Source organism: Arachis ipaensis, chromosome B10 (assembly GCF_059453495.1).
Source record: "Arachis ipaensis isolate K30076 ecotype BB chromosome B10, ASM5945349v1, whole genome shotgun sequence".
NCBI classification, from domain to species: domain Eukaryota; kingdom Viridiplantae; phylum Streptophyta; class Magnoliopsida; order Fabales; family Fabaceae; genus Arachis; species Arachis ipaensis.
The window spans coordinates 76,136,301-76,208,389 of NC_142435.1; the positions used below are offsets into that span (position 1 = coordinate 76,136,301).

The following is a 72,089-nucleotide window of genomic DNA, read 5'->3' on the forward strand; positions in this document are numbered from 1 at the left end:
CTCACGGACACTTGTGTGGAAGGAGCACAATGAAAGAGAGACTCAAAAGGCAAGTCAGTTCAATTGAGAAGGCCTGACCTCAAACCCATGGCTAGAGGATGGTTAGAGTTCATCCAACGCTCTATCATTCCTACTAGCAATCGGTCTGAAGTTACAGTAGACCGGGCTATCATGATCCATAGTATCATGAATGGAGAGGAAGTAGAAGTTCATGAGATCAAACCTCTAGAACTATACAAGGTGGCAGACAAGCCCTCCAGTTTGGCAAGGTTAGCCTTCCCTCATCTCATCTGTAACCTATGCAATTCAGCTGGAATTATCATAGAAGAAGACATCCTCATTGAAGAGGACAAGCCTATCACTAAAAAGAGGATGGACCAAACAAGAGAGCCCACTCATAGACCTCAACAAGAGCATGAGGAAGTCCCTCATCAAGAAATTCCTGAGATGCCTCAAGGGATGTATTTCCCTCCACAAAACTATTGGGAGCAACTCAACACCTCTTTGGGAGATTTGAGTTCCAACATGGAGCAACTAAGGATGGAGCACCAAGAGCACTCCATTGTCCTCCATGAAATCAGAGAGGACCAAAAGGCCATGAGGGAGGAGCAACAAAGGCAAGGAAGAGATATTAAGGAGCTAAAGCACTCCATAGGATCTTCAAGAGGAAGAACTAGCCGCCGTCACTAAGGTGGACTCGTTCTTTAATTTCCTTGTTCTTATTTTTCTATTTTCGGTTTTTATGTTTTATGTTTTAACCATGTTTGTGTCTTCATTACATGATCATCCATGTCTAATGTTTATGTCTTAAAGCTATGAATGATTCCATGAATCCTTCACCTTTCTTAAAATGAAAAATATTTTCTGAAAAAGAAAAAGAAGTACATGAGTTTCGAATTCTATCTTGAAATTAGTTTAATTATTCTGATGTGGTGGCAATACTTTTTGTTTTCTGAATGAATGCTTGAACAGTACATATTTTTGATAGTGAAATTTATGAATGTTAAAATTGTTGGCTCTTGAAAGAATAATGGAAAAAGAGAAATATTATTGATAATCTGAAAAATCATAAAATTGATTCTTGAAGCAAGAAAAAGCAGTGAAAAACACAAAGCTTGCGAAAAAATGGCGAAAAAAAAGAAAGAAAGAAAAAAAAGCAAGCAGAAAAAGCCAATAACCCTTTAAACTAAAAGGCAAGGGTAAAAAGTATCCAAGGCTTTGAGCATTAATGGATAGGATGGCCCAAAGGAATAAAATTCTGGCCTAAGCGGCTAAATCAAGTTGTTCCTAACCATGTGCTTGTGGCGTAAAGGTGTCAAGTGAAAAGCTTGAGACTGAGCAGTTAAAGTCGTGGTCCAAAGCAAAAAGAGTGTGCTTAAGAGCTCTGGGTACCTCTAACTGGGGACTCTAGCAAAGCTAAGTCACAATCTGAAAAGGTTCACCCAGTTATGTGTCTGTGGCATTTATGTATCTGGTGGTAATACTGGAAAACAACACGCTTAAGGTCACGACTGATGATTGGATTTTTGACGGTTTAGAAATTCACTAATGAAATCTCGTTGTAAAGTATAGTTTCTAAACCAATCAATAATCCTTTCATACAAAAAGTTGTTTGTCACTAGTACAAACCCCTAAAATTTATAAACCGAAGTATTGGACCTCGGGTCGTTCTCCCTAGGAATTGTAATGAAGTGTCTTGTTATTGGTTGTGAGTTATATTTGGGGGTTTTTAGGATTTTTAGACAAGAATTATAAATGGCAAGAAAAGTAAACTAACAACTATAAAAGGCTCTTGGTAAGGTGTGAGAACTAGAAGTCCTATCCTAGTTATCCTTCTCAATTGTGAGGAGAATTGTTCATTGCTACCACTTAGTTAACCCTTACTAAATAAAGGAAAGTCAAGTGGATGAATTGACTTGAGCCACAAGTTCTAGCCAACTCCCAAGGAAAGACTAGCTTTAGTGCACTCCAAACCAATTAGCAATCTCTCCAATTATCAATCAACAAAGGAATTAGATAACTCAAGTGTCACTATTTACTCTACCTAGGCCAAGAGGAACAAAATCTACACTATATCTAGAAGAGGCATTTCAACAAACACATAAAGTGCAATAGAAGTAAACATTATTAAATGCAAGAATTAAAGGAATCTACAACTACAAAAACAAGAGATCAACAATAGAAAAGCAAAGAAGACACATTTATTATGAATTACCTCTTATTGAATTGGAAGAATGTAGAAGGAACAATACTAGATCTACAACAAAATATAAGAACAACATAAAGGAAATTACAACAAAAGAATAGAAGAAGATTGAATGTAGCAACAAAGAATTGAGAGATAGAAGTGGAAGAAAGCAAAGATTAAAACTTAGATCTAAGAACTAAACCTAATCCTAATCCTAATTCTAGAGAGAAGTGAGAGCTTCTCTCTCTAGAAACTAACTCTCACTACTAAACTAAGCTAAAACTAAACTAATGGTAACTAACTTCTAAAGTATGAAAAGTATCTTCATTCCCCCTTCAATCCTTGGCTTAAATAGCATCAGAAATGAGTTGGATTGGGCCCACAAGGCTTTAGAATTCGCTGGCCACGTTTTGCTTTAAGTGAACCAGGTGGCAGCAACGGCGCGTGCGCGTACTATGCGCGTACGCATCACTATGCGCGGTTCAACCATAGCAAATCTTATATCATTTCGAAGCCCCAGATGTTAGCTTTCCAACCCAACTGGAACCGCATCATTTGGATCTCTGTAGCTCAAGTTATGGCCGATTAAGTGCGAAGAGGTCGTGTTGACAGCTTTTGCGTTTCCTTTATTTCTCCATGAGTTCTCCATTTCTACATGCTTTTCCTACATTCCCTTGGTCCAATCCTCGCCTCCTAAATCTAAATCACTTAGCAAAAATATCAAGGCATCTAATGGAATCAAGGAGAATTAGATTTAGCTATTTTAAGTCCTAAAAAGCATGTTTTCACTCTTAAGCACAATTAAAGGAGAAGTTATAAAACCATGCTATTTCAATGGATAAATGTGGGTAAAAGGGTATAAAATCCCCTAAATCAAGCACAAGATAAACCCTACAAATGGGGTTTATCAACCTCCCCACACTTAAACCAAGCATGTCCTCATGCTTAAACCAAGAATGAAGTAAGGGTATAGCATTTATTCAATGGAAACTAACTAAATGCAATCTACCTATATGCAACTATTTAAATGAATGCAAGTGCTTGGTCAAAATAAATCAATTCTCAAGAAACATATATGCACAAGGGCTAAGGACTAGCAAGTCTAATCCACAATTGAATTGAGTTATTAAATATTTTTACAAACTTGCATGAAAATTATGATCATAGGTGAAAACATGTAATTGAGCATCAAACCCTCACCGGTAGTGTTTGCACTCTATTCACTCAAGTGTTTAGGGTTGATTCTCTCAATTCTCTCCTACTCATGCTTTATAAGATTTGTTTTTCTTCTAACAATCAACAAATATTTCATGCATGCATACATATATCATGAGGTCTTTTCATAGGTTGTAATGGGGTTAGGGTCAAGGTAGGATGCATATTTGGTTAAGTGAGCTTGGAATTTGAATCTTTGATAAGCTTAAACTTTCCACTTAACCCATATAATAACCTATACAATTAAATTCTACCCTAACTACCCATTCTACTCACTTTTTCAAATACTCATGCATCCCTTTTCATTTCACAACACTTATGCATTGATCTTATTGAGCTTCGCTTTGGGGCATTTTGTCCCCTTTTTATTATTTTTCTTCTTTTTTTTTCCTTTTCTTTCTTTTTCTATTTTTTTTCTCATTTTTTTTCTTTCTATATACAAGAGCATCAATGCATAAGGTTTTACATTTGATCAATACATGAGTATGTACCTAATTCCCAATATTTTCAATAACAATACAAAATACCCTTTTATTCACCCAATGTCCCAAGGTTCCCACACTTGAATAATATTCACACACACTAGCCTAAGCTAATCAAAGATCCAAATTAAGGGACAATTATTGTTTTTCGCTTTAAGGCTTGTAATGTGCTAAAATAAGAATAAGTGGGTTAAGCGTAGGCTCAAAGTTGGCTAACAATGGAAGATAAAAGGTAAGGCCATTTGTGTAAGTGAGCTAATGGAATGATGGCCTCAATCATATAAATGCATGAATACACAAAATAATGGACATAAAGAATTAAACAAATCAAAGATTACAATCTTAGAAAGAGAATAATGCACACAAGAAGGAAAAATAAATGGTTATAAGATGTAACCACGCTATTAGGCTCAAGTCTCACAAGCTTGTGTTCTTAGCTCAAAACATGATCCATAATATATATAATTCGAGCAAGTTCTATGAAAAATTTTCACTCAAATCAATTGAGGTGCCCTATAGATAGAAATCCTTGAAAAATTTCATTATTTTGACTAAGCTTATTGTGTATACATATGCAAAAATAAGAAAATGAAAGTAAAAAAAAAAATCCTAAAAACCTAAAATGAAATGCAAAAGTGTTGGGATTAGAAATTTGTCACCCAAAATCGCCGATCGGTTGGACGACCTCCCCACACTTAAAAGTTTGCACCGTCCTCGGTGCAGTCAAAGATGAGCAAGGGGGTACGGCAAATCTCCAGATTGCTGCGTGTTCTTAGTCTTGCTTTCATGTTTGCTTGTGGTGCATTTATCATGAAAAACAAAAATACAACACCATAAGATGAGAAGATATAAAAGCAAGGAAGCATACATTGTTGGAATGAGGTGAATCACTAGAATGAGGTGAGTGAATTAGTGTGACATTAAGAACTATTAGGTGTGTGAATTCTAAATTGCGCAATTTAGAACACACATTAGCATAAAAGCTATGTCACAAAAGAAGCATGCACTTCACTTATCCTAGTGTGCTTGAGATGCTTTAAGTAAGCTCGTAAGGTAAGACAAGCATTAGAGAAGCATGAAAGCATTCAAGCCAAACATATGGATGGATATAATCATGAAATACAATGCATTAAGGTAAATGCACAACAACATCCATCAAGAGGTTGCCTAATCGAGGGAAAAGGATCCAAATCACATGATGGCTAGCTACAACATGCAATTCAAAAGAGTTATAAGCTCGAAGACAATTCTCATCACTTGGTATTTTTCAAAAGGTAAGCATGAAGAACTCAAAAACAAGTAACAAAATATAACCTCAATCATAGAATCCAACAAAGATTATCTAAAAACATTCATGCTAAAATAGCATTTAGGCAATAAGGGATATAGCAATGTATAGTAAACAAAGTCAATAATCCAACACTTATGATGAAAAGAGAGAAAATAAAATGAAAGCTAAACTAAAACTAACTAATTAACTAACCAACTAACTAATTAACTAACTAAAATAAATGGTTATCCATGGTGTTTGGAAGTGTTGGATGAAGGGTAGGAGAAGGGAAGAAGAAAGGAGAAGGAAAGAATTGGAAAGAGGAGAAGAAAAGAAAAGTGGATGGGAGAAAGAAATCCGCGCGTACGTACACATGGCGCGCGCGCGTCGTTGGCTTATTTCGACAGTGGCGCGTACGCGTCGTGTGCGCGTGTACGCAAGTGGGGTTTGTGCCAGAGGCACAACGTTGGCACGGCGCAGGCACAACTCTCTGGAAAATGTATGGAGGTTGGAACTTCTCAATCCGCGCGTACGCACGCATGGTGCGCGCGCGTGGATGGTCGAAAATGCTGGAAGTGCGCGTACGCGCCATGTACGCGTACGCATGGATGGTGCTCTATTTTTCAAAAAAAATTTTCTATGTTTTTGCACCAATCCAAGCATTCCAAACCTCCAAGCATCTACCAAAACACCCTAAAACCTTATTTAACATACTAAACTACCAATTAAACTCAACTATCTAAACAAAATATGAAATTAAACTAATTCTACCAATATGTACAAAAGAGAAAATGAAAGGATTTTACCATGGTGGGTTGTCTCCCACCTAGCACTTTTGTTTATTGTCCTCATTAAGGTGGCTTGTGCTTGTATTCATCTTGGAACTCCCACCAATGCTTGGTTCTCCATTGTGCCCCAAGATTCTTCATGGATTGAGCCAAGTCTTGATGGAGTTCTTCACAAGCTTGGGGCTCCCAAAGTTGATCCTCTTCTTATAATCCGGGATCCCACACTTTATTTTCACACCCGTCTTGAAGTTGATCATCATTATTAATCCAACCGGGTGGTGAGTAAGGTGAATTCTCTATATAGTGGCCAACAATCCTCCTAGACCCATCTATTTGAGCACTATTCCCACCTTTGTATTCAACTCTTGAAGTATCAACCAAAATGAGCCTTGATTTGCAACGCCAACCACGAAATATCTTTCGCTTACGCTTCATCCCACAAAGCATCCTAAGTTGACCATCCGTTTCAAGCAAGCCATACTCAAGTGGGCCAATAAAACTAATAGAAATGAATTTTACCCACTCAAGTGAAGGAGTAGATGACAACCTAGGCAAAGATGCTTCCAAAGATCTTGACAAAGCATAACCAACCCTCGTTCTTCTATTTCTAGGGACTTCCACCTCTTCACAAGATCTCTTAATCTCAATCCTTTGTTCAACAATTTTATCTAAACCTTTTTCTTTAATCAAATCATAATAGGGAGGGTGAGAAAGATTTACCTCCTCAACGCTTTCAAATCCAACCGGAGAAGGTTCTTCATGCTTAAAGGATTCTTCACCACTAAGACTTGATGCTTGATCTTCATCACCAAGGGAACTCAATTCTTTCTCTATCCCATCCAAGTCTTCATATGGGATATGCCTTGGAAGGTGTGCACTTTCCTTCCTAGCATCAATTTCAATCATCTTGGAGGGGTTTTGTTCCCATGGAGGCTCCGCATCTCCTAAGTCTTCTACCACTTCTTCCTTGTCTTCAACAATTAAAGCTTCCTCCAATTGTTCCAATACAAAGCAACTTCCATCATTTCCCACCGGAGTTTCCGATCTCTCCTTCATGCTATGTCCTTCATTCGATTCTCCACATGTAGCCATGGGAGTTCCTTGAGTGTTCAAGTATTGGGAGGCTAATTGATTTGTTACCGCATCCAAGGCGGCCATGAAATTTTGCACGTCCCTTTTCGTCTCTTCTTGCCCTTGAACAAGAACACCAAGAGTCTCATCCATTAGAGATTGGGGTGGGTGGAAGGGTTCATCAAATTGGGGGGAGGGTTCATAGTAGGAAGGTGGTTCTTCTTGGTAGAATTGTGGTGGTTCTATGTTTTCCACTCTTTCCACTTGTTGCACAACACACTCCATGGTTGCTTGAAATTGATCCAATGCTTCCTTGAGACGATCCCTCGACTCTTGTTCCTCTTGGATAATATGATTAGGATCATGTGGCTCTTAGTTCAATGGATATGAGTATTCTTCCATGGGAGGTTGTGGTGGAAAGTAGTATTCATCTTGTGGTTGAAAATTTTCGTATATTGGAGGTGGTTCATCTTGGTAATAATGTGGAGGAGGTGGCTCTTAAAAATGTTGATGTTGGCGTGGTGGCTCTATATGTGGTTCATATGGCTCATATGGTTGTTGGTAGGATGGATATAGATTAAGGTCATATGAAGGTGGTTGGTAAGAAGGGGCTTGTGAGTATGGTTGGGAGTTATGTTGAGGGTATGGATCATAGGCATATGGTGGTGGTGGTTCTTGAAAATCACAAGGTGAGTCACCATAACCATTAGATTGATATGCATCATAGAATGGCTCTTCTTCATAGTGCATTGGTGGGGGTTGTTGCCATGAGGATTGATCATAAGCATATGGCTCCTCCCACCTTTGGTCATCCCATTCTTGATACACATCTTCATTATAGTCCTCATTTCCTACAACATGTTGATAACCAAACTCATAGCCAAGGTGAGAATTCATGATAGCAAGAAGAAAATGAAAACAAAATCAAATAAGAAGCAAGAAAATTAAATCCTAAAACTAGCAAGAGCTAACAAAAGCAAACATATTCACACTATTCACATATATACAATAACCAATAACATAACACCATTGCAATTCCCCAGCAACGGCGCCATTTTGATGATTGGATTTTTGACGGTTTAGAAATTCACTAATGAAATATCGTTGTAAAGTATAGTTTCTAAACCAAGCAATAATTCTTTCATACAAAAAGTTGTTTGTCACTAGTACAAACCCTAAAATTTATAAACTGAAGTATTGGACCTCGGGTCGTTCTCCCTAGGAATTGTAATGAAGTGTCTTGTTATCGGTTGTGAGTTATATTTGGGGGTTTTTAGGATTTTTAGACAAGAATTATAAATGGCAAAAAAAGTAAACTAACAACTATAAAAGGCTCTTGGTAAGGTGTGAGAACTAGAAGTCCTATCCTAGTTATCCTTCTCAATTGTGAGGAGAATTGTTCATTGCTACCACTTAGTTAACCCTTACTAAATAAAGGAAAGTCAAGTGGATGAATTGACTTGAGCCACAAGTTCTAGCCAACTCCCAAGGAAAGACTAGCTTTAGTGCACTCCAAACCAATTAGCAATCTCTCCAATTATCAATCAACAAAGGAATTAGATAACTCAAGTGTCACTAATTACTCTACCTAGGCCAAGAGGAACAAAATCTACACTATATCTAGAAGAGGCATTTCAACAAACACATAAAGTGCAATAGAAGTAAACATTATTAAATGCAAGAATTAAAGGAATCTACAACTACAAAAACAAGAGATCAACAATAGAAAAGCAAAGAAGACACATTTATTATGAATTACCTCTTATTGAATTGGAAGAATGTAGAAGGAACAATACTAGATCTACAACAAAATATAAGAACAACATAAAGGAAATTACAACAAAAGAATAGAAGAAGATTGAATGTAGCAACAAAGAATTGAGAGATAGAAGTGGAAGAAAGCAAAGATTAAAACTTAGATCTAAGAACTAAACCTAATCCTAATCCTAATTCTAGAGAGAAGTGAGAGCTTCTCTCTCTAGAAACAAACTCTCACTACTAAACTAAGCTAAAACTAAACTAATGGTAACTAACTTCTAAAGTATGAAAAGTATCTTCATTCCCCCTTCAATCCTTGGCTTAAATAGCATCATAAATGAGTTGGATTGGGCCCACAAGGCTTTAGAATTCGCTGGCCACGTTTTGCTTTAAGTGAACCAGGTGGCAGCAACGGCACGTGCCCGTACTATGCGCGTACGCGTCACTATGCGTGGTTCAACCATAGCAAATCTTATATTGTTTCGAAGCCCCAGATGTTAGCTTTCCAACCCAACTTGAACCGCATCATTTGGATCTCTGTAGCTCAAGTTATGGCCGATTAAGTGCAAAGAGGTCGGGTTGACAGCTTTTGCGTTTCCTTTATTTCTCCATGAGTTCTCCATTTCTACATGCTTTTCCTACATTCCCTTGGTCCAATCCTCACCTCCTAAATCTAAATCACTTAGCAAACATATCAAGGCATCTAATGGAATCAAGGAGAATTAGATTTAGTTATTTTAAGTCCTAAAAAGCATGTTTTCACTCTTAAGCAGAATTAAAGGAGAAGTTATAAAACCATGCTATTTCAATGGATAAATGTGGGTAAAAGGGTATAAAATCCCCTAAATCAAGCACAAGATAAACCCTACAAATGGGGTTTATCAACGACCAAGACTCATAAAGTAGCTGTGTTCAAGAATCAACATATTGAACTAAGAAAATCAATAACACTATCTGAATTCTGAGTTCCTATGGATGCTAATCATTCTGAACTTCAAAGGATAAAGTGAGATGCCAAAACTGTTCAGAGGCAAAAAGTTACTAGCCCCGCTCATCTAATTAAAACTAATCTTCATTGATAATTTGGGAATTTATTGTATTTTCTCTTCTTTTTATCCTATTTTGTTTTTAATTGCTTGGGGACAAGCAACAATTTAAGTTTGGTATTCTGATGATCAGATAATTTATACCCTTTTTGGCATTGTATTTACATAGTTTTTAGTATGTTTTAGTTACTTTTTATTATATTTTTATTAGTTTTTATGCAAAAATCACATTTCTGGACTTTACTATGAGTTTGTGTGTTTTTCTGTAATTTCAGGTATTTTCTAGCTGAAATTGAGGCACCTGAGCAAAAATCTGATTCAGAGGTTGAGAAAGGACTGCAGATGCTGTTGGATTCCGACCCTCCTGCACGCGAAGTGAATTTTCTGGAGCTACAGAAGCCCAATTGGAGCGCCCTCAATTGCGTTGGAAAGTAGACATCTTGGGCTTTCCAGAAATATATAATAGTCTATGCTTTACCCGAGATTTGATGGCCCAAACTGGCATCTAAACGCCCACCACAGACCCTTTTCCGACGTAAAACGCCAGAACTGGCACCAGAACTGGAGTTAAACACCCAAACTGGCATCCAAGCTGGCGTTTAACTCTAGAAATGGCCTATGCACATGTAAAGCTCAATGTTCAGCCCAAGCACACACCAAGTGGGCCCCGGAAGTGGATTTCTGCACTATCTACACTTAGTTACTTATTTTCTATAATCCCTAGTAACTAGTTTAGTATAAATAGCACTTTTTACTATTGTATTCATATGTTTTTGAAACCCTCTTTTCATTTTTATGTTAGATTTGGGAGCCTGGCCATTTGGCCATGCCTAGACCTTATTTTCTTATGTATTTTCTACGGTAGAGTTTCTACACCTCATAGATTAAGGTGCGGAGCTCTGCTGTTCTTCATGAATTAATGCAAGTACTATTGTTTCTCTTTCAATTTACGCTTACTTCTTCTCCAAGATATACTCTCGTACTTAATTCAGTTAAGTCAGAATGAGGGGTGACCCGTGACAATCACCCACTATCTTCGTTACTCGCTTAGCCAAGATCCGCGTGCCTGACAACCACAAGCGGTCTACATGATGTTCAACGTAGTCATTGGACGACATCCGGAGTATATTCTCTTGGGTCTCTAATCCATGGACCGAGTCCGGAGGTTAGAACCTTCGTGGTATAGGCTAGAACCAATTGGCAGCATTCCTGAGATCCGGAAAGTCTAAACCTTGTCTGTGGTATTCCGAGTAGGATCTGGGAAGGGATGACTGTGATGAGCTTCAAACTTGCGAATGTTGGATGCAATGATAGTGTGAAAAAGGATAGAGAGATCCTATTCCGACTCTAGCGAGAATCGACAGATGATTAGCCGTGCGGTAGCTGTACCTGGTATTTTTCATCCGAGACGAGAAATCCGACAGTTGATTAGCCGTGCAGAAACCGTACCTGGTATTTTTCATCCAAGAGGATCCTACAGCTTGCCATGGAAGGGAGCACGCATAATTGGATGAAGACAATAGGAAAGCAGAGGTTCAGAAGAAATAAAGCATCTCCAAACGCTTATCTGAAATTCCCACCAATTAATCACATAAGTATCTTTATTTTATTTTATGTTTTATTTATCTTTTAATTATCAAAACCTCATAACCATTTGAATCCGCTTGACTGATATTTACAAGATGACCATAGCTTGCATCAAGCCGACAATCTCTGTGGGATCGACCCTTACTCACGTAAGGTATTACTTGGACGACCCAATGCATTTGCTGGTTAGTTGTATCGGAGTTGTGAAAAGTGTGATCACAATTTCGTGCACCAGCTACCATCACCCGACTCACTGCGGTGGGTTGTGACCTGCATCTGAAAAACAACAACAACGTATGAAATGAGAATCAGAGGTTCTCAGTATGGTAACAGTGCCCAATAATGTAAGATGTAAGGCTCCGGGACGCCAAAAGCAATCCTAGAACTTCACATCAAACCGATATTTAAGTTTAGAACAAAATATATAAATATATAACGAACTTAAACCATGAACCGGGTTATCTAAACTTTGGGTAATTCTAACTAAAACTAAACACATCGCTGTATCCCATAGCCTTCGCCAACCTAACCTCCATGCGATCCCATCGCCACTGCTTACCTAACCTCCTCAGCACCAAACAAACACAGATAATACAGACAAAGAAACCACAGGTAGTATTCATATATATATACAAGTAATTCAAGAAGAAAGTAGGCATGTTATACAATTAGGCAAACTCAAGTAAACAAGGGAAGCAAGCATATAGAAGATGCACATGATGAATATCTGCCCTGTTGGCTGTGATATCACATGTCGGTTATTGCCAAACCCAACAGAAAATCCGGTCGACAACTCCCGGATTAGTCTCTCTATTGCGCATAAGGAGGAAAATTCCGAGGGAGAGTGCCCTACCACCTTCTCCTTTCAGAGGGAAAACATTCCAAGGGACCGTGTACCACCTTCCTCTGGTTGTCGTATGATTCCGTGGGTTAGTGCCCTACCACCTTGCAATCGGAGAGAAAGCCATGCTCAAGAGGAAAATTCTGAGGGAGAGTGCCCTACCACCTTCTCCTTTCAGAGGGAAAACATTCCGAGGGAGAGTGACCTACCACCTTCCTCTTGAGCAACACATATGAGTGAGAAGCCCAGCTTCACGCTTCACATCTGAACGTAGGCGAAAAACTGCTACAACACCTACGATGGATAACAATGCATATCGTAATCACTTATTCAATCTCAGAGGCCAGTGCTCGCAGCACCCTTTCATTCATACTCATTCCATTAACCATAATCATTCCTTTCCCAGTTCTCAACTTATCACAACCATCTCCAATATCATAAATATTCCATTCCGCATTCATTGATTCATCAGTTTCTCATCTCATTGTCGGTAATCACCAAGTTCACTACTCTTCCTTTTCCCTCAACCAAACTCATCCTCAATACACCAGAAACCTAAGCCTCCATCTTCTAACTTTACAAAATAATCCTCACTAGACCCTTAGCATATTTCCTTTATTCCCATACTCAAATCTAAGTCCAAAGGCCTTAAAATGGTGTTATAGAAGCTTACAACCTTGTTGGGAAAGTGAAATAGTTGAAAACAAAGTTTAAATTTATGAAACAGGGTGTGTGCGTACGCACAAAGGTGTGCACGCGCACGCCCAGGAAGATTTTGAAAGCGTACGTATGCACAAGTACTAAAACTTTCAAGCCTGTTCCCTCGCACAAGCTGTGTGAGCGCCCCCAACAGGCAACCCTTCCCGACTTGTGCGTGCGCACAGGGCTGTGCGTCCGCACAGGTCGTAATTCTTCATTGATGTGCACGCGCACAAGTTGTGCTAACGCTGCAGACAGAACGCACTCCCCTACCTATGCATGCGCACAGGTGTCTGTGTCCACACAGGTCAAGATTTTCACAGGGTGTGCATCCGCACAAGGGTGTGCGCTCGCATATATAAGAAATCATGAAATTATGCAACCTTGCAGAATTTTCAGATTTTTAACACCAACTTTGAATGATCATAACTTCCTCTACAAAATTCCAATTTTCACAAACTTTATATCGATTTAAAGGGTTTTAAAAGATCTTTAATTCTAAATAATTTTCAATCAAATTTGAAAACCGTGGCAAAAGTTATGATCAGACAAAGTTCACTAAAAATTCATTTTTACCAAAAATCACAAATCCCCAACTTCACCAAAATTCACAATTCAAAGCCAAACCAATCACACCCCAAACAATACCAAAACAACATCAAGGTCCATACCAAATATTTCTCAACCACTTCAACCCTTCAAGCATATAAACTATTTAATACTCACCTCATCCAACTCTGAATTCAATCTATCATCACATCCAATTTTCTTAATACCACCATTCCAATCCTAAACAACCATAACAATCTCATCATTCAATATCTCAATTTATCAACTCTTAAACAATCATCTCCACTTACCAACAACATGAATATGCATTCACAATCATCAACCATATCACAAACCTCCATCGACAACAATCTCACATTCATCATCAACCTTCTTAATAATTAAAATACCAATAGTCATCATCAAATCATATAATCATTAATATTCTTTATTCCAAACCACCACAATATTTTACATTAACTCTTTACCTTAAATTTCCATAATCCTCATTATCCACCAATATAACTAATCACCATAAATATTCATCAATACCCATAATTCCCAACAATCACCATCAACCACACTAATCCAATATAACCAACAATTACATCAATTCACATATAATTATTTATGCACCAACATCATTCAATCCTATTTTAGGGTCAACTAGCCTAAGTGTCTAGAAACATTACATATTATATAAAGGAAACCGAAACCATACCTTGGCCGATTCCCAAACGCTCCAAATACCAAAACGAAACCACCAAACTTGATCCAAAGCCTTAACCAACTCTAACAAACACCAAGGCTCAAACTAACAACACATATATCACCAAAATCAAAATCTAAGATACATAAAATAACTAAACACAAGTGTTTAGTGAAATCTTACCTTATCCAACGTGAGTAGGGGTAAAATCCATCAATTACCCGCTACTAGAGATCACCTAAACAAGCAAAACCACAAAATCTACTAAAAAACTAAACCCAAAAACGAACAGAACCTAGGGCACGAAACTGGAGCGTGAAGAGAGGGATCTTACCAAATTTCTTTAGATAGAAAGGAAGAGCTCGTCAAGAGCTTCACGTGGTCGTAAACGGCTCGTCAATCGGATGTCCGTAGCTCAAATTATCGCGAGTTGAAGTGGGGAGTAAATAGTGTTTTCTTCTTCCTCTTCTCCCCTCTCAATCTGATGTGTCTGTGTGTTTATGAGATGAGGGTTCATTAATGAACCCTTATATATGTTGGACTTGGGCCCAACTTGGGCCCGGTCCAACCCGTTAGCGTTTTTAGCTTGTTTGGCCAAACTTTGGGCCTTTAACGCTAATGCCCGGTTTTTCATTTCTAATATTTTTTCTAAGGTTTTTGACTGTTCTCACTTTTTCTCGCACAGAACCGGGCAGAATTAAACCGGTTTGATCGGTTCAACTGCTGGTTCACAGTTTTTCACGGTTTTTTGCAGAAAACACATTTTCTGACTCGGAAAGACCTACTGAGTCCAAAAATCATATTTAAATCCCCAAATTCTCATCCCAAATTTTTGGAAGCTAATTTGGGCATTTAAATTATTTTATTCGTGAAAACTCTAGTTCTTACACTAAGAGTACGCTTGGAGAGCTCTGCAACTATGGATTCTAAGTTAGAAGACTTCTGAGTATTAGATAGTGGGTTATTGTTGTTGGGACCACCATGACTGAAACTATTCTAATGGCCCTGATTGTTATTGAAATTTTGGTTCCTCTGTAGTTGATTTTTCCATCCAAAATTTGGGTGATTCCTCTACCCCGGATTACATGTCTTGGAAAAAGGATCATTATTGGAGGGTCTAGAGGAGTTGCCTACATAGTTAACCTGTTTAGAGGAAAACTGACTATAATAATAAGTCTCACCTTGAGGGAAGCTTCTACTCATGTGATAAGATGTATCTTGAGTATTAACGGGTGAGTCTTGCATTCCACTCAGGTGCTGGGTAATGGCATTGATCTATTGAGACATGGCCTTGTTTTGAGCAAGAATGGCATCCAAAGCATCCAATTCCATGACTTCTTTCCTCATAGAGGTCCTCTCAGAAGAATACAGGTACTGATTATTAGCAACCATTTTAATCAACTCCATAGCTTCTTCAAGGGTATTTTTCATATAGAGGGATCCGCCTGCAGAATTATCCATAGACATTTTTGCGGTCTTAGTGACTCCATCATAAAAGACCTCTAACTGAATCTAGTCTGAGAACATGTTAGGAGGACATTTTCTGAGCATCAACTTGTATCTCTCCCAAGCTTCATAGAGAGATTCACCCTCTCTCTGCCTGAAAGTCTGAACATCTGTCCTCAGCTTAGTCAGCTTCTGAGGTGGAAAGAATTTGGTCTCTTACTTGTTGACCAACTTATCCCAAGTATCCAAACTCTCCTCAGGCTGTGTATCCATCCACTGTTTAGCTCTATCCCGTACATCAAATGGAAAGAGGAGCAACTTATAGACATCAAGCTAAACCCCATTGATCTTCACAGTGTCACAGATCTATAGGAAATTAAAGATAAACAAGTTTGGGTCTTCTTGCGGGAGCCCATGAAACTGGCAATTTTGTTGCACCAGAGAGATGAGCTGAGGCTTCAACTCAAAGTTATTAGCAGCTACAAGTGGTACAACAAAGCTATTGCCACAGAAATTGGGACTAGAAGCAGTGTATGAGCCAGTGTCCTTCTTGGTTGCTCAGGCACATTATGAGCATTGAGAACATGTGGATTAACAATATTGTTATTGTTGTTAGGATCCATGGTGATCTCTTCAACTTCTTTCTCAAAGTTATCCTTGAGATTCTCAGTGGCTTTGTATGCTCTAGCCTACTATAAACATCTTCTTAAAGTCCTTCCTATCTCAGGATCAAAGTCAAGAAGAGGTTCTTTGTTCTTGTTCCTGCTCATAAACAAACAGAAAATAAGAAAAGGTGGGAATCTCTACGTCAGAGTGAAGAGAATTTTCAGGTAACTTGATTAAAAGAAATAAAATAAAACAGACTAATTAAATAGCACTAAAATTTTAAAAATTAATAAAGAAATTAAACAAACAATTTTGAAAATAATAAAGTGAAATAAGAAACAAATTTGAAAATTGAAGGGAAAATAAATAGGAAAAATAAACTAAATAAACCAAGGAGACACCAAACTTAATTTCAATAAATTAAAATGAAAATTTTGAAAATTTACAAGTAAATTTAATTAAAATTAAAGAAAAGAATGTCTAATCTAAGGAATCAAACAACAGGTACTTGTCAATCACAGTCAATCCCTAGCAATGACGCCAAAAACTTATTGCGGAATTCAAGTCCACAAACTAACTAGCAAGTGCACTGGGTCGTACCAAGTAATACCTCAGGTGAGTGAAGGTCGATCCTAAGAGGATTGATGGACCGAGCAACCTTGGTCAAATGATTCACTTAGTCAGACGTGCAGAAATTGGTGCTTTGGAGTTCAAAAACATTAAACAGCAATTCAATTATTAAGAAAGCAAATAGTAGATTTGGTGTGAAAAGTATGTGAGAGAACAGTTAAGGTTTCAAAGATGTTTATTTTCCAGATTAAGATTTCTTACCAACTATTTTAATTATGCAAGATTTAATTCATAGCAAACTGTAATTGACTAAACCCTAATTCCTTAGTGATTCAGTCTTCTCTAACCTAATCAACCACCAATTCATTGGTCACTCATTATAGATTAGAGGGTTAGGTTCAATTCTAGTTTATTAGCCACAAAAACCCTAATTATCCAAATGTAAGAGGATTATATGTCACGTATCCCGTTAAGTCCAGGCAATTAGTGATTTAGGAGGAATTTACTTTCAGTCTAGTATTCAAGTGAGATAACTTTTTCAAGACTCAACAAGAATTCAAGTACAACAAAAGTTATTTTCCAATATACTCAAATTCATAAGATGAAGAACGAAAGTAATCCTTGAAATTAAATCAATACATTAATTAAAATCGAGTGGCAATAGTATCAAACCATAGAATAAACAGAGCTCCTAACCTTAACCAAGGAAGTTTAGTTGCTCATGACTCAGAGAAAAGCTCGGGTTCAAAATTGCGTTCAGTGCGGAATGAAGTAGAAGAGAAGAGAGGAAGCCTAAGGGCTAAATCATTTCTCTTTTATATCTAACCTAATTTGATTTAAAAATAAAATAGAATAATCACTACTAAAACCCAAAAAATTGTGTTTGAGAATAAAAATAACTAAAACGAAATAAAATAAGATAAATTTGACCCAAATCTTACTAATGAAGCCCTTTCTTTAAAGTTGAATCTGCGCCCTACTGGTGCTAAACGTCAGAACCGGCATTTAGCACCCCCTGGGGGTAGTAGCTTCTAGTTGTTGCTGTCTTCCTGGCTCTGCGTTTAGCACCCCACGAGGCAGTGGCTTGGGCGCTGGTTACGAGGCACCTGGCACTAAATGCCGATTCGTGGCCTTTATTGCTGTGGTTCCAGAAGAAAAGTATAGACTATTATATATCGTTGGAAAGGTCTGAAAGTTGGCTTTCCAATGCTGCTATAACTGTGTCAATCAGACCTCTGTAAATCATGTTATGGTCATTGGAGTGGAAAGAGGTCAAGGTTAACAGCATCCACTTTCTTCCTTTTACTTTTGGACGAACTCTGTCAAACTCGCTCGAATCTTTCCTAAAATAAATAAAACCACAATGCGCCTCAAAGTAGCATCTAAATAGGCTTCAAACACTAAAATCTGAATAAAAGTCAATAAATTCATATTTAAAATAATAAGAAAATATAGAAAAGATGCTTACGCATCACGCGCGCGTACGTCTGACATGAAGTGCAGGATTTATTTAGAATTGCACATGCCAGCAATTTTGGACCTTTCTTGGGCCTAAATTAACTTAATTCTGAATGGAGAAAGACCAAGAATTGAAGGAGAATTGGAGGCAATTCAGCATACACACATTACAGTTAATTTGTAGCTAGTTTTTGTTCCTAAGTTCTAGAGAGAGGAACTATTCCTTCTCTCTAGGATTAGTGATGAGCGGATATTTTATACGCTTTTTGGTGAAATTTTCATGTAGTTTTTAGTATGTTTTAGTTACTTTTTATTATATTTTTATTAGTTTTTATGCAAAAATCACATTTCTGGACTTTACTATGAGTTTGTGTGTTTTTCTGTAATTTCAGGTATTTTCTGGCTGAAATTGAGGGACCTGAGCAAAAATCTGATTCAGAGGCTGAGAAAGGACCGCAGATGCTGTTGGATTCTGACCTCTCTGCACTCGAAATGGATTTTCTGGAGCTACAGAAACCCAATTTGCATGCTCTCAATTGCGTTGGAAAGTAAACATCTTGGGCTTTCGAGCAATACGTAATAGTTCATACTTTGCTCAAGTTTTGATGACACAAACTGGCGTCTAAACGCCAACTTTCTACCATTTTCTGGCGTTAAATGCCAGAACTGGCATAAAAGTTGGAGTTAAACGCCCAAACTGGCACAAAAGCAAAAGTTTAATGCCAGGAATAGTCTATGCACGTGAAAGCTTCAATGCTCGACCCAAACACCCACCAAGTGGGCCCAAAAGTGGATTTCTGCACTATCTATCCTAGCCTACTCATTTTCTGTAAACCTAGGTCACTTGTTTATTATAAAAACCACTTTTGGAGATTCATTTTGTACCTCATGACATTTTTACATCTGAATTTTGTATCTTCTACGGCATGAGTCTCTAAACTCCATGGTTGGGGTTGAGGAGCTCTGCTATGTCTCGATGGATTAATACAATTACTACTATTTTCTATTCAATCACGCTTGTTTCTATTCTAAGATATTCACTCGCACTTCAACATGATGAATGTGATGATCCGTGACACTCATCACCATTCTCAACCTATGAACGCGTGCCTGACAACCACTTCCGTTCTACCTTAGATTGAGTGTGTATCTCGTTGGTTCCTGGATCACGGGTTTGATTGCCTCTCCTGACAATAGAGCATTCAAATCTGTGAGATCAGAGTCTTCGTGGTATAAGCTAGAATCAATTGGCAGCATTCTTGAGATCCGAAAAGTCTATACCTTGTCTGTGGTATTCCGAGTAGGATCCGCGAAGGGATGACTGTAACGACCTTCAAACTCACAAATGTTGGGCGCAGTGATAGTGTGCAAAAGGATCAATGGATCATATTCCAACACTAGTGAGAACCGACAGATGACTAGCCCTACGAAACCCGTAGCTGGACCATTTTCACTGAGAGGACGGATGGTAGCCATTGACAACAGTGATCCACCAACATACAGCTTACCGTGGAAGGAGCCTTGTGTGCGTGAAGAAGAAGACAGTAGGAAAGTAGAAATTCAGAAGACAGAGCATCTCCAAAACCTCAACCTGTTCTCCATTACTGCATAACAAGTATTATTTAATCCATGTTCTTTTACTCATTCCAATTAAAACTGAGAATTATTATTGATATCCTGACTAAGAGTTACAAGATAACCATAGCTTGCTTCAAGCCGACAATCTCCTTGGGATCGACCCTTACTCACGTAAGGTATTACTTGGACGACCTAGTGCACTTGCTGGTTAGTTGTGCGGAATTGCAAAAGTGTGATTGTGATTTCGTGCACCAAGTTTTTGGCGCCGTTGCCGGGGATTGTTCGAGTTTGGACAACTGACGGTTTATTTTGTTGCTTAGATTAGGAAAAATTTTTCTTTTTGGTTTAGAGTCTTCTATTATTGTTTTTGGTTAAAATTTTAAAATCCTTATTTTATTTTTCTAAATTATTTTTGAAAATTTTTAAAACCAATAACTTCATAATTTAGTCTTCTATTTGAGTTTTGTTCCATATTTTAAGTTTGGTGTCAATTGCATAAGATTATTTTTCTTTCATTTTTTTTCGAATTATTAGTGCTCAGAGTACAGAAATTTTTAAGTTTGGTGTCCTTTGTGTTTCTGGTTTCTTAAAAATTTTTCAAAAGTTACTCTCAGCGTTCATCTTGATATTCAAAGTTTTCCTGTTTGTTTTCTTTGTTTTGATAAAAAAAATTATAAGTTTGGTGTCATTTTATTGTTTTTCTCTTTTCTCATTAAATTCAAAAATATCTTTCATATTTATTTAATTGAATATTTGAAAATTTCATTTAAAAATTCATATTTTTATTTTAAAAAATTTTTATTTTATCTTATCTTAGTTTTGAAATTTCAAAATTCAAAATCCCTTTCAAAAATCATATCCAAAGTTTTTCAAATCTTCTTAATTAAGTAATTATTTTAGTTTTTGAAATTTATATTTTAATTTCTAATTATTTTATTTTATCTTATTTCTTTTTTTATTTATTTGGTTTGATTTTAATTAAATAAAATAAAAAAATTAAAAATACATTTTATTTGCAATTCACGTCAATTCCCTTTTCTCCGTCACGGACCTAAGTGGAAATGAACAGTCCAGAAGGACTCTGGGGTCATATGCTAACCCCATTCACTACAAGAAAAATACCCATTCAGCTACATTTTTTTAAGCTACATTTGAAAAGTGTAGCCTATTTATAGAATAGGCTACGCTTTTCTCAGTGTTGCCTTTTTTTTAGAGAAAAGGAAACACAATTCTTGCATCATTTAAAAAGTGTAGCCTTAGGTATTATAGAAATCACTTATAAAGCGTAGCCCTATGTTAATATATATGGGTCCACTTTTTATATCAAAGGGAACGCTTTTTGAAGGTAGCCTATTTATTAAGTTTTGGGTATGCTTTTAAAATGATGCCTAATAAGCGCTTTTCCCTCTTTTTTTTTTCGATCCAAATTAAAGAAAACTCACAACACTTAGTGAAATTTTGGTTCCCTCCAAAGCTCATTATCCCCTTTATCCCCTTTCTGGAACCACATGAATCACAGCGCCTTTGTTCCCTCCAAAGCTCATCACTCATCATCGCGAAGAACCCTTGCTCATCACCCAGTCACCATTCACCGCCAGTCACCACCCACCACTCACTACATCGCTGCGCCGCTCACCAGCTCACACTCTCACCTGAGAAGGTATGTATCGATTTTCAGTTTGTTCTGTGAAATTTGGGAGGTTTTGGGTTCCACTTTTAGGGTTGTTAATTAGGGGTTTTACTGCATGAATGGTTTTAGCTTCCTGGTAGCCGAGAAGCAATCGCAGACCACCTACAATAATTCTCAATCTCATTCTCTTTGTCGCTCGTCATCTCACTTTTTATCTCATTCGCTCTCTCTTTGTCTCACCCTCTGTCTCACTTGTTCTTTGTGTATGGATTTTTCTTCTGTGAATTTTTGAAGGCTTTGGGGGTTTTATTTTTTGGGCTTTCTAATTTTATGAGTTTCTGCTTCTTGCTTCGTTAGGGTTTTCTTTTTCGTTTGAGAAGATTATTGGCCTCAAGTGTGCAAATTGTCGCCTCTTCAAACAGAGTTTATTATTTCTAACACCATTTGTGGTTTGTGTGTGCTATGAATTTACAGAGCTAATGCAGATAGAAGCCAGAAGATTGGAAATTACTGATCAATGGTTCTTTAAGCTCTTCCTTCTCATCACTGATATTGGATTCGTGCAGCCTGTGTCAGGCGCTGAATCTGTTCCAGGAAGGCAAAGTCAGTGGAAAGGATACAAAGACTAATGAGACTAAGGTTCATTCACAACTAGTGGTTCAAAGAATAATCCAGGATTATTGGTTACATACTTGTATTCATTGATTTGGTAGGTTAAGATGCCACTTCCTGATATGATGGTAAGCTGAAAATTGGTGTGAATAAGTTTTTTGATCATTCAAGATAGAAGAATTTATAATGAAAATATCATTCTTATGCATGTTGCTTTCTAGTAAATATTAGTGTTTTTTATTTACATAGAAGATGCTTATTGAAATTTGATTGACTTGTATATGTTCCTAAGGCCACCGATAATAGCTCTTGCCAGCAAATCTGAAATATCCACCTCGAACAATGTGGTTAAGTATTATCTAACATGTTAAAATGGATATTCTCAGGCTGCTGTGCTGGCTATGGATGAATCAATATTAGATGTAGATCAGGTGGAAAATCTCATTAAGTTTTGTCCTACCAAAGAAGAGATGGAACTTTTGAAGGTAAAGATTAACAAACTTATCATACTTAATTCTTACATCTTGTTTTGTCAGCTAAGGTCTCTCATTTGGCATCTGCTGTTACGGAAACATATCTTTTACTCTGGTTTGTTTGCTTTTCTAATTTTGATTCCCCTTGTTTATGAAGGGATACACTGGTGACAAAGAGAATTTGGGAAAATGCGAACAGGTGTGTACTAATTTGTTATAGCCATATCATTATTTATGATAGCTAATTTAGTGTAAATCTAAGTACTCAAAATTATATAGGATACTGTTTGTAGGCTCCATAACTAGGATCCGTCTACCAGCATTTGATTTCTTAGACCCTTTACTTACTTTAAAATCTGATAGGGAGTTGGGAGGAATGGTGGAGAAATGAAGTAGAGAAGAGAGGAAACTTATTTTAAGGGAAAAAAGAAAAGAAAAAACACTTGTTGGCATGGAAACTGGAAATTGCAAAATTCTGGGTATAAATAATTAGCTGCAAAGGTTAAAGAACCGAATACGGCAAGGCTTTGATTTTGGAAGTGAATCTAACATATGATAATGATCAATAAAATTGTGCAAGAAGTCTGTTTCCTTGGAAGGCAGCTCATATGAATTCAAGGTCTATATCACGTATAGTTACAGATTTGTTGTTGCCTGCTTGCTTCTAGAAAGAAAGAAGCAATTTATTACATGTCCCCGTTTTTCCTTTAGATGTTGGTTATAAAACAATTCTTTTGGTCTTTCCTAATGCAATATCATACTATGTATCTATAATCATATCCTTGTATATATTTGGTCATGTTTCAGTATTTTTTATAGCTGATGAAGGTGCCACGAGTAGAGTCAAAGTTAAGAGTATTCTCTTTCAAGATTCAATTTCTGTCTCAGGTATGGTGGTGCTTGCTATGTTTTTCTTTATGTTTGATTCAGTTATGCTTTTTTCTTTTTGCAGGTTACAGAATTTAAGAAGAGTTTAAAAACTGTGAACTCTGCTTGTGAAGAGGTACATTGTGCATGAAACTAACAAATTGTGTTATTGGTATTTCTTTGACCTCATGCATTTTCTCTTGGGAATAGGTCCGAAAGTCTGTCAAGCTTAAGATCATGAAGAAAATTCTTTTTTATTGGGTAATACATTAAATCAAGGAACAGCTAGGGGTATGTACTTTTTTCCTTTAAATGTTAATGTCCTTATCATTCTCTAGGACATCGTTCTAGCTCTCTCAATTTTCTATGTTTGGATAATCACAGGCCCTTCTTAATTTTTCAGCAGTTAAAATTTAATTTGATTCTGTTAGATCTTGTCTAACGTAAACTTACAGTTTATGGATTACTATTTATTTATTTAATTTATGCAAGATCCGTAATTGGATTCAAGTAGGATAGTCTTTTAAAGCTTACTGACACTCGTGCTTCTAACAATAAGATGACACTGATGCACTATCTTTGCAAGGTATAATAACAATTGCACTAAAGGAATATATCATTTGATCACTTATCTTCTTTCTATTTTGCTATTTTGGCTCTAGGTTCTAGCTGATAGGTCGCCTGGACTGCTCGACTTCCACTTAGACCTTGTAAGCCTGGAAGCTGCGACTAAGGTGATGATTTATGCTTGGTTGGAAAAAGAAAATTATTCAACTGCTAATTGCTAGTTTGGTTGGTTTATTGGTTCTGTTTCACTTTGTTCCCTTGTAAAACTAAGCACATATCTCCTCCTCTAACTTCTTGCAATGATATGTGTGTCACTTCCGTTTGTTTGTGGCTCAAAATTGTTTGTGCAATTCTGGTTGTTGTATTTCTGATTTTGTGCACTTCCGTTTGCTATGGCTGAAAGTTATATTGCTATTTTTGGTTCTTTTCTTTTCACCATGAACTAGAAACATGGGATGACTTGGTATATATGAATTTTTCCCTATTTTTTTATTCATCTACCGATAAAAAGCAAATAATACTAGCTATGGTTATAGACTTATAGTATTAGTATTTTCAAATTAAAGTTATTAGTTTTAATTTAAAAAAAATGTTACAACAGCAGATATAGTATGTATAACATGATAATAATATATTAAAATTTTAGTTTTTAGGTGCTAGTCCTAATCATGTTCTATATGTTGCTGCTGCATGTAGTAGTAGTTCGAGGAGTAATAATTCAAGATTGGCTTGTGTAGGAGAGTTTAACTTTTCAAATGTGAAGAGAATAGGGAAACTTTGTGGCAACAGTTCTGATTTTGGCATTGTGGTGGGAGGCAGGGGATTTTTGTCTAGCTGCTAGGGTGATGATTTTTTAAATTATAGCTCTTTATCTTACGGTTTATAGCTTATACTTTTTTTATCTTTGAATTCTAATTTTGGATTTGTGAAACACTACTATGCATTGGTGAAACTTGTACACGGTACAGAAAGGATTAATGATATCAGTCATTGATAGTTTTGAGTTTGGTTTTTTAATTTTTATAATCGCGAATGTCATTATAAATATTTTTCTAATTACTTTTCTATATAATTATGCAGGATAATATTGAGGATGATGATAATGAAGATTAAGTTGATTATTATTATGGTTTATTGGCTAAGATAGAGTAGTGTTGGGAATGGATACATGTATAGTTGACTAATGACTTTTATTAGAAGATACTTATGTAGGATATAATATTTTAATTTTTTATAGAGTATTAGTAGTAAATTCTAAGTGATATCATAGTTATTTTGATATGGCTATGTTTATTTTAATATGAGATGTATGACTATTTAAAATTAACATTATTCTAGTAATTTTGGATCATTATTATAAATATATTTTGGTTACAGATAATTTTTATTATTTAAAAAAATTATTTAGTATAATTATGTATTTATTTTTATTTTATAATATTTAACTCATTTAATTAAAAATGCAGAATTATTATTATTATATATATATATATATAATAAAAAAAATAATAAGGGACCTAAGGCTACACTTATATACAGTAGCTATAGTATACACAAAAAAAAACGAGGGACCTAAGGCTACACTTATAAAAAGTAGCCATGGAATATAATGTGGCTACGCTTGACAGGTGATGCAATAGTGTTGAAAAACGTAGCCTATTCTAGTAAAAATGGAAACTGAAAAGCGTAGCCTTTGGTCCTGCACAGCATCAGTTGAAAAGTGTAGCCTATTCCCAAACGCCAAAAGCGTAGCCCTTGGTGCAGAAAAGCGTAGCATTTGAGAATAGGCAACGGCCGAATAGGAATCACCCCAAAAAGCGTAGCCGTAGCCTAAGGCATCATTTTTTTTCACTTTTGGCTACACTTTTCAAGTGTACCTGAATGGGTATTTTTCTTGTAGTGATTACGGCTGCATATGGGAGTAGCATCTGTATACCTCCCATCAAAGCAAGCAGTTTTGAGCTAAATCCTCAGCTCATAATCATGGTGCAGCAAAATTGCCAGTATTTCGGTCTTCCACAGGAAGAACCTACTGAGTTTCTGGCATAGTTCTTACAAATTGCTGACACAGTACATGATAAAGAAGTGGATCAGGATGTCTACAGATTATTACTATTTTCATTTGCTGTAAAAGAACAAGCTAAGAGGTAGTTAAATAACCAACCCACAGCAAGTATAAGAACATGGAAACAGTTGTCAAACAAATTCCTGAATCAATATTTTCCTCCAAAAAGGATGACACAGCTAAGGTTGGACATCCAAGGCTTTAAATAAGAGGATAATGAATCTCTCTACAATGCCTGGGAGAGGTACAGGGGGATGCTAAGGAATGGACCCTCTGAAATATTCTCAGAGTGGGTGCAGTTAGACATCTTTTAGTATGGGCTTACAGAAAAAGCTCAAATATCTCTAGATCACTCAGCTGGTGGATCTATACACATGAGAAAGACAGTTGAAGAGGCTCAAGAGCTCATTGATACAGTTGCTAGAAATCAGCATCTGTACTTAAGCAGTGAGTCCTCCCTGAAAGAAGAGGCTAAAGCAGTATCCACTGAACTTAGTCCTCATGAACAAGTTGCTGAACACAATCAGCAATTGCTTATTATAACAAAACAGTTCGCAGAATTCAAGGAGATGCTCCAAGATACTAAAAATGCTAACCAGAATATGGAAGCACAATTGGATCAGACAAGACAGCAGCTATCTAAATAGATAACAGAAGAATGCCAAGCTGTTCAATTAAGGAGTGGGAAGACAATGAATGTCTCAACTCAAAGCAGCAGAAAGCCAAGAAAGGAACAACTGATAGAGGATGACCAACCCACTACCCAAAATTCTTCTAAGGACAGTAAGAGCCCAGAAAGGAATGATTCTGGCGGTCAAACGCCAGAAAAGGGTAAGAAAGTGGCGTTAAAAGCCCAATGGGTAGCCAAATCAGGCGTTCAAACACCAGAAAAGGGTGGCAATCTAGCGTTAAACACCCAAAAAGTACCCAATCCTGGCGTTCAAACGCTAATAGGGGATCAAACACCTACAAGTGTTGATAATAACCCCCTTAAGCAGGCTTCTCCAACCACTTCTGTAGGAAATAAACCTGCAGCAACCAAGGTTGAGGAATACAAAGCCAAGATGCCTTATCCTCAGAAACTCTGCCAAGCGGAACAGGATAAACAATTTGCCCGCTTTGCAGACAATCTCAGGACTCTTGAAATAAAGATCCCGTTTGCAGAGGCACTTGAGTAAATACCCTCTTATGCTAAGTTCATGAAAGAGATCTTAAGTCATAAGAAGGATTGGAGAGAAACTGAAAAAGTTTTCTCACTGAAGAATGCAGTGCAGTCATTCTGAAAACCTTACCAGAGAAGCTTAAAGATCCCGGAAGCTTTATGATACCATGCACATTAGAGGGTACTTATACCAAGACAGCTCTATGTGATCTTGGGGCAAGTATCAACCTAATACCTGCATCCACTACCAGAAAGCTTGGCTTGACTGAAGAAGTCAAACCAACCCGAATATGCCTCCAACTTGCTGATGGCTCCATTAAATATCCATCAGGCATAATTAAGGACATGATTGTCAAGGTTGGGCCATTTTCCTTCTCCACTGACTTTGTAGTGCTGGAAATGGAGGAGCACAAGAGTGCAACTCTCATTATAGGAAGACCCTTCCTAGCAACGGGGCGAACTCTCATTGATGTCCAAAAAGGGGAAGTGACCCTGAGGTCAATGAGGATGAGTTCAAGTTAAATGCTGTTAAAGCTATGCAGCATCCAGACACAGCAAATGACTGCATGAGTGTTGATATTATTGACTCCTTGGTGGAAGAGATTAATATGACTGAAAGTCTCGAATCAGAGTTAGAGGACATCTTTAAAGATGTTCAGCCTGATCAGGAGGAACCAGAGAAAATGGAAGAACCTCTGAAACCTCCTCAGGAAGAGGAGAGGCCTCCTAAACCCGAGCTCAAACCACTACCACTATCCCTAAAATATGCATTTCTAGGAGAAGATGACACTTTTCTTGTGATCATAAGCTCTGCTTTAGAGCCACAGGAAGAGAAAGCATTACTTCAGGTGCAAAGGATACACAAGACAGCTCTTGGGTGATCCATAAGTGACCTTAAGGGCATTAGCCCCGCTAGATGCATGCACAAGATCGTATTGGAGGATGATGCTAAGCCAGTGATTTAACCACAGAGGCGGTTAAATTCGGCCATAAAGGAAGTGGTGCAGAAAGAGGTTACTAAATTACTAGAGGCTGGGATTATTTATCCTATTTCTGATAGCCTCTGGGTGAGCCCTGTCCAAGTCATCCCAAAGAAGGAAGGTATGATAGTGATTCATAATGAAAAAAATGAACTGGTTCCTATAAGAACAGTTACAAGGTGACGTATGTGTATTGACTACAGAAGGCTCAATACAGCCACCAGAAAGGATTATTTTCCTTTACCATTCATAGACCAGATGCTAGAGAGACTAGCAGGTCATGAATACTACTGCTTTTTGGATGGCTATTCAGGTTACAACTAAATTGCAGTAGATCCTCAAGACCAAGAGAAAACAGCATTCACATGTCCATATGGAGTATTTGCCTATAGAAGGATGCCATTTGGTCTGTGCAATGCACCTGCAACCTTTCAGAGATGTATTCTCTCTATCTTCTCTAATACGGTGGAGAAATTTCTGGAAGTCTTCATGGATGACTTCTCAGTGTTTGGAGATTCATTCAGCTCCTGTCTTGATCATCTAGCGCTTGTTCTGAAAAGGTGCCAAGAGACTAACCTGGTTTTAAACTGGGAAAATGTCACTTTATGGTGACTGAAAGAATTGTCCTTGGGCATAAAATTTCAAACAAAGGAATAGAGGTGGGTCAAGCTAAGGTGGAGGTAATTGAAAAATTACCACCACCCACCAATGTTAAGGCAATCAGAAGCTTTCTGGGACATGCAGGATTCTACAGGAGATTTATAAAAGATTTTTCAAAAATCGCAAAATCTCTGAGTAATCTGCTAGCTGCTGATACACCATTTGTCTTTGACACAGAGTGTTTGCAGGCCTTTGAGACTCTGAAGGCTAAGCTGGTCACAACACCTATTATTTCTGCACCAGACTAGACATTACCATTCGAGTTAATGTGTGATGCCAGTGACCACACTATTGGTACAGTATTAGGACAAAGGCATAACAAGCTTCTGCACGTCATATATTATGCCAGCAGTGTTCTAAATGATGCACAGAAGAATTACACAACCACAGAAAAAGAGCTGCTTGCAGTGGTTTATGCCATTGACAAGTTCAGATCCTATTTAGTAGGATCGAAAGTGATTGTCTACACTGACCACGCTGCTCTTAAATATCTACTCACGAAGCAGGATTCAAAACCCAGGCTCATAAGATTGGTTTTGCTTCTGCAAGAGTTTGATATAGAAATAAGAGACAGAAAAGGGACAGAAAACCAGGTAGCTGATCACCTGTCCTGGATAGAACCAGTAGCAGGGGCGTCCCTCCCTCCTACTGAGATCTCTGAGACCTTTCCAGATGAGCAAATCTTTGCCATTCAGGAAGTACCATGGTTTGCAGACATTACAAACCATAAAGCTGTGAGATTCATACCCAAGGAGTACAGCAGGCAGCAAACAAAAAAATTAATTTCTGATGCAAAGTACTACTTGTGGGATGAGCCATATCTATTTAAGAGATGTGCAGACGGAGTAATCCATAGATGTGTACCTAGAGAAGAGGCGCAGAAAATTTTATAGCACTGCCATGGATCACAATATGGAGGACATTTCGGAGGTGAGCGAACAGCCACTAAGGTCCTTCAATGTGGCTTCTACTGGCCTACTCTCTATAGAGATTCCCGAGAGTTTGTGCGTAACTGTGACAGTTACCAGAGAGCTGGTAACCTGCCTCACGGTTATGCCATGTCTCAGCAAGGGATCTTAGAGATTGAGTTGTTTGATGTATAGGGTATTGACTTCATGGGGCCTTTCCCACCATTATACTCAAACACTTACATTCTAGTGGCAGTAGACTATGTATCCAAGTGGGTAGAGGCAATTGCAACACCCACTAATGATACTAGGATAGTACTGAAGTTCCTCCAGAAGCATATCTTCAGCAGATTTGGTGTCCCCAGAATACTAATCAGTGATGGAGGAATTCATTTCTGCAATAAACAGCTTGACTCTGCTCTGATCCGATATGGAATTAACCATAAAGTGGCAACTCCATATCATCCACAGACAAATGGGCAGGCTGAAGTCTCAAATAGAGAACTAAAACAAATCTTGGAACGGACTGTAAGTACCCGTAGAAAGGATTGGGCAAGGAGTCTGGATGATGCTCTATGGGCATACAGAACTACATTCAAAACTCCTATAGGAACCTCTCCATACCAGCTTGTGTATGGAAAAGCCTGTCACCTGCCAGTGGAACTGGAACACAAGGCCTACTGGGCAACTAGATTCCTAAACCTTGATGCCAAGTTAGCTGGAGAGAAAATATTGCTCCAGTTGAATGAGCTAGAGCAATTCAGACTCAATGATTTTGAAAATGCAAAAATTTACAAAGAGAAAGCAAAAAGGTGGTATGACAAGAAACTGTCATCCAGAGTCTTTGAGCCAGGATAGATGGTTCTACTATTTAACTCTAGGCTCAGATTGTTCCCTGGGAAATTAAAATCCCGGTAGAGGCGACCATATGTGATCACAAGTGTGTCACCATATGGATATGTAGAGCTTCAGGATGTTGACTCTCATAAAAAGTTTATTGTTAATGGACGGAGAGTCAAAATATTATTTAAACTGAGACTAGACTAAAGCTCAGTAAAGGTCCAGCTAAAGACAATAAAGAATCGCTTGCTTGGAGGAAACATAGTCAGTAGCAAAGGTTCTTATTATTTAAATAATAATTATAGGAGTTTGATATCAATTATCTTTAAGGTTATTTGTCCAAATGCAGAAGTTTACAGAGTTACAGAAGGATTCAGAGCACAAAGCAGAGAAAAAAGAGCTCACTGGTTCGAAAATGCCAGTAAGAGGTATTTTGGGCGTTAAACGCCAGAATGGGCACCATTCTGGGCGTTTAGAAAAATTCCAAGTGATAAAAGATTTCTGGCGTTTAACGCCAGCCAAGTACCTGGCTGGGCGTTAAACGCCTACAATGGCCAACATATGGGCGTTAAACGCCAGAATGGATACCATTCTGGGCGTTTAACGCCAGAAAAGGCAGGGGGAGGAGATTTTCTTTCCACTTCAAATTTTTTCAAACTTTCATGTTTTAATTCATAATTTTCTGCATAAACATGTTACAAATTTTCATCACTCACACTCAATTTTCAAAAATTTAATAATCTTCTAAATCCCTTTTCAATTTTCTTTCAAATCCTTTCCAAATCTTTTTCAAAAAACTCATTTATCTTTTCAATTCCTTTCCAAATCTTTTCCAACTCATCATATCTTCTCTTAATTCTTAGATGCATCAACAAATTTTCAGACTTAACTTCTTTATATCTTTTTCATATCTTTTGAATTTTAAAATCTCATCTTTTTCATATCATGATTCATTTTTTTACCAATCATATCTTTCTATCATATCGTTTTCAAAATTTTCGAAACCCACCCCTCCACTTTTAAATACACGTTCGGCCATCCCCATCCCTCCACCATTCGAATCTGTCTCCCCTCTATTCTTCTCCCTCTTTTTTTTTTGCTTGAGGACAAGCAAACCTCTAAGTTTGGTGTGTTTTTCTGTGATCACTGAGCAAAACTTCATCAAGATCATGGCCCCTAAAGGAAAACAAACCACTCCAAGAGGCAAGAAAGAGAACAATCCAAAACCACTTTCGAATCAAGAGAGGTTCTTAACCAAAGAACATGCAGACCATTATCACAAAATAATGGGTTTGAGGTCAGTGATCCCAAAAGTTAAGTTCGATCTGAAAGAAGAGGAATATCCGGAGATCCAAGAATAGATTCGAAACAGAGGTTGGGAAATCCTAGCCAATCCTGAGACAAAGGTTAGAAGATACATGGTCCAGGAATTCTACTCAAATCTATGGTTAACAGATAAACAGAGAATGACGGGAACTACCTTCCATACCTTTCGAACCATGGTCAGAGGGAAGATTATTTACTTCCACCTTGACAAAATAAGAGAGGTCTTCAAACTGCCTCAACTACAAGATGATCCAGAATCCTTTAATAGGAGAATGGTGAGAGTAGATAAGCGTTTGGACCAAGTTCTAAAGGACATATGCCTCCCTGGAACTAAGTGGATAACCAACTCAAAAGGTGTCCCAAACCAACTCAAGAGATGAGATCTCAAACCAGTCGCTAGGGGCTGGTTGGACTTCATTGGGCATTCTATACTGCCCACTAGCAACCGCTCTGAGGTCACTGTCAAAAGAGCAGTGATGATTCATTGCATTATGCTAGGAAACGAAGTGGAGATTCATCATCTGATTTCTTGTGAGATCTATATAACTGCAAATAAGAACTCCACTGAAGCCAAATTGGCCTACCCAAGCTTAATCACTCTGCTATGTAAAGATGTTGGGGTAAAGATGGGAGTGGATGAGTTCATCTCAGTCGAGCATCCAATCACTAAAAAGTCAATGGAGGGACAACAAGTACACCACAACTCCATCAAGAGGAGGGTGCAGGAGTTCTTCCTAGAAATCCCTCAAATTCACTATTGGACCCGCCTAGAAGCATCTGTCACCAAGCTGCAAGAAGCTATGGATCAACTTAAGGAAGAACAGCAAAATCAAAATAGCATGCTCTACAAATTGCTTAAGGAGCAAGAAAAGCAAGGGGCGTGAGCTACAGGAGCTAAAGCGCCAGAGGCTCTCCCTTGAGGGACCAGACACCCCACAGATTGAAGGAGCATCCATCTCCCAAAATGAAGGTTGTTGAGTCCTAATCTTAACTCTGTGATAACTTTTATTATTATTAGAAACCTATCTTAAGAATTATATGAATATTAGTAATTAGGGTCTTTATTTTTAATTTTATTTTTATCTCCAAGTAAGCTATAATTTATTTTTCTCTTCATCATTAAACATGAATAAAATAGTAGATCCTTTGAGTAAAGATGCAATTATTTCGAGTTTTTAAGAGAAGAATTCAAAATTATTTATTTGTGGTGGCAATACTTCTTGTTTTCTGAATGAATGCTTGAACAGTGCATATTTTTGATAGTGAAGTTTATGAATATTAAAATTGTTCGCTCTTGAAAGAATGATGAAAAAAAGAAAAATGTTATTGATAATCTAAAAAATCATGAAATTGATCCTAGAAGCAAGAAAAAGCAGTGAAGAACAAAGCTTGCGAAAATATATATATATATATATATATATAATAAATAAAAGAAAAAGCAAGCAGAAAAATCCAATAGCCCCTTTAAACCAAAAGGCAAGGGTAAAAAGGATCCAAGGCTTTGAGCATTAATGCATAGGAGGGCCTAAAGGCATAGAATCCTGGCCTAAGTGGCTGAATCAAGCTGTCCCTAACCTTGTGCTTGTGGCATGCAGGTCCAAGTGAAAAAGCTTGAGACTGAGTGGTTAAAGTCGTGATCCAAAGCAACAAAGTGTGCTTAAGAACTCTGGACATCTCTAACTGGGGACTTTAGCAAAGCTGAGTCACAATCTGAAAAGGTTCACCCAGTTATGTGTCTGTGGCATTTATGTATCCTGTAGTATTACTGGAAAACAAGAAGCTTAGGGTCACAGCCAAGACTCATAAAGAAGTTGTGTTCAAGAATCAACATATTAAACTAGGAGAATCAATAACAATATCTGAATTCTGAGTTCCTGTAGATGCCAATCATTCTGAACTTCAAAGGATAAAGTGAGATGCCAAAACTGTTTAGAAGCAAAAAGCTACTAGCCCCACTCATCTGATTAGAATTTGAGCTTCACTTAAAACACTGGGATTCTATTGCAACTTGATCCTCTTTTTATCCTATTTTATTTGTCTAGTTGCTTGAGGACAAGTAACAGTTTAAGTTTGGTGTTGTGATGAGCGGATATTTTATACGCTTTTTGGTGATATTTTCATGTAGTTTTTAGTATGTTTTAGTTACTTTTTATTATATTTTTATTAGTTTTTATGCAAAAATCACATTTCTGGACTTTACTATGAGTTTGTGTGTTTTTCTGTAATTTTAAGTATTTTCTGTCTGAAATTGAGGGACCTGAGCAAAAATCTGATTCAGAGGCTGAGAAAGGACTGTAGATGCTGTTGGATTCTGACCTCCCTGCACTCGAGATGGATTTTCTGGAGCTACAGAAACCCAATTGGTGCGCTCTCAATTGCGTTGGAAAGTCGACATCTTGGGTTTTCTAGCAATATATAATAGTTCATACTTTTCCCGAGTTTTGATAATGCAAACTGGCATCTAAACACCAACTTTCTACCCTTTTCTGGCATTAAACGCCAGAACTAGCATAAAAGTTGGAGTTAAACGCCCAAACTGGCACAAAAGCTGATGTTTAATGCCAGGAATAGCCTATGCACGTGAAAGCTTCAATGCTCAGCCCAAACACACACGAAGTGGGCCCCGAAAGTGGATTTCTGCACTACCTATCTTAGCTTACTCATTTTCTGTAAACATAGGTCACTGGTTTATTATAAAAACCACTTTTGGAGATTCATTTTGTACCTCATGACATTTTTACATCTGAATTTTGTATCTTCTATGGCATGAGTCTCTAAACTCCATGGTTGGGGGTGAGGAGCTCTGCGGTGTCTTGATGGATTAATGCAATTACTACTGTTTTCCATTCAATTATGCTTGTTTCTATTCTAAGATATTCACTCGCACTTCAACATGATGAATATGATGATCTGTGACACTCATCACCATTCTCAACCTATGAACGCGTGCCTGACAACCACTTCCGTTCTACCTTAGATTGAGTGTGTATCTCTTTGGTTCCTGGTTCACGGGTTTGATTGCCTCTCCTGACAACAGAGCATTCAAATCTGTGAGATCAGAGTCTTCGTGGTATAAGCTAGAATCAATTGGCAGCATCCTTGAGATCTGGAAAGTCTAAACCTTGTCTGTGGTATTCCGAGTAGGATCCGGGAAGGGATGACTGTAACGAGCTTTAAACTCACAAATGTTAGGCACAGTGACAGTGTGCAAAAGGATCAATGGATCTTATTCCAACACTAGTGAGAACCGACAGATGACTAGCCCTACGAAACCCATAGCTGGACCATTTTCACTGAGAGGAGGGATGGTAGCCATTGACAACGGTGATCCACCAACATACAGCTTGCCATGGAAGGAGCCTTGCGTGCGTGAAGAAGATAGTAGGAAAGCAGAAATTCAGAAGACAGAGCATCTCCAAAACCTCAACCTATTCTCCATTACTGCATAACAAGTATTATTTAATCCATGTTCTTTTACTCATTCCAATTAAAACTAAGAATTATTATTGATATCCTGACTAAGAGTTACAAGATAACCATAGCTTGCTTCAAGCCGACAATCTCCGTGGGATCGACCCTTACTCACGTAAGGTATTACTTGGATGACCCAGTGCACTTGCTGGTTGGTTGTGCAGAATTGTAAAAGTGTGGTTGTGATTTTGTGCACCAATTAGTACCATTGATTACATTTTGTCCCAATTTCTCATTTTTAACTTGTTGAATTTTCATTTTTTTGCTTTCATTATAGTGTTGCTAGTTCGATTTCACTTATAAACTTTGTTAGCTAATTTCTCTTAATTTCATAGCTTATAGATCTTGTTGATTTTGGATTTTTATTAATGCATAGAAGTTTTCATGATTATTATGTGTTAATTGAGTTGTTATTATTGCTAATTAGTAGTGGGTAGATTTGATTTTGCTTAATGATGAGCGGATATTTTATACGCTTTTTGGCATCATTTTCAGATAGTTTTTAGTATGTTTTGTTTAGTTTTTATTAAGTTTTTGTAGGTTTTGGTATTAAATTCACATTTTTGGATTCTACTATGAATTTTGTGGTTTTGTGCAATTTCAGGTAATTTCTGGCTGAAATTGTGGAGCTAGAGCAGAAGTCTAATTAGAGACAAAGAAAGCACTGAAGATGCTGTCCGGTTGTGACCTTCTTGTAGTCGAAAGAAATTATCTGGAGCTACCAAAGTCCAAATAGAGAGTTCTCAATGGTTCTGAAAAGCTGACTTCCAGAGCTTTCCAGAAATGTATAATAGTCTATTTGCTTCGGATTAGAATGCCTAAAACTGGCGTCCAACGCCAGCTTCCTGCCCCCTTCCAGGTGTCCATCGTCCAAAGAGCAGAGACCAGCATCCAAACGCCCAGAGAGGACCCCCTAGCCAGCGTTCGACGCCCTAGGAGCCTCATAGCACGTAGATCTAATCAAAGCTCAGCCCAAACACTCACCAAGTGGGCCCCAGAAGTAGATTTTAGCACTAAATAGACTGTTTTACCCTTACTAGTCATCTGTTTACTATTTAAGTGTTATTTTACATGATTTTCGTGGAACATACTAGACTTTGCACACCATATTCGAGTTTTACATTGTATTTTACATCATTATGAGTTTCTGAACCTCCTAGGTTGAGGGGAGGAGCCCTGCTGAGTCCTATGAATTAATAAAAGTATTACTGTTTCTTCTTCGATCTGTGTCTGATTTATTTAAGATGTATATTCGTTCTTCAACATGATAAATAGGATGATTAGTGACAATCAGCTCTGTTCATCATACTAAAATGAACGTGCCTGACAAATACCCGCGTCTACTTGGGTTCGTGTGAATACCTGGCCAGAAAGCACGAGCTAACAGCTATGTTTATACATTTCTTAGACGGCTAATCCATGAATTTGTTGGGGACTTCTCGAGACACCAGTTCAGTCAATTTCCGGGGAGATTAGGGTCTCCGTGGTATAGGCTAGAATCCAAAGAAGTAGCATTCTCTAATCTAGAAGATTCGACCTTGTTTGTGGCGTTTTGAGTAGGATCGCCAAGAGAATGAACTGCTAGAGCTTCACCCTCCATCAGACTGGATGACCATGGGCAATGGCATTTGATCTGGAGCAGAGGAGATCAATGACCACGGGTAATGGCTTTGATCACATACAGCCTGCCATAGAAGAGATTATTCACAAGCAAAGAAGATAGTGATACCAGAGTTAATTCAGAAAGACAAAGCAACTCCAATCCTTAATTATATCCATTTTACTGATTTCATTCCAACAATCCTAAACTCCGTAATCCAACAACCTTCTGATTTCTCCTGACTTGCAAGATAACCATTGCTTGCTTCAAACCACAATCCTCGTGGGATCGACCCTGACTTGCTCAGGTATTACTTGGACAATCCAGTGCACTTGTTGGTATAACTGTATGAAAGTGTGGGGATTCGTGCACCAAGTTTTTGGCGCCGTTGCTGGGGATTGTGAGTTTGGACAAACTGACGGATCTGGTAATTTTTATGTTATTTGAGTCTTTTATTTTTATTTTCTACTTCTCTATTTTTTTTGAAAAAAAATGAAACACCTTTTTCAAAAATATTTTTCTTTTCTTTGTTCAATTTTTTTCTTAGTTTGAGTCTTTTTGCTTCTGTCATAGGTAATTTTCTAAATTTTTGAGTCCTTTTTCTAGAAATCTTTCAAAATTAGTGTCTTTTTGTTTGAGTCTTATTTCAAATTTTAAGTTTGGTGTTTCAGTCTTTTGTGTTTGTTCTTGGTAAATTTTTGTTTCTTTGAGCTTTTGTTTTTGTCCTTATTGCAATTTTCGATTTTTTTGGGATCTTCCTTTCAAAAAATTTTTCAAAAATAGTTTCTTTGGTTAAATCTTGTGTCAATTCTTTAAGTTTGGTGTTTTCTTGTTGCTTTTCTTTTAATTTTCGAAAATTTTTGTTTGATTTTCTAAAAATTTTAAGTTTGGTGTCCTTTTTATGTTCTTATGTTCTTTAAATTTCTTGAGTCTTGTTCTTTGTGTTCTTGTTAGTCTTCAAAGTGTTCTTGAGTCTTTTTTGTATTTTGATCTTAAAATTTTTAAGTTTGGTATTCCTTTGTGTTTCCCTCCAAAAATTTTCGAAAATAAGTTGCACTAGAGTCTCTTACTTGTTTTTAAGTCTTGAGTCTCTTACTTGTTTTTCTCTTTCATCATTAAATTCAAAAACCAAAAAAAATATCTTTTCTATTTTTATTATCATTAAATTTTCAAAAAATTTTAACTGAAAATTCATATTTCAATTTCAAATTTTTATCTTATCATATCTTTGTTCTCAATTTTCAGAAATCAAATCTTTTCAAAATAAAAAAATCTTATCTTTTTTTCCAAAATCTTATCTTTTTCAAATTTCAAAATTTTAAAAATAAAATCTTTTTAAAAATCAAATTTCAAATCTTATCTTTTTAAAATCTTTTTCATAACTTTTTCTAATTTTAAATTTCAATTCAAGTCTTTTCTTATCTTATCTCTTATCTTGTTTTAAATTCAAATCTTTTCTTATTTTCTATCTTATTTTAAATTCAAATCTTTCTTAATTAATTTCTTATCTTCTCTCTCTTCTTTTTCAAAACTTCCTAACTAACTCTTCTCTCTTAATTTTCAAAAACTCTCTCTTCTTCTCTCTCCTCTATTTTCGAAAATTTAACATTTAAATTTTAAATCTTTTTAATTTAATAACTTAATTTTTGAAAACTAATTAATAAATAAAATAAAAAAATATTTTAATTCTTATTTATCTCTTTTATTTCTAATTCTTCTTCTATTTATTCGAACCCTTCTTGTCTCTTATCCCCCATCTTCACTTGTCTATCTTCTTCTTCTTTCTTCACATCTAACTAGAAGCTCTTTGGTCCAAGTAGCACGAAAAGCTTTCTTCTTTTCTTTCTTTCTTCTTTTCTTGTTTATGACCAGGAATAGGGATAAAGAACCCCTCTTGATTCCTGATCCTAAACCTGAGAAGACTCTAAGGAGGCGTTTACAACAAGTTAAAGCACAATACTCCAGAAGAGACCTTTCAGAAAGTTTTGAACAAGAACTAGGAGACATGGCCGAACCCCAAGAGGAAGCAAGAAAGGTTCTTGGTGATTTCACCATCCCTACCTCTGACTTTTATGGCAGAAGTATCTCTGTACCTGCCATTGGAACTAACAATTTTGAGCTTAAGCCTTAGTTAGTCTCTCTTCTGCAGCAGAACTACAAGTTCCATGGACTTTCAATGGAAGATCCACATCAGTTCTTAGCTAAATTCTTATAGATCTGTGATACTGTAAAGACTAATGGATTTAATCTTGAAGTCTACAAGCTTATGCTCTTTCCCTTTGCTGTAAGAGACAAAGCTAAGCTATGGTTGGATGCCCAACCAAGAGAGAGCTTAGACTCTTGGGAAAAGCTGGTTAATGCTTTCTTGGCTAAGTTTTTTCCTCCTTAAAAGATGTGCAAGATTAGAGTGGAAGTTCAAACCTTCAAACAAAGAGAAGGTAAATCCTTCTATGAAGCTTGGGAAAGATACAAGCAATTGATCAGGAGATGTCCTCCTGACTTGCTTTCAGAATGGTCCATCATAGGCGTGATCTATGAAGGTCTGTCTGTATTGTCCAAAATTTCTTTGGATAGCTTTGCAAGTGGATCACTCCAGTTAAAGAAAATGCCTGTAGAAGCAAGAGAACTCATTGAGATGGTTGCTAAAAACCAGTTCATGTACACTTCTAAAAAAAATCCTGTAAACCATAGGACCTCTCAGAAGAAAAGAGTTCATGAAGTTGAAACTCTGAATGTTGTACTGGCTCAGAATAAGATCTTGACCCAACAAGTCAACATGATCTCTCAGCATCTGACTGGGATACAAATTGCAGCTTGCAGTACTCAGGAAGCTTCTTCTGAAGTAGAAGCTTATGATCCTGATCAACCCACTATGGAGGAGGTGAATTACATGGGAGAACCCTATGGAAACACCTACAATCCTTCATGGAGGAATCATTCTAACCTCTCATGGAAGGATCAACAGAAACCTCCGTAAAGTTTCAACAACAATCAAGGTAGAAGAAACCAGAATAGATTCAATAACAGACCACCATTTCCATCTTCTCAAGGAAACATGGAAACCTCTAAGCAAAGCCTTTCTGACTTAGTAACTCTGGTTTCTAACCTCTCTAGGACCACTCTTAGTTTCATGAATGAAAGAAGGTCCTCCATTAGAAACTTGGAGGAACAAGTTAGTCAACTGAGCAAAAGGATTCCTGAGACTCCTCCTGAGACTCTTCCTAGTAACATTAAGGTGAATCGAAGTGAAGAGTGCAAGGCCATAACCATGGAGGTAGAGGCCGAATCTGAGGAGAATGGGAAAGCATTGAACGCCAGTGAAGAAGGTTTCACTGGGCATTCAATGCCCTCAATGGCAGCAAGCCTGGCGCTGAATGCCAGTGAGGAACCCCTCACTGGGCGTTTAATGCCCATCCTGGCAACAGAGCTGGCATTGAACGCCAGCCAGGGAGCACTGGCTGGGCGTTCAACGCCCAAACACCCAGACTTTCTGGCATTGAACGTCAGTGAGGAACCCCTCACTGGGCGTTCGATGCCCAACCAGGCAGGCTTTCTGGCGTTGAACACCAGTGAGGAACCCCTCACTGGGCATTCAACGCCCAAATATGCAGCCATTCTGGTGCTGAACGCCAGTGAGAGACCCCTTACTGGGCGTTCAACGCCCACACAACCAGGGAAGATGGCGTTAAATGCCAGCAAGGACATCCCTGCTGGGCGTTCAATGCCCAAAATGATAGAGGGACTGGCGTTTAACGCCAGTGAGGGTGGATAGCAAGGGCGTATAATGCCCAGAGAACTATCAGAGCTGGCATTGAACGACAGTCAAAGCACACCCTTTGAGTGCTTAAATCCCACTCAAGAACCCTCTATCTCAGAACCAAAGGAAACTATAAAGACCATTGAGGTTCCTTTGAATGCATTTCTATAGTGTATGAGTTCTGATAACTACTCATCCTCTGATGAGGATGAGGACACTAGGAAAGAGTAAGTTGCTCGGTACCTAGGAGCTCTACTGAAGCTGAATGCCAAGTTATTTGGTATAAAGCCTCTGGTGGATGAACCTCCACCACTTACCAAGGAACTCCATGCTTTGGTTCAGCAGAAGCTACCTCATAAGCTTCCAGATCCTAGACGCTTTCTGATTCCTTGCAGCATAGGCACTATGACCTTTGAAAAGGCTCTGCGTGACCTAGGGTCGAGCATAAACCTCATACCACTCTCCGTAATGGAGAAGTTGGGATTCCTTGAGGTACAAGCTGTAAACATCTCATTAGAGATGGCAGACAAGACAATGAAAAAGCCATATGGCTTAGTAGAGGATGTCTTGGTAAAAGTTGAAGGCCACTACATCATTGCAAACTTTATAGTCTTGGACATAGGAGAGGATGAGGATGACTTTGTCATCCTTGGAAGACCTTTCCTAGCCACTGTTAATGCTATCATTGATGTGGCTAAGGGAGAACTGACTTTACAGCTAGAGGAGGATCACATCTTTTTCAAGATGCCTCACCCCAATTCTCCCTCAAATAAAAGAGAGATAATTGTGTAACACCTAGTGTTCCAACCCTCTCTTTCTGTGCAGAGCTTTGCAGAACCCCCAAACATCAATTCTAAGTTTGGTGTTGGGCAGCCATCAACAAGCTCTAAGCACAAAGGTACTAGGAAGAAAGTATCTAAAGGCTGGAGGGACAAGAAAGTCCTAACTGAAGGCCTCTCACTTGGCATGAGAGTTGTCTTCACCAAGAAGCCAGCCTTACCACATTCAGTGAGTCGTATCCTGTCTTTAGAGCATATGGAGCTCATTCATGAGGAGACAGGAAGAAAGTTCACTGTAAGGGGCAAAAATTTGAGCCGATACTCACCTCCGTAAGGGGCTAACTATCAAGCTAATGACGTTAAAGAAGCACTTGTTGGGAGGCAACCCAACATTAATTAATTTTTTATTTCCTTTTATTTTGTTTTGTTTTTCTTTTAAAGTCATGATCATATGCAGCATTCGGAACAAAGACAGAATTTCACAGCAGTGAAAACCGAACACTCTGGATGGAGTGTTAAAGTTAAACGCCAGCTATGGTATCCCTATTGGGCGTCCAACGCCCCAAAAGGGCAGCATTGCTGGTGTTGAACGCCAGCCAGGGAGCAGCCCCTGGCATTCAAACGCCAATGCAGAGAAGCAAGGAATCTGGATTCCCTAGCTTCTCAGGACCAGTGGGTCCCACAGCATCTTTCACCTACCCCACTTACTTTCACACTTCCCCACACACACATTCCTAAAAATCCTAGCCCAATCACATCCATTTCATTTTCCCAAACCATGATAACTCCCACCAACCCCGACCCACTTCAAAATCAAATTTTCCCACCCAAACCCTACCCATGGCCGAACCCAAGCCCTACCCACTCCTATAAATACCCTTCTTCACACCCCTTCATACACACTCCTCTCATACACTTATAAACCCACTAAGACGAATTACCTCTCTCCCTCTATCTTCTTCTATTTTTTTCTCCTTCTACTCCATTCTTCTCTTCTCTTTATTTTTGCTCGAGGATGAGCAAAGTTTTATGTTTGGTGTTGGAAAAGCATAGCTTTTTTCTTTCCATTACCATTCATGGCACCCAAGGTTGGAGAACCCTCTAGAAAGTGGAATGAAAAGGCAGTAGTCACCCCCTTCTGAATCTTGGGAGATGGAAAGATTCATCACCAAAGCCTACCAAGACCACTTCTATGAAGTAGTGGCAGAGAAGAAAGTGATCCTTGAGGTCCCTTTCAGACTCAAGAAGAATGAGTATCTGGAAATCCTAAGAGAGATCCGGAGAAGAGGTTGGGAAGTTGATGAACGGATTTTTGCTAGTAAAGAATTCACAATAAATCCTCGTTGCTAGTATAGTTTCTAAACCAACAAAGAATCCTTTCATACAAAATTTTGGTTGTCACTCAAGCAAACCCAATAAAAATAATAACCGAAGTATTTAAACCTCAGGTCGTCTCTCAAGGAATTACAGGGAAGTATGGTTTATTACTGGTTATGGAAAAGTATCTTGTTTTGGGGTTTTGAAATAAGGAACAAGGAAATAAAAAGGCAAGAAAGTAAATTAATAACTAGAAAAGTTCTTGGCAAGGTATGAGAACTGGACGTCCTATCCTAGTTATTCTTATCAATTTGTGATGAGAATTGTCCGTTGCTCCCACTTAGTTAACCTCAAACTATGAAGGAAAGTCAAGTGGACTAATCAATTTGATTCCTCAAGTCCTATTCAACTCCTAAGGAAAGACAGCTTTAGAGGGATCCAAATCAACCAACAACTTTCAAATATCAATCAACAAAGGAGTTTGATAACTCAAGAGTCTCCAATTACTCTTCCAAAGCCAAGAACATAAAAATCTAACTTAAAACCCTCCCAAGCATTTTGTCAAACACTTGGAAGACACCATATAAGAACATAGAAAACTAATAAGAGATAATAAAATCTAAACAACCAATTGAAAGCCTTGATGAGCGGATAATTTATACGCTTTTTGGCATTGTTTTTAGTATGTTTTTAGTATATTTTAGTTAGTTTTTATTATATTTTTATTAGATTTTAAATAAAAATCACATTTCTGGACTTTACTATGAGTTTGTGTATTTTTCTATGATTTCAGGTATTTTCTGGCTGAAATTGAGGGACCTGAGCAAAAATCTGATTCAGAGGCTGAAAAAGGACTGCAGATGCTGTTGGATTCTGACCTTCCTGCACTCAAAATGGATTTTCTGGAGCTACAAAAGCCCAATTGGCACGCTCTTAATTGCGTTGGAAAGTAGACATCCTGGGCTTTCCAGAAATATATAATAGTTCATACTTTGCCCAAGATTTTATGGCCCAAACTGGCGTTCCAAGTCAGCTTAAGAATTCTGGTGTCAAAATGCCAGAACTGGCACAAAAGCTGGAGTTAAACGCCCAAACTGGAACAAAAGCTGGCGTTTAACTCCAAAAAAAGTCTCTACACATGAAAGCTTCAATGCTCGGCCCAAGCACACACCAAGTTGGCCCGGAAGAAGATTTCTGCATTAATTACCTATTTCTGTAACCCTAAGCTACTAGTTTTCTATAAATAGGACCTTTTGCTATTGTATTTTAAGACTTTGATACACTTGATCAGATTTTGATAGACCTTTTCACGTTTGGGGGCTGGCCTCATGGCCATGCCTAGTGTAACGACCCAACTTCTAGCATGTTTAGATCATACTAGAAATCGAATGATACCAACTTGTTTTTCCTTTTTGTATTATTAATTAATAAATATAAGCCTGTACGTTGTTAAAACCCCGCGAATTTTATAAGTAAATTTTTTTTAACAAGAATAATTTAAAGTCGCATACCTTCCATATATCAAGGGATAATTAAACGTTCACATACATAAGACAAAAGATAACAGAATATGGAACAACACACTATAATATACATCATGTTACAGAAGTGGCTCAGTTACATAAGCATAGAGCTATGGTACAGCACCCCTAAGTCAGTGACTCATATAGTATATACATATATGTACATAAGACGCCCTAGGGCCTGGCCTGACCAAAAGCCCCCTAACAAAAGTGAGGGAGACACTCTAATGTACTGAAGTTAGACTAGGCGTCTCAAAAAGTCTCCTCAATCCTGGTCTAGAGTACCTCACGAAAAATCACCGGGCGAATGGTGATGCTCGCCTGCTGGCGCCTCGCCTGGCTCATCATCATCGCTGTCAGAGGAGATAACTACGAAGTTAGGATCTTCCTCTGGATCTTCTTCTTCCTCGTCCTCTTCTTCTGCCGGAGTGATAGCAGAGGAACCACTGCTGGCCACAGGAACCATAAAAGGATAGCTACCAAACAAAATACAGTCTGGAGAAGGAGGTGGCGCCTCCATGATCTGATCATACTCATGTCCCTGCTGCTCATCAAAGACAAGAGGCTCGATCGGCTCAGGTAAAGGATCAAGCTCGGGTGGCAACACAGGAACACCCCACTCATCAAGGACAAAAGGTGCAGGAGGTGCCTCATGGATATGCTGGGCAGGTATAGGCTCATCAGGTAGAGGAGGTTCAGGTGGAAGAGGATAGTCAGGTGGAGGTGGCATCTGCTCCTCAGGATGAGGTATCCCAGGTCCGCCGGGGTGTAACCAAGATAAAGGAAAGTCATAGGGTGCATCAGGATTAAAGTATGCTGTCCTAATAGGGTACTGGAAAGGTCTACCACAAACTACATAATTATGGATACGAGGTACCGCACAGTAGATGTAATACTCGCCACGCACCGGGTCCTCGTGGATGTATGGTGGATCAATCTCGTAGAATAGGACTCCCGTGTCCATCTGTAGAGGTGTAAGGGGTAAGAACTGGGGAGTTCTTAGTAAGGTCGGGGTTTACAGTTAAGTTCATTTATAATGTCCGTGGTCATAGAAGTATAAATAAATATAGAGTAATATGTACATAACAGCAACATAAACTAACACATGAACAAGAGAGAAAATAGGAAATAAATGTACATTCACACATTAATATGCAATCACACAGTTATGCTCAAACAAACAAGGAATAGAACAAGAACACAAGATGATAAGCAATAAATAATGCACAAACAAGTATGATGCATGTCTGTCCCTACTGCAGGTAATGAGCTCATTTGTCGGTTTCGACCCGCACCCGACGCAATCCGACCTCCAGGTCAGATAAGGCCTTCCCAGAACTTAATCCCAGATTAAGTACCGCATACCCTCTACCAAATACTCTTAACTTGCAGGGCTGGTATTTGCTCAAATCTCAATATACCGCAGGTATGCGAGTCAGGCCTCTACCAAGCATTCAGCTTGCAGGGCTGGTACTACTCTACCGCAGCCTGTCTGGGAAGCAACATCACAATACAGGCGTCCCCGCACAACATTCACAAGCATTGCCCGAAGGCTCATAATTCACATATAACCATACTCTCTATCACTTAGCAATCATCATAAATCAAGCATTAGAACATCACAGAAAGCTCATTTTACAATTCTCTGTTTACTCTGTAAGGTCAGGTACACAGCTATATCACTTTTAACTCCTTTTCTCTTTAACTTAAACACAGGTTTCAAAATCTTATTTCTTTACCTCATATACCTCTATATCTTCTCTTATACCTTTTCTTAGGTGTTTAGTAAAGGAAATTAGAGAATTCTGGACTCAAATCTGCCTTCCTGAGGCTTTCAGGGAAAACTGTCTTTTTATCAATATTTTATTATTATTAATAAAATAATATTATTATTAAAATAATATTATTAATAAAATAATATATTAATATTTTATTATCAAAATAATAATATTTTATTTAACTTTCAAAAATTGCATTTTGACCCCCGGACTCCTTGGAAATTGCACTTTGACCCCTATAACTTTTAATATTTGTACTTTAGCCCCTCAACTTTTGATTAATTAATTTTCAACCCCAAACTTTTTAGTAATTGCATTTTGACCCCAAAACTCCTTGAATACACGTTTTCATGTTCTTCCAAAAACCAAAAACATTTTTTTTTTCAAAAGTTCATCAGATTTCTGCTTGATTTTCAGCTTGTTTTTCAATCTTTTCGGAAACCGATTTGAACCCGATTTTTATCAAACCAAAGAGAAACTTTTCAGCCATCAAGTACACATCAAATAAGCATAAAAAATCATGATTTTCATGGCTGGAATGTCACGTTTTCCAGCAGCACCAACAGCCACTTCAAAACCATCATAAACATGATTTTCAAGCATTAAATAACAAGTTTCCATGATCAAACCATCACACAAACACCCAAAATCAAATATCAAGCAACAAGATATGGTTTAACACTTCAAGAACACAGCCAATCATTGATTAATTTACCAAACGTTACCTCCTTTGCTGCTGTCCAAGATTGCACTAAAAACAAGCTTCCAGAAGCACTTTTACGCCTATTTTAACATTAAAAACAACTTTAGAATCTTATGAACCATGAAGGCTGAAGCTTCATGATGATGAAAAGAAGGTTTTCCTCACCTTAAGGTAGCTAGAAATCACGTTTTCTTGGAGCTTTTGGTGATTGAATAAGAGATCCTAAGAGAAAACATGAAGAAAACATCATTAACTTAAGGAACCACCATGGCCGAATCTTCAAAGAGGAGGAGCAGCCTTCATACCTTGATTTAATCCATGAAAAGTGACATATAAATGAAGAGGAGGAAGAGGTGAACACTTTGGTAAGATTAGATTTTTGATAGGGGTTTCGGTTTGAGAAAGAACGGAGAAATTAGCTCAGGTGTTCATGGAAGCTTCATGGTTTTCTTTCGTGGTGTTCTAAGCTTTTCCAAGAATAAAAATGATAGACAAGCTGTCCTAGGGAGGCCGTGGCTTTTGGATGATGATTATCCAAAAGTTACTTGTCAAAATATCTCAGAAAAGGATAATTACTAAAGCTAGATGTATTAGAACTTAAGTAATTACACTACTAATGGATAAACATTAAGTTACTTAGTGTAAATGACACTAGTAACTGGATAATCATAAGAATAAAAGATATATGATGAAGCATTAGCAGTGCTAAGTTCATCTAAGAATGCCGGTATTATCCGTTACCGGTAGATTTCAAGCTCAGTTATTACATTACTAAACATAGATCAACATTAATCACAGTAGAGAAGATAATAATATAATATTCTGAATAAAATAATAATATATAAATATTATATTAATATAATTTTTCTCTCGAAATTCGTGACCGGCTCGTCACATAGAGACTAACCACAGAAATCAGAATTTTGAAATTCGGGCCCGAAGTGGCTCAAAAACGCAACTCTTTGCGACGTGCCTACTTAGATTAGGAGAGGTATCCTGTGCAATCAAGCTGCTGACTCAGAAGCTTGATGACGCAGCACCTGTGCAGTGGAGGTGCTTATATGCATAGAAATTCCTAAAAACTCTGTAAAAATTCCGTTTGATCTCGAAAAAGTGCCGTTTTTTCAGGGCTAGGCCGTTACATTCTACCCTCCTAAAAGAAAATTTTTTCCTCAAAATTTCAATTACCTGAAAAGAGAAACGGGTAGTCTGTTCTCATCTTGTCTTCCAGCTCCCATGTGTACTCTCAGTTCCAGTTTGTCCCCATGCTACCTTAACCAATGATATTGTCTTGTCTCTAAGCTGTTTGTCACTTCGTTCCACAATCCTGACTGGTAGGGTTTGATATGTCAAGTCGGCTCGCAGCTGTACTGTCTCTGGTTGTAAAACATGGCTTTCGTCGGGATTATACTTTTTGAGTTGTGAAACATGAAAAACATCATGAAGGTTTGACAAATAAGGAGGGAGAGCTACTTGGTATGCTACTGGACCGACTCTTTTAAGAATTTGAAAAGGACCTAAATATCGTGGATTCAATTTCTTAGTCCTAAGAGCTCTACCTATTCCAGTCGTAGGTGTCACTCTTAAGAAAATATGGTCACCTTTGTTAAATTCTAAGGGCCTACGCCTAATATCTGCATAGCTCTTTTGTCGACTTTGGGCAGTTTAAATCTTCTCTTGAATGTGCTTAATCTGTTCGGTAGTTTCTTGTACCAAGTCTGGCCCTAAAATCCTGCCTTCCTCCTTGTCATACCAGCATAATGGTGATTGACACTTTCTTCCGTAGAGGGCCTCATATGGTGCCATTCCGATACTCTGTTGATAACTGTTGTTGTAAGCAAACTCAATCAATGGCAAGTATTTGTCCCAGTTACCCTGTTGGTCCATTACGCAAGATCTCAACATATCTTCCAAGGTACGAATTGTTCGTTCTGTCTGTCCATCAGTCTGTGGGTGATATGCTGTACTTAAGTGCAACTTCGTCCCAAAAGCTTTCTGTAGAGCTCCCTAAAATCTAGAAGTAAATCTTGGATCTCTGTCTGACACAATTCATGAAGGTATTCCATGCAATCGTATTATCTCCTGAATGTATAACCGGGCGAGTTTCTCCAAGCTGTGACCAATTTGAATTGGTAGAAAATGCGCTGATTTTGTCAATCGATCTACAATTACCCAAATTGCATCATGCCCAGCAGAGGTTCTTGGTAACCCAGTAACAAAATCCATCGTAATCTCTTCCCATTTCCATTGCGGTATCTCTAATGGTTGCAGGGTTCCAGGTGGTTTTTGATGTTCCACTTTAATCTTCTGGCAAGTGAGACACTTTGAAACATACTTTGCTATATCTTTCTTCATTCCCAACCACCAGAACATCTTCTTCAGATCATGGTACATTTTAGTCGTTCCGGCATGGATAGAAAATCTGCTTTCATGAGCTTCGGTCAGAATGTTCTTTCTCAAGTCCTCCTGAGCAGGTACACAAATTCTGTTCCTATATCTCCATATTCCCTCTTTATCTTGGCGTACCTCTTCCGGCTGATCTGCCTTCATCTGTGTTAACAATGTCAGCATTCCTGAATTCTGGGCTTGAGCTTGCTGAATAGCTATCTTAAAGTCAGATGTTAATTGTAGTCGCACCATAACAACTCCTCTTGATGTCTCTCTCATTCCTAATTTTAAGTTTTCAAAGGCTGAGATCAATTCTTCTTCCTTGATCATCATCCAGGATATGCCCAAACTCTTTCGACTCAAAGCATCTGCGACTACATTTGCCTTCCCAGGATGATAGCTCAACTTAAAATCATAATCTTTTAGGAATTCCATCCATCGCCTCTGCCTCATATTAAGGTCTTTCTGATCAAAGATATACTTCAAACTCTTATGATCAGAGAAGACTTCAAATTGGGCTCCGTACAAATTGTGCCTTCAAATCTTAAGTGCAAAGACCACTGTTGCTAATTCCAAATCATGTGTCGGATAGTTCCTTTCGTGAGGTCTTAGTTGTCTCGAAGCATAAGCTACCACATTCCTATGCTGCATCAATACACATCCAAGTCCCTTAGAAGAAGCATCACAATACACCTCAAAAGGTTCCTGTGGGTCTGGTAACACCAAAACTGGCGCCGTCGCCAACTTTTCCTTTAAAGTTTCAAAGATTTCTTCACACTTCTCTGTCCACTCAAACGGAACTTCCTTCCTAGTAAGGCGAGTCAAAGGTAAAGCTATCTGTGAAAAAACCCTTGATAAACCGCCGATAGTATCCTGCTAACCCCAAGAAACTACGAACTTCTGTAACTGTCTTGGGTTGCTTCCATTGTACTACGGCCTCGATCTTTAAAGGATCTACAGTTATTCCATCTAGTGTGATCACATGTCCCAAGAATGCCACTTCTGTCGCCCAAAACTCACATTTTGACAACCTCGCATATAGCTTCCGTGCTCTTAATATTTGCAACACAATCCTCAAATGCTCTCCATGTTCTTCTTCTGTCTTGGAATAGATGAGGATATCATCTATAAAGACTACCACAAATTGATCTAGATACGGACGAAAAATACGATTCATATAATCCATGAATACAGCAGGAGCATTAGTCAGTCCAAAGGACATAACCGTATACTCATAGTGACTGTACCTAGTTCGAAAGGCAGTCTTAGGTATATCTGATTCCTTCACCCGAATTTGATGGTAACCTGACCACAAATCAATCTTCGAGAATACTATCACACCTCTCAGCTGGTCCATCAGATCATCTATCCTTGGGAGTGGATACTTGTTCTTGATTGTGATCTTGTTCAATTGCCGATAATCTACACATAACCTCATTCCACCATCCTTCTTCTTTACTAGTAACACTAGAGCTACCCATGGTGATACACTCGGACGAATAAACTTCTTCCCCAGCAATTCATTCAACTGCTTCTTTAACTCTGCTAGTTCCAACGGTGACATCCGATACGGTGCTATAGAAATTGGTCTGGCTCCAGGAACCAGATCAATACTAAACTCTATCCCTCTCTGAGGTGGAAACTCAGGTATATCATCCGGAAAAACATCAGGAAACTCCTTCACCACTCGAATTTGCTCCAAGTCTTGTTCATTAGTTTCTGAGCTAGCCGATAGTAGAACGTAACCCTCTAACCCACTATTACTAGAAATAACTCTTAGAGAATTCAAATAGAAAGTACAAGACTCAACTGGTTCAGTGTGCATTTTAGATGATGGAAATGTAGCAATTCATTTAAAACAATCAAGGAAAACATGATGCTTGGACAACCAATCTATACCTAAGATAATATCTAAACCACACAAAGGCAAACAAACCAGGTCATGTATAAAAGTTCTAGCCTCAATAACAAAAGGCACCTATTGACATACTTGACTAGTCAAGGCATTTTGAGATGTGGGTGTACGAACAATTAGATTATAATCTAACATGGTGAAATCTAATCCCAACTCATGCGCAACAGTCTCAGAAATAAATGAATGTGATGCACCAGAGTCATACAGTACGGTTAAGAGTCGAGATTTGACATAACACTGACCTTGAATTAGGGAGTCTGATTTCATTGCGTCATCAGCAGTCATAGCAAACACACGTTCTTGCTGTCGCGGCCTATCTATTCCTTGTACTGGCTTCTTCGGACAGTCCTTAGCCATATGTCCAGGCTGACCACAAGAAAAACAGATAACGCCTGTAAGCTGACAAGGTCTACCTCCATGCTCCTTTTTGCACTGCCTACATACTGGTCGCATCTGCGCCTGCTGAGGTCGCTTACCCATATCCTGTCTCATTCTTCCTCCATTCCCTCTTGTAGGACGTGCATGAACATTTCTATTCTGATTGTACCTTCGTGAAGGCATTGCTCCCTGCTTAAAATTCCTTCCCTGAGGAGCTGTATACCGATTATAATTCTGAAAAAAAGATCCTGGGCGATTCATCCGAGCTGCAACTATCTTCTTAGCACAGTCCTCTACTAACTGACTCTTATTAACCAACTCCGCAAAATTTCGTATTTCCAATAGAACCACTGAGTTCAACAAATCTTCACGGAGTCCCCCTTCAAATTTCAAACATTTCCACTCTTCAAAATCTGCTGGATTCCCTTGACAAACCTTGGAAAAACGACATAAATCTTCAAACTTCCTTGTATTCTCAGCAACAGACATACTTCCCTATTTCAACTGCATCAAATCCATCTCCTTTGCCTCACGAGTAGCTTTAGGAAAGTACTTCTTATAGAACTCTTCTTTGAAAACATCCCACAAAATATTACCCTCATCTTGCTGCAGTAAACGTTGAATGCCCTGCCACCAGTGCTGAGCATCCCCTTCCAACATATAAGTAGCAAATTCTACATACTATTCTTCTGGGACATGCTGTGCCCTCAAGGACCTTTCTATGCCTCGGAACCAATTATCAGCTTCAATTGCTACAATCGTACCCTTGAACTTCAGTGGATTAACTTTCAAGAAAGCAGCTAATGTCATAGGCCTATCATGATTCATGTTATCTCCATCACCGTTCCCACCATTCTCACCATTACGGTCATTGTTACGCTCTCCATTACGTTCCCTCAGACGGTTAACTGCTCGGGTAGTAGCAGTCGCCGTTTCACGCATAGCCTCAGCCATAGCGTGAATCGCAGCAAACAGATTATCATCGTTTCGTGGCGGATTGTTAACAGTAGACCCTTCCCGATCACTACGTCTCCGTGGAGGCATCCTGATTCTGTTCATACCAAACAATCAATACCAAGGTGATCAGTCTTAATACCTCAAGTTGTGCATGAACATTATCAGAATGAAAGCACAAAGACATTCATGCGACACATATCACATGGATACCCTATAAGCACGAGACACACCACAGAGCATGCAATAAAGCATGATTCAGTCCATTCCCCAGGCTCTAACAGGAAGAACCGCTCTGATACCAAATTGTAACAACCCAACTTCTAGCATGTCTAGATCATACTAGAAATCGAATGTTACCAACTTGTTTTTCCTTTTTGTATTATTAATTAATAAATATAAGCCTGTACGTTGTTAAAACCCCGCGAATTTTACAAGTAAATTTTTTTTAACAAGAATAATTTAAAGTCGCATACCTTCCATATATCAAGGGATAATTAAACGTTCACATACATAAGACAAAAGATAACAGAATATGGAACAACACACTATAATGTACATCATGTTACAGAAGTGGCTTAGTTATATAAGCATAGAGCTATGGTACATCACCCCTAAGTCAGTGACTCATATAGTATATACATATACGTACATAGGACGCCCTAGGGCCTGGCCTGACCAAAAGCCCCTAAGCTGGCACCCAGGCTAGCCTAACTCTATGATATGCCTATTCCCTCTAATCATGCTAACAAAAGTGAGGGAGACACTCTAATGTACTGAAGTTAGACTAGGCGTCTCAAAAAGTCTCCTCAATCCTGGTCCAGAGTACCTCACGGAAAATCACCGGGCGAATGGTGATGCTTGTCTGCTGGCGCCTCGCCTGGCTCATCGTCATCGCTGTCAGAGGAGATAACTATGAAGTTAGGATCTTCCTCCAGATCTTCTTCTTCCTCATCCTCTTCTTCTGCCCGGAGTGATAGCAGAGGAAGGATAGCTACCAAACAAAATACAGTCTGGAGAAGGAGGTGGCGCCTCCATGATCTAATCATACTCATGTCCCTGTTGCTCATCAAAGACAGGAGGCTCGATCGGCTCAGGTAAAGGATCAAGCTCGGGTGGCAACACAGGAACACCCCACTCATCAAGGACAAAAGGTGCAGGAGGTGCCTCATGGATATGCTGGGCAGTTATAGGCTCATCAGGTAGAGGAGGTTCAGGTGGAGGAGGATAGTCAGGTGGAGGTGGCATCTGCTCCTCAGGATGAGGTATCCCAGGTCCGCCAGGGTGTAACCAAGATAAAAGAAAGTCATAGGGTGCATCAGGATTAAAGTATGCTGTCCTAATAGGGTACTGGAAAGGTCTACCACGAACTACATAATTACGGATACGAGGTACGGCACAGTAGATGTAATACTCGCCACGCACTGGGTCCTCGTGGATGTACGGTGGATCAATCTCGTAGAATAGGACTCCCGTGTCCATCTGTAGAGGTGTAAGGGGTAAGAACTGGGGAGTTCTTAGTAAGGTCGGGGTTTATAGTTAAGTTCATTTATAATATCCGTGGTGATAGAAGTATAAATAAATATAGAGTAATATGTACATAACAGCAACATAAACTAACACATGAACAAGAGAGAAAATAGGAAATAAATGCACATTCACACATTAATATGCAATCACACAGTTATGCTCAAACAAACAAGGAATAGAACAAGAACACAAGAAGATAAGCAATAAATAATGCACAAACAAGTATGATGCATGTCTGTCCCTACTGCAGGTAATGAGCTCATTTGTCGGTTTCGACCCGCACCCGATGCAATCCGACCCTCCAGGTCAGATAATGCCTTCCCAGAACTTAATCCCAGATTAAGTACCTCATACCCTCTACCAAATACTCTCGACTTGCAGGGCTGGTATTTGCTCAAATCTCAATATACCGCAGGTATGCGAGTCAGGCCTCTACCAAGCATTCAGCTTGCAGGGCTGGTACTACTCTACCGCAGCCTGTCTTGGAAGCAACATTACAATACGGGCGTCCCCGCACAACATTCACAAGCATTGCCCGAAGGCTCATAATTCACATATAACCATACTCTCCATCACTTAGCAATCATCATAAATCAAGCATTAGAACATCACAGAAAGCTCATTTTACAATTCTCTGTTTACTCTGTAAGGTCAGGTACACAGCTATATCACTTTTAACTCCTTTTCTCTTTAACTTAAACACAGGTTTCAAAATCTTGTTTCTTTACATCATATACCTCTATATCTTCTCTTATACATTTTCTTAGGTGTTTAGTAAAGGAAATTAGAGAATTTTGGACTCAAATCTGCCTTCCTGAGGCTTTCAGGGAAAACTGTCTTTTTATCAATATTTTATTATTATTATTAATAAAATAATATTATTATTAAAATAATATTATTAATAAAATAATATATTAATATTTTATTATTAAAATAATAATATTTTATTTAACTTTCAAAAATTGCATTTTGACCCCAGACTCCTTGGAAATTGCACTTTGACCCCTATAACTTTTAATATTTGCACTTTAGCCCCTCAACTTTTGATTAATTAATTTTCAACCCCAAACTTTTTAGTAATTGCATTTTGACCCCAAAACTCCTTGAATACACGTTTTCATGTTCTTCCAAAAACCAAAAGCATTTTTTTTTCAAAAGTTCATCAGATTTCTGCTTGATTTTCAGCTAGTTTTTCAATCATTTTGGAAACCGATTTGAACCCGATTTTTATCAAACCAAGGAGAAACTTTTCAGCCCTCAAATACACATCAAATAAGCATCAAAAATCATGATTTTCATGGCTGGAATGTCACGTTTTCCAGCAGCACCAACAGCCACTTCAAAACCATCATAAACATGATTTTCAAGCATTAAACAACAAGTTTCCATGATCAAACCATCACACAAACACCCAAAATCAAATCTCAAGCAACAAGATATGGTTTAACACTTCAAGAACACAGCCAATCATTGATTAATTTACCAAACCTTACCTCCTTTGCTGCTGTCCAAGATTGCACTAAAAACAAGCTTCCAGAAGCACTTTTACGCCTATTTTAACATCAAAAACAACTTTAGAATCTTATGAACCATGAAGGCTGAAGCTTCATGATGATGAAAAGAAGGTTTTCCTCTCCTTAAGGTAGCTATAAATCACGTTTTCTTGGAGCTTTTGGTGATTGAATAAGAGATCCTAAGAGAAAACATGAAGAAAACATCATTAACTTAAGGAACCACCATGGCCGAATTTTCAAAGAGGAGGAGCAGCCTTCATACCTTGATTTACTCCATGAAAAGTGACATAGAAATGAAGAGGAGGAAGAGGTGAACACTTTGGTAAGATTAGATTTTTGATAGGGGTTTCGGTTTGAGAAAGAACGGAGAAAGTAGCTCAGGTGTTCATGGAAGCTTCATGGTTTTCTTTCATGGTGTTCTAAGCTTTTCCAAGAACAAAAATGATAGCCAAGCTGTCCTAGGGAGACCGTGGCTTTTGGATGATGATTATCCAAAAGTTACTTGTCAAAATATCTCAGAAAAGGATAATTACTAAAGCTAGATGTATTAGAACTTAAGTAATTACACTACTAATGGATAAACATTAAGTTACTTAGTGTAAATGAAACTAGTAACTGGATAATCATAAGAATAAAAGATATATGATGAAGCATTAGCAGTGCTAAGTTCATCTAAGAATGCCGGTATTATCCGTTACCGGTAGATTTCAAGCTCAGTTATTATATTACTAAACATAGATCAACATTAATCACAGTAGAGAAGATAATAATATAATATTCTGAATAAAATAATAATATATGAATATTATATTAATATAATTTTTCTCTCGAAATTCGTGACCGGCTCGTCACATAGAGACTAACCACGGAAATCAGAATTTTGAAATTCAGGCCCGAAGTGGCTCAAAAACACAATTCTTCGCGACGTTCCTACTTAGATTAGGAGAGGTGTCCTGTGCAATCAAGCTGCTGACTCAGCAGCTTGATGACGCAGCACTTGTGCAGTGGAGGTGCTTATATGCATAGAAATTCCTAAAAACTCTGTAAAAATTCTGTTTGATCCCGAAAAAGCGCCGTTTCTTCGGGGCTAGGCCATTATACCTAGACCATTTTGTTCTTATGTATTTTCAACGGTGGAGTTTCTACACACCATAGATTAAGGTGTGGAGCTCTGCTGTTCTTCATGAATTAATGCAAAGTACTATTGTTTTTCTATTCAACTCAAGTCTATTTCTTCTCCAAGATATTCATTCGCACCCAAGAACATGATGAATGTGATGATTATGTGACACTCATCACCATTCTCACCTATGAATGCGTGCCTGACAACCACTTCCGTTCTACATCCAAACAAGCTTGAATGTGTATCTCTTGGGTTTCTGATCTAAGATTAGAACCTTCGTGGTATAGGCTAGAATTATTGGCGGCCATTCCTGAGATCTGAAACGTTTAAACCTTGTTTGTGGTATTCTGAGTAGGATCTGGGAAGGGATGACTGTGACGAGCTTCGAACTCGCGAGTGTTGGGCGTGTGACAGACAGATGATTAGCCGTGCGGTGACAGCATGCGTAGAACATTTTCACTGAGAGGACGGGAAATAGCCATTGACAACGGTGATGCCCAACATAAAGCTTGTCATGAAAAGGAGTATGAATGATTGGAAGAAGGCAATAGGAAAGAAGAGGTTCAGGAGGAACAAAGCATCTTCATACGCTTATCCGAAATTCCTACCAATGAATTACATAAGTATCTCTATCTCTATCTTTATTTTATGTTTTATTTATCAATCCTCTATAACCATTTGAATCTACCTGACTGAGATTTACAAGATGACCATAGCTTGCTTCAAGCCGACAGTCTCCATGGGATCAACCCTTACTCATGTAAGGTATTACTTGGACGACCCAGTGCTCTTGCTGGTTAGTTGTGCAGAATTGTGACAAAGTGTGATTCACGTTTGAGAGCTCAAAGTCTTTGGCGCCATTGTTGATGATCACAATTTCGTGCACCAAGCCTCAGTAACATAAATTGAAGAAAGCAATCATAAATATGAAATACCTCAAGTTGCATTAATAAGAAAATCAAATCTAACATTAGAATTCATAAACTAAATTGGGAGAATAAATAAACCAACAAGAGAAATAGATAAACTAAAAGACTAGAACAATTAAGAGTAGAAGAGAATTAAATTAAAGGAACATTGAACCTGGAATTGAGAAAAAATAAACCTAAAACTAAGAGAAATCCGAAAACCTAGAGAGAGGAGAGAGGCTGACAAACCCCATTTGTAGGGTTTATCTTGTATTGATTTTGGGGATTTTATCAACTTTTACCCACATTTATTCAAGAAATAGCATGGTTTTGTATATTCTCCTTTAATTGTGCTTGAATGTGAAAACATGCTTTTTAGGACTCAAAATAGCTAAATTTAATTCACCTTGATTCTATTAGATGCCTTGATATGTTTGTTAAGTGATTTAAGGTTTAGGAGGCAAAGATTGGATCAAGGGAATGAAGAAAGAAAGCATGAAAAGTTGGAGAACTCATGAAGAAATGAAAGAACCGGAAAGCTGTCAAGCCGACCTCTTTGCACTTAAACGACCATAACTTGAGCTACAGAGGTCCAAATGATGCGGTTCCAGTTGCGTTGGAAAGCTAACATCCGGGGCTTCGAAACGATATAAGATTTGCCATAGTTTCATTGCGCATAGGGGCGCGCACGCGCACGGTACGCGGACGCGCCGATGGTGGCACATGACCCACTTAATGCAACTCGTGGCCAGTGATTTTAGAAGCCTTGTGGGCCCAATCCAACTCATTTCTGATGCTATTTAAGCCAAGGATTGAAGGGGGAATGAAGAGACTTTTCATACTTTTCATACTTTAGAAGTTAGTTATCAATTAGTTTAGTTTAGCTTTGTAGTTAGTTTCTAGAGAGAGAAGCTCTCTCTTCTCTCTAGGATTAGGATTAGATTAGTTCTTAGATCTAGATCTATTTCTTCTTATTCTCTCTTCTAATTTTCGTTCCTCTCCTCTATTGCACTTGTAGGATTCTTCTTCTAATGTAATTCCTTTGTTTGTAGTTTGTGAATTCTCTTTTGTAGATCTACATTTCTCCTTCAATGCAATTGGTAAGTTCTTTGTTGTTTCATGATTGATTTAGTTTTCTATTGTGGACCTCTTGCCTTTGTAGTTAGATCTATCTTTAATTCTTGCAAATTTATGTGTCCACTTGTATTGCACTCTATTTTTTTGATGAAATGTCTCTTATAGCTATTAGTTAGATTTTGTTCCTCTTGGCCTAGGTAGAGTAATTAGTGACACTTGAGTTATCTAATTCCTTTGTTGATTGATAATTGGAGAGATTGCTAATTGGTTTGGAGTGCACTAAAGCTAGTCTTTTCTTGGGAGTTGGCTAGGACTTGTGGCTCAAGTCAATTCATCCGCTTGACTTTCCTTTCTTTAGTAAGGGTTAACTAAGTGGTAGCAATGAACAATTCTCATCACAATTGAGAAGGATAACTAGGCTAGGACTTCTAGTTCTCATATCTTGCCAAGAGCTTTGTTAGTTGTTAGTTTATTTTCTTTGCCATTTATATTTCTTGTCCAAAAGCTTAAAAACCCCAAATATAATTCACAACCAATAACAAGACACTTCATTACAATTCCTAGGGAGAACGACCCGAGGTCCAATACTTCGGTTATAAATTTTAGGGGTTTGTACTAGTGACAAACAACTTTTTGTATGAAAGGATTATTGCTTGGTTTAGAAACTATACTTTGCAACGAGAATTCATTTGTGAAATTCTATACCATCAAAAATCCATTCATCAAAATGGCGCCGTTGCCGGGGAATTGCAATGGTGTTATGTTATTGGTTATTGTATATATGTGAATATTGTGAATATGTTTGCCTTTTGCTTCTTTGTTAGTTCTTACTAGTTTTTAGGATTTAATTTTCTTGCTTCTTATTTGATTTTATTTTTATTTTCTCTTGCTATCATGAATTCTCACTTTGGCTATGAGTGTGATTACAACTATGTTGTAGGTAATGGGGGCTACAATGAAGATGTGTATCAAGAATGGGATAACCAAAGGTGGGAAGAGCCACATGCACATGATCAATCTTCATGGCAACAACCTCCACCAATACACTATGAAGAAGAGCCATTCTTTGGTGCATATCAATCTAATGGCTATGGTGAACTCCCTTGTGACTTTCAAGAACCACCACCATATGTCTATGAGCCATACCCTCAACATAACCCTCAACCATACTCAAAAGCCACTTTTCACCAACCACCTTCATATGACCCTCATCCATATCTACCATTACAACAACCGTATGAGCCATATGAACCACATATAGAGCCACCACCATCTCAACATCACCATTTCCAAGAGCCACCCCCTCCATGTTATTACCAAGATGAACCACCTCAATTGTATGAAAATTTTCAACCACAAATGTATGAAAATTTTCAACCACAAGATGAATACCACTTTCCACCACAACCTCCCAGGGAAGAATATTCATGTCCATCAATCCAAGAGCCATATGATCCTAATCATATTATCCAAGAGGAACAAGAGTCAAGGGATCATCTCAAGGAAACATTGGATCAACTTCAAGCAACCATGGAGCGTGTTGTGCAACAAGTGGAAAGAGTGGAAATTATTGAACCACCACAACTCTACCAAGAAGAACCACCTCCCTACTATGAACCCTTCCCCCAAATTGATGAACCCTTCCATCCACCCCAACCTCCAATGGATGACATCCTTGATGTTCTTGTTCAAGGACAAGAGGAGATGACAAGGGATGTGCAACAATTCATGACCGCCTTGGATGAGGTGGTAAACCGGTTAGCATCCCAATGCTTGAACTCTCAAGGAACTCCCATGGCTACATGTGGGGAATCAAATGAAGAGCATAACATAAAAGAGAGATTGGTGGAGAATGAGGGAAGTTTCTTTGTATTGGAACAATTGGAGGAAGCTATGATTATTGAAGAAAGGGAAGAATTGGTTGAAGACTTAGGAGATGCGGAGCCTCCATGGGAATCTAGAATTGAAGAAAACCCCTCCAAGATGATTGAAATTGATGCTAGGAAGGAAAGTGCACACCTTCCAAGACATATTCCATATGAAGATTTGGATGGGATAGAGCAAGAAGTGAGTTCCCTTGGTGATGAAGATCAAGCATCAAACCTTAGTGGTGAAGAATCCTTTGAGCATGAAGAACCTTCTCCCAACAAGATGGAAAGCAATGTGGAGGTAAATTTTTCTTACCCTCCCATTTATGACTTGAGTAGGAGAAAAGGTTTATATAAAATTGTTGAACAAAGGATTATAATTGAGAAGTCTTGTGAAGAGGTGGAAATCCTTAGAAAAAGGAGGATGGGAATTGAATACGCTTTATCAAAACTCTTGGAGTTGTCTTTGCCTAGGTTGCCATCTACTCCTTCATTTGAGTGGGTGAAATTTATTTCTATTAGCTTTATTATCCCACTTGAATATGGTTTACTTGAAACGGATGGCCAACTTAGGGAGCTTTGTGGGATGAAGCGTAAACGAAAAAGGTTTTGTGGTTGGCGTTGCAAATCAAGGCTCATTATGGTTGATGCATCAAACATGAGATATAAATATTGGAGTAGTGCTCAAATAGATGGGTCTAGGAGGATTGTTGGCCACTATATAGAGAATTCACCTTACTCACCACCCGGTTGGACTAATAATGATGATCAACTTCAAGACGGGTGTGAAAACAAAGTGTGGGATCCCGAATTACAAGAAGAGGATCAACTTTGGGAGCCCCAAGCTTGTGAAGAACTCCATCAAGACTTGGCTCAATCCATGAAGAATCGTGGGGCACAATGGAGAACCAAGCATTGGTGGGAGTTCCAAGATGAATACAAGCACAAGCCACCTTGATGAGGAGCTCCCCATAAGTCCAACTTAAGGACAATAAACAAAAGTGCTAGGTGGGAGACAACCCACCATGGTAAAATCCTTTCATTTTCTCTTTTGTATATATTGGTAGAATTAGCTTAATTTCATGTTTTGTTTAGTTAGTTGAGTATGTTTGGTAGTTTAAGCATGCTAAATAAGGTTTTATGGTGTTTTGGTAGCTGTTTGGAGGTTTGGAATGCTTGGATTGGTGCAAAAACATAGAAAAAAATTTTTGAAAAACAGAGCACCATCCACACGTACGCGTACATGGCGCGTACGCGCACTTACAGCATTTTCGACCATCCACGCGCGCGCCATGCGTGCGTACGCGCGGATTGAGAAGTTCTAACCTCCATACATTTTCCAGAGAGTTGTGCCTGCGCCGCGCCAACGTTGTGCCTCTGGCACAAACCCCACTTGCGCACACGCACACACGACGCGTACGCGCCACTGTCGAAATAAGCCAACGACGCGCGCGCGCCATGTGTGCGTACGCGCGGATTCCCTTCCTTCACCACATTTCTTTTCTTCTCCTCTTTCTATTTCTTTCCTTCTCCTTTCTCCTACCCCTCATCCAACACTTCCAAACACCATTGACAACCATTTATTTTTGTTAACAAATTAGTTAGTTAGTTAGTTGATTAGTTAGTTTTAGTTTAGTTTTCATTTTATTTTCTCTCTTTTCATCATAAGTGTTGGAGTATTGACTTTGTTTACTATACATTGCTATATCCCTTGTTGCCTAAATGCTATTTTAGCATGAATAATTTTAGATAATCTTTGTTGGATTCTATGATTGAGGTTATATTTTGTTACTTGGTTTTGAGTTCTTCATGCTTACCTTTTGAAAAATACCAAGTGATGAGAATTGTCTTCGAGCTTATAACTCTTTTGAATTGCATGTTGTAGCTAGCCACCATGTGATTTGAACCGTATTCTTTGATTAGGCAATCTCTTGATGGATAATGTTGAGCATTTACCTTAATGCATTGTATTTCATGATTATATCCATCCATATGTTTGACTTGAATGCTTTCATGCTTCTCTAATGCTTGTCTTACCTTACAAGCTTACTTAAAGCATCTCAAGCACACTAGGATAAGTGAAGTGCATGCTTCTTTTGTGACATAGCTTTTATGCTAATGTGTATTCTAAACCGTGCAATTTAGAATTTACACACCTAATATTTCTTAATGTCACACTAATTCACTCACCTCATTCTAGTGATTTACCTCATTCCAACAATGTATGCTTCCTTGCTTTTATATCTTCTCATCTTATGGTGTTATATTTTTGTTTTTCATAACGAATGCACCACAAGCAACCATGGAAGCGGAAGAAAGAACACATAGCAATCCGGAGAGTCGCCGTACCCCCTTGCTCATCTTTGAGTGCACCGAGGACGGTGCAAACTTTTAAGTGTGGGGAGGTCGTCTGACCGATCGGCAATCTTGGGTGACAAATTTCTAACTCCAACACTTTTGCATTTCATTTTAGGATTTTAGGATTTTTACTTGAATTTTCTTATTTTTGCATATGTATACACAATAAGCTTAGTCAAGATAATGAGAATTTTTCAAGATTTCTATCTATAGGGCATGTCAATTGATTTGAGTGAAAACTTTTCATAGAACTTGCTTGAATTATATATATTGTGGAACATGTTTTAAGCTAAGAACACAAGCTTGTGAGATTTGAGCCTAACGGTGTGGTTACATCTTATAACCACTTATTTTCCTTCTTGTGTGCATTAGCCTCTTTCTATGATTGTAATCTTTGATTTGTTTGATTCTTTATTTCCATTATTTTGTATATTCATGCATTTATATGATTGAGGCCATTGTTTCATTAGCTCACTTACCCAAATAGCCTTACCTCTTATCATCCATTGTTAGCAAATTTGAGCCTACGCTTAACCCACTTATTCTTTAATTTAGCACATTACTAGCCTTAAAGCGAAAAATAATAATTGTCCCTTAATTTAGATCTTTGATTAGCTTAGGCTAGTGTGTGTGAGTATCATTCAAGTGTGGGAACCTTGGGACATTGGGTGAATAAAAGAGTATTTTGTATTGTTATTGAAAATATTGGGAATTGGGTACATACTCATGTATTGATCAAATGTAAAACCTTATGCATTGATGCTCTTGTATATAGAAAGAAAAAAAAATGAGAAAGACAAAAGAAAAAGAAAAAAAAAATAATATGGAAAAGAAAAAAAAATAGAGAAAAAAAAAAGAAGAAAAAAATAATAAAAAGGGGACAAAATGCCCCAAGGTGAAGCTCAATAAGATCAATGCATATGAGTTGTGAAATGAAAAGAAAATGCATGAGTATGTGAAAAGGTGAAAAATGGGTAGCTAGATTAGAACTTAATTGTATAGGATGTCATAGGTTAGGTGGGAAGTTTAAGCTTATCAAAGATTCAAATTTCAAGCTCACTTGACCAAATATGCATCCTACCTTAACCCTAGCCCCATTACAACCAATGAAAAGACCTCATGATACTTGTATGCATGCATGAAATAAATGTTGATTGTTAGAAGAAAAACAAATCTTGGAAAGCATGAAATAGAGGAGAATTGAGTGAATCAACCCTAAACACTTGAGCGAATAGAGTGCAAACACATCCGGTGAGGGTTTGATGCTCAATTACATGTTTTCACCTATGATCATCATTCTTCATGCAAGTTTGTAAAAATATTTAATAACTCAATTCAATTGTGGATTAGACTTGCTAGTCCTTAGCCCTTGTGCATATATGTTTCTTGGGAATTGATTTATTTTGACCAAGCACTTGCATTCATTTAGATAGTTGCATATAGGAAGATTGCATTTAGTTAGTTTCCATTGAATAAATGCCATACCCTTACTTCATTCTTGGTTTAAGCATGAGGACATGCTTGGTTTAAGTGTGGGGAGGTTGACAAACCCCATTTGTAGGGTTTATCTTGTATTGATTTTGGGGATTTTATCAACTTTTACCCACATTTATTCAAGAAATAGCATGGTTTTGTATATTCTCCTTTAATTGTGCTTGAATGTGAAAACATGCTTTTTAGGACTCAAAATAGCTAAATTTAATTCACCTTGATTCTATTAGATGCCTTGATATGTTTGTTAAGTGATTTAAGGTTTAGGAGGCAAAGATTGGATCAAGGGAATGAAGAAAGAAAGCATGAAAAGTTGTAGAACTCATGAAGAAATGAAAGAACCGGAAAGTTGTCAAGCCGACCTCTTTGCACTTAAACGACCATAACTTGAGCTACAGAGGTCCAAATGATGCGGTTCCAGTTGCGTTGGAAAGCTAACATCCGGGGCTTCGAAACGATATAAGATTTGCCATAGTTTCATTGTGCATAGGGGCGCGCACGCGCACGGTACGCGGACGCGCCGATGGTGGCACATGACCCACTTAATGCAACTCGTGGCCAGCGATTTTAGAAGCCTTGTGGGCCCAATCCAACTCATTTCTGATGCTATTTAAGCCAAGGATTGAAGGGGGAATGAAGAGACTTTTCATACTTTTCATACTTTAGAAGTTAGTTATCAATTAGTTTAGTTTAGCTTTGTAGTTAGTTTCTAGAGAGAGAAGCTCTCTCTTCTCTCTAGGATTAGGATTAGATTAGTTCTTAGATCTAGATCTATTTCTTCTTATTCTCTCTTCTAATTTTCGTTCCTCTCCTCTATTGCACTTGTAGGATTCTTCTTCTAATGTAATTCCTTTGTTTGTAGTTTGTGAATTCTCTTTTGTAGATCTACATTTCTCCTTCAATGCAATTGGTAAGTTCTTTGTTGTTTCATGATTGATTTAGTTTTCTATTGTGGACCTCTTGCCTTTGTAGTTAGATCTCTCTTTAATTCTTGCAAATTTATGTGTTCACTTGTATTGCACTCTATGTTTTTGATGAAATGTCTCTTATAGCTATTAGTTAGATTTTGTTCCTCTTGGCCTAGGTAGAGTAATTAGTGACACTTGAGTTATCTAATTCCTTTGTTGATTGATAATTGGAGAGATTGCTAATTGGTTTGGAGTGCACTAAAGGTAGTCTTTCCTTGGGAGTTGGCTAGGACTTGTGGCTCAAGTCAATTCATCCGCTTGACTTTCCTTTCTTTAGTAAGGGTTAACTAAGTGGTAGCAATGAACAATTCTCATCACAATTGAGAAGGATAACTAGGCTAGGACTTCTAGTTCTCATATCTTGCCAAGAGCTTTGTTAGTTGTTAGTTTATTTTCTTTGCCATTTATATTTCTTGTCCAAAAGCTTAAAAACCCCAAATATAATTCACAACCAATAACAAGACACTTCATTACAATTCCTAGGGAGAACGACCCGAGGTCCAATACTTCGGTTATAAATTTTAGGGGTTTGTACTAGTGACAAACAACTTTTTGTATGAAAGGATTATTGCTTGGTTTAGAAACTATACTTTGCAACGAGAATTCATTTGTGAAATTCTATACCATCAAAAATCCATTCATCAGAGGCCTCTCTAGAAAACTACATCTAAAACCTAAAATTATGTGAATGAAAGTTGTGTGAATGATTCCTCCACTCTACAGCCTCTAATCTATGTTTTCTGGACCGAAAATTAGGCCAAAAGGAGCCCAGAAATTGCCCCCAGCATTTTCTAATACGTCCAGCATGCGGCTCTGCCACGCGTATGCGTCGCCCACGCGTACGCATGGATTGAACTTTCGCAAGGTCACATGTACGCGTGATCCACGTGTGCACGTCGCCTATCAGCATGGCAACTATGATAAATTATATATCATTTCGAAGCCCAGGATGTTATCTTTCCAACGCAACAAGAACCATCTCATTTGGACTTTCGTAGCTCATGTTATGGTCGATTTAGTATGAAGAGGTCAGGCTTGACAACTCAGCAATTCCTTCAATTTCTTGTATTCCTTCCACTTTTTCATGCTCCCTTTCCATCCTCTAAGCCATTCCTGCCCTGTAAATCCTGAAATCACTTAAAACACATGTCACGGCATTGAATGGTAATACATGTTTAAGGCATTGAATGGTAATACTTGAAGGGATTAAACATTGCAAATTTAAGGCCAAAGAAGCATATTTTCAATCATAGCACAAAATTAGGAAGAAAAATGTAAAACATGTGAATTATATGAGTAAGTGTGAGTTTAGTGGATAGAATCCACACAATTAAGTACAAAATATACCACGAAATAGTGGTGCATCAAATCTCTCCACACTTAAACATGAGCATGTCCTCATGCTAAGCTCAGGAGAAGTTATAAAGGAGTGAAGAGGAATGGTAAAACTTATGAAATGCAAACTATCTATATGAATGCAACTAAATACAAAAATACTTCTACCTACTTGGTTAAAAGTAAACAAATTCTCCAAGACAAACATAATTCAGATTTCACTAGTTCAAATCACACAATAAAAGACAAGTAAACTTGTAAGAAGATAGCTCATGAAAGCAGGGAACATAGAATCAAGCATTGAACCCTCACTGGTAGTGTATATGCACTCTAATCGCTCAAGTGTCTAGGGTTAATTCACTCTACTCTTCTCTAATCATGCTTTCTAAACTTTGTTCTTCATCTAACCAATCAACAAATATTTAGTATACTAATGCAAACATCATGAGGTCTTTTCAGGGTTGTAATGGGGCTAAGGTAAGGGTGAGGACATATGTATGTCCAAGTGAGCTATAATATAAATCTTTGACTAACCTAAGCTCTCACCACACACACACACACACTCTATATAACTCTAAAATCATGTCTAGCTACCCAAAATTCCCACTTTTGTATATTTCACATATTCATATACCAAATTTTCCTTAATTTCACCCCATAATTTAATAATTTTTCTAAAAAATTAGAAAGAATATTGACAAATATCAACTAGAATATATTTATTTATATAATAAAAACAAATTACTAAAAATATAATCAAATTCGATTTATATTAATATTTCATTTTTTTTTTCGAATTTGAATTCATTTGTTTTTCGCGATTCTATGTTTTCAACACTCAACTAATATTGACAACAGTATTGAAAACAAATATAATCCGATCGTGAAGAAATCGATCGATTTCTTCACGTTACAGAGGCAATTTTTAGCAAATAGTGAGTTCGTTAAACTTTCTGTGATACAAACATGAAGTTCCTTCATTGATCTTTTATTAAACTTGACATTGGGATAATTTTGTCCCCTTATTTATTTATTTATTTATATTGTAATAATATATATATATATTATTTTATTTTTTATTTTTTATTTTTTTTCTGAATCATAAAAGCAAACATAATATATCAATGCACATGGGTTTTTAATTTTTCTGGTCTCACAGGAGTAGGTACCTAAATTCCTAATATTTTGTCAAAGAAACACTGTACACTTTCATCAACCCAAGCTCCCACAGTTTCCCACACTTAATTGACACACAATCTCTATCTTAAGCTAACCAAAGATTTAATTAGGGTAATTAATTTTTTTCCGCTTTAAGGCTAGTGATGTAGTAAAATATAGAACAAAGGGGATTAAAAGGCTCAAGGTGGCAAACAAAGGTGATTGAAATGGTAGGCTATTTGGGATAAGTAAGCTAATAACAAATGATGGCCTCAATAATATGTATGCATGCGTATATACTAAACAATGGATATATAGAATTGAACAAACTATAGATTGCAATCATGGAGAAGAAAACACACAAGAATAAAATATTATGGTTAAATAATGTAACCATGTAATTAAGCTCAAATCTCACAAGTTGTGTGTTCTTAGCTATAACCTATGTTCCAAATTACAATCCTCAAACAAGTTTAATAAAAAAAATTTTAATTTAAATTAGTGAAATACTATAAAAAGGGTCTTGAAAAGAAATTTATTACTTTAACCAAGTGGTGGCAGAAGAACATGCACAAAATCAAACAAACGTACAATCAAACATGCAAATGCAACAACTAATTTAACAAGGAAAATTAAACATTGGTGTTGAGAAGGAAATAACTAACCCACGAAAGTTGGTATCGACTTCCCCACACTTAAAGATTGCACCGTCCTCGGTGCATGCTAAGATGTGCAAGTGGACGAGTTGCTACACTGATGCTTTTCTCCAAAGATTATGCAGATGGAACTTGTTTGTCGGCCCGTGTAAAAGTTTGCCGTTTCCCTTCCTGGTGGCCATCCTGAAAGAAGAGGAAAAGGAAGAAAAGTAACCCAGAAATAAAGATAAGAGAACAAATGAAGTATGGGTGGGTTAATGCAACTAATGAGGGTCTCAGCTACATGGTAGCTACAACATGTAAGTGAGAGAACAGTAGAAGCAGATGGCATATCAATAGTGCAAAAATTACAACAAAGGGGAAGAGATAGTGGGTCATGAAAGATAGTGTAAGTTCATGTCAATGCAAAAGGAATACAAATATCATAAAATATTGGCATTAATTTGAATAATATTACCCAACAGTGTAGAACAAGTCACTAAGCACTAAAATAATACTAGAAAAGATAAAACATTTGAATAAGAACATTTAACACCAATGAAAACATAATGAATTTAGAAAAGAAAATATAAACATGCACAAAGTTAAAATGGAATGAAACAAAATATGTAAATGCAATAAGGAAAATAGAATGAAAGAGAATAAGGATGAGAAGGTAAAGAAATGAAGAAGAAGAAAGCAAGAAAAGAGGGAGAAAGAAGGAGAAAAGAGAGAAGAAAGGAGAAAGGAATGAAAAAAGGGACGCGACGCACGTCCGCAGGGTACGCGTTCGCATGAAAATGGTACTAGGCATGCGACGCGTACGCGTCTAGCGCGCATACGCATCGGTGGTCTGAAAGTGAAAGGACACGCACGCATTAGAGACACGTACACATGAGAACCCGTGCGGCTCCAGCACCATGGCATCATAACTCTCTTTTCAAGCACCTGTTTACGCTGATTGCGATCCCACGCGTACGCATACGCGTGCAGCACGCATACACGTGGGTTTCCTTGTGCGCCAAGCATGCCTCCCGCATCGTTCCAGCAGAACTCTCTGCCTATTTGCGCACACATACGACGTGTGCGCGTCATAGACGCTTGCACGTCGATCCCTTATTTTTTTTATGCAGAATGCAGGTGATGATGCTGAAATTATGAATTAACACTGATAAAAATAAAATAAAATAAAACTAATAATAAAAATGAAAGATCATACCATGGTGGGTCGTCTCCCACCTAGCACTTTTAGTTAAAGTCCTTAAGTTGGACATTTGGTGAGCTCCTTGTCATGGTGGCTTGTGCTTGAACTCATCCTGAAACTTCCACCAATGCTTGGACTTCCAATAAGCTCTATTATTACCAAGTAAATTCCCCAAGCCTTGATGGAGTTCTTCACAAGCTTTGAGCTCCCAAAGTTGATCCTCTTGTATGCCGGGATCCCAAATCTTGTTTCCACACCCGTCTTCAAGTTGATCATCATGATTCCATCTGGGTGGTTCAGCCTTTGAATTCTCATTTAAGCGCCCAAATATCTTCCTAGACCCATTCACTTGAGAATTATACCAACCCTTGCAAGTAGGCCTTGAGCTTCCAACCATAACGAACCTAGGATGGTGTTGCCAACCGCTAACCATCTCTCTTTTACTCTTAAAACCGCAAATAGCTCTAAGTTGTCCATCCGTTTCAAGCAGACCATATTCAAGTGGTAAGGTACAGTTGAAGGATAATAATTTTACCCACTTGAATATTGTGTTGGATGGTAATGGCTTGGGGGGAGGTATCTCCAGTGGCGGCCTTGCCAATGTATGCTTCACTCTCTTGGGCTCCTCTTTGATGACTTCCACCTCTTGACACGCTTCTGCAACCGTAACCTCTTCCTCTTCAACCATGATATGCCTTGGAGGTTGTAGACCCTCCTCAACATCAAATTTAAACATCTTGGAAGGATGCTCTATGACTTGAGGTTCCCATGGAGGTTCCGTATCTCCTAAGTCTTCAACCACTTCCTCTTCTTCAGTAATTTCGGCTTCCTCCACTTGCTCTAGTTCAAAATCCAGCTCCTCCTTGATGACTTCCACCTCTTGACAACTTTCTTCAAGGGTCTCTCTTACCTCCACCTTTTGGGCCTCCTCTTCTTCTCTTGAAGTATGTATGCGTGAACCCGATCCATTACGTCCCTAAGACGATTCCTTCTCTCTTGTTCCGTGTCAATAGCGTACTTGGGATCCTTTTGCTCTTGGATTGATTGATATGAGTGAAAAATAAGTGCACCAGAGCTTGAGGGTTGAGTATTGGGGGTAAAGGATGGATCCATACGAGATATAAGAGCTTGGAGAGTAGAGGTGAGACCGGTGAGAGTAGAAGTAAGTGTGGTTTGAAGCTCTCTTTGTCCTTGGTGAATAGCACTAAGGGTATCATCTATGGGAGTTTGGGGTGGATAGGAGGGTTCATTTGTTGGGAGAAAAGGCTCATAATACGGAGGTGGTTCTTCTTGATAAGGGTATGGAGATGGTGTATATTGAGGTGGTGGTTCTGGGTATGGTTTATATGGTTCATATGATGGTTGGTGTGGTGGATAAGGGTTAGGGATATATGGTGTTGTTTGGTAGTAGGGGGCTTGTGAGTATGGTAGTTCAAAGCTATGTTGAGGAGGGGGTTCATAGGTATTTTGTGGTGCGTGTTGATTGTCACGAAGAGGTCCACCATAACCATTGTCTTGGTAAGTATCATATAATGGTTGTTGATAGTGCCTTGGAGGTGGTTGTTGCCAAGAGGGTTGATCAAATCCTTGTGGCTCTTTTCATCTTTGATTGTCCCATCCTTGATCCAAGCTTTCATTGTAATCTCCTCTTCCTATAACATGATTGTAACTAAACCCATAGCCAAAGGGGTGAGAATTCATAGTAGTAAGAGAAATAAAAACAAATAAAAATTAATGAAAATAAACTCCTAAAACTAGAAACACTAACAAAGAAACGAAAAAGCAAAATTATTCACAATAACCAATAATATGGCACACGTTTGCAATTCCCCGGCAACGGCGCCATTTCGATGAACGAAATTTTGCTAGTAAAGAATTCACAATAAATCCCCGTAGCTAGTATAGTTTCTAAACCAACAAAGAATCCTTTCATACAAAATTTTGGTTGTCACTTAACCAAACCCAATAAAAATAATAACCAAAGTATTTAAACCTCGGGTTGTCTCTCAAGGAATTACAGGGAAGTATGGTTTATTATTGGTTATGGAAAAGTATCTTGTTTTGGGGTTTTAAAATAAGGAACAAGGAAATAAAAAGGCAAGAAAGTAAATTAATAACTAGAAAAGTTCTTGGCAAGGTATGAGAACTGGACGTCCTATCGTAGTTATCCTTATCAATTTGTGACGAGAATTGTCCGTTAGTTGCTCCCACTTAGTTAACCTCTAACTATGAAGGAAAGTCAAGTGGACTAATCAATTTGATTCCTCAAGTCCTAGTCAACTCCTAAGGAAAGACTAGCTTTAGAGGGATCCAAATCAACCAGCAACTTTCAATTATCAATCAACAAAGGAGTTTGATAACTCAAGAGTCTCCAATTACTCTTCCAAAGCCAAGAACATAAAAATC

At 38.0% G+C, this 72,089-nt stretch overlaps 2 protein-coding genes across 2 annotated transcripts; one reads left to right on the top strand and one right to left on the bottom strand.

The window, feature by feature from the left end:
- Window positions 1-22,210: 22,210 nt before the first annotated feature.
- LOC107621813 (formin-like protein 21b) lies at window positions 22,211-23,898 on the top strand. The gene is made up of 6 exons (XM_021114153.2): window positions 22,211-22,231; window positions 22,490-22,588; window positions 22,734-22,775; window positions 23,396-23,464; window positions 23,529-23,579; window positions 23,654-23,898. Exons 1-6 carry the CDS (start codon window positions 22,211-22,213, stop codon window positions 23,714-23,716), a joined length of 345 nt encoding a protein of 114 aa, XP_020969812.2. The 3' UTR covers window positions 23,717-23,898.
- Window positions 23,899-51,245: 27,347 nt separating this feature from the next.
- LOC107620733 (uncharacterized) lies at window positions 51,246-52,049 on the bottom strand. Its single transcript, XM_016322859.1, has one exon. It carries the CDS (start codon window positions 52,047-52,049, stop codon window positions 51,246-51,248), a length of 804 nt encoding a protein of 267 aa, XP_016178345.1.
- Window positions 52,050-72,089: the final 20,040 nt, after the last annotated feature.

Coding starts and splice junctions, on each gene's coding strand:
- LOC107621813 (XM_021114153.2), top strand. CDS start 22,211: ATGCCACTTCCTGATATGATG. Junction 22,232..22,489: donor TGCCACTTCCTGATATGATG/GTAAGCTGAAAA, acceptor GGATATTCTCAG/GCTGCTGTGCTGGCTATGGA. Junction 23,580..23,653: donor TGAACTCTGCTTGTGAAGAG/GTACATTGTGCA, acceptor TCTTGGGAATAG/GTCCGAAAGTCTGTCAAGCT.
- LOC107620733 (XM_016322859.1), bottom strand. CDS start 52,049: ATGTCTGTTGCTGAGAATACAAGGAAGTTTGAAGATTTATGTCGTTTT.